This window comes from Pistacia vera, unplaced genomic scaffold, assembly GCF_008641045.1.
Source record: "Pistacia vera cultivar Batoury unplaced genomic scaffold, PisVer_v2 Contig1021, whole genome shotgun sequence".
Classification (NCBI taxonomy): domain Eukaryota; kingdom Viridiplantae; phylum Streptophyta; class Magnoliopsida; order Sapindales; family Anacardiaceae; genus Pistacia; species Pistacia vera.
Genome location: NW_022195052.1, coordinates 185,782 through 257,870, shown reverse-complemented (window position 1 = coordinate 257,870; position 72,089 = coordinate 185,782). Strand labels below are relative to the sequence as shown.

The 72,089-nt window shown below is 35.4% G+C and overlaps 3 protein-coding genes across 6 annotated transcripts; 1 reads left to right on the top strand and 2 right to left on the bottom strand.

The window, feature by feature from the left end:
* Positions 1-25,472: 25,472 nt before the first annotated feature.
* On the bottom strand, positions 25,473-25,954 carry LOC116122258. The gene is made up of 3 exons (XM_031408141.1): positions 25,848-25,954; positions 25,717-25,778; positions 25,473-25,625 (listed from the first exon to the last, which is right to left on the bottom strand). Exons 1-3 carry the CDS (start codon positions 25,936-25,938, stop codon positions 25,473-25,475), a joined length of 306 nt encoding a protein of 101 aa, XP_031264001.1. The 5' UTR covers positions 25,939-25,954.
* A 9,680-nt stretch (positions 25,955-35,634) lies between these two features.
* On the top strand, positions 35,635-39,532 carry LOC116122172 (cyclic dof factor 3-like). 4 transcript variants are annotated; one of them, XM_031408087.1, is made up of 3 exons: positions 35,635-35,915; positions 37,032-38,195; positions 39,266-39,532. In XM_031408087.1, exons 1-3 carry the CDS (start codon positions 35,769-35,771, stop codon positions 39,374-39,376), a joined length of 1,422 nt encoding a protein of 473 aa, XP_031263947.1. In that variant the 5' UTR covers positions 35,635-35,768; the 3' UTR covers positions 39,377-39,532. The 4 variants fall into 4 exon arrangements, with proteins under 4 accessions (XP_031263947.1, XP_031263943.1, XP_031263939.1 ...); XM_031408083.1 differs by having other exon boundaries at positions 35,641-35,915; positions 37,032-38,278; positions 39,349-39,532; XM_031408079.1 differs by lacking the exon at positions 39,266-39,532 and having other exon boundaries at positions 35,650-35,915; positions 37,032-38,617.
* A 7,172-nt stretch (positions 39,533-46,704) lies between these two features.
* LOC116122194 lies at positions 46,705-57,207 on the bottom strand. The gene is made up of 4 exons (XM_031408101.1): positions 56,814-57,207; positions 54,610-54,648; positions 47,006-47,090; positions 46,705-46,911 (listed from the first exon to the last, which is right to left on the bottom strand). Exons 1-4 carry the CDS (start codon positions 57,183-57,185, stop codon positions 46,829-46,831), a joined length of 579 nt encoding a protein of 192 aa, XP_031263961.1. The 5' UTR covers positions 57,186-57,207; the 3' UTR covers positions 46,705-46,828.
* Positions 57,208-72,089: the final 14,882 nt, after the last annotated feature.

The window sequence follows — 72,089 nt, the reverse complement described above, 5'->3', positions numbered from 1 at the left end:
ATAAAACATTTGCCAAAAGGATGCGGAACTTGTAGCCTAATGAGTTGAAAAGCTTTCATGCAATATTGGTTAAAAAAAAAGTAAAAGCACAAAACGCCAATATATTATTTATTTTACAAACTTTCCTGCCTTCTTCATCATGTCACACATGTCTCATAAGTCAACTCCAACCCTACCTTATGTCATTGCATTGTATGCACCTTTAAACACCTTTTTTTAATGGGGAAGTTAAAATTCAATATATATAGTGACACTTATAATGTTTATTGAAGATATGGTAAATTTTTAAAGACACTGGAGAAGTCAATCTTAAGCATTCTTTTCCAAAGACTCTCTCTTTTTTGTTTTATCATAAGTGTTCTAATGTATATTGAATTTATTGATTGTATATTTGACCAAATATTTTGCAACAGTTGATAACATTATAATTGTAATTCATAACATTATGTCATATATATAATATAGGAATTACAAATTTTAAAAAGTGAATAAATTTGAAATAAGTTACAAAAACAATAATATGAGTTACAAGTTGTCTTAATATATTTTTACAACTTGGACTGTTAGAGTAGGTGCCCTAGAGCCAATCAATTATTGTAGAATTGACTCTTTGTAATAATGTTCATTGATCAATAAAAGACATTTTATTCTATATCGCGTAAATCATTATTATTGTTATATGTATTGATATATGTCCTTAGAATGGTAGAACCGTGACGAGGGTATCAAGTGTTTCAAATCTTAATAGTGAGAACCCTATGAGCGCATATGGTGGCCATTCTAGAAACGTCCGTAGCCCTAGTATTATTCTGAAGTAACGACACAGATAATACGGTAAGGCTATCATAGTGTTGAATGACCCTGTCGAAAGACAGTGACTGATCTTACTTGTCAAGGTTGTTTGGTGACAACCTAGTGCAACACATGGGTGCTTGCTGTAGGCAAGTTCACTGGACTGACCCACCAGAGGATTCCATATGGATGGTAACCCTAGTGTCTATGGAACAAATCCTCTAATGAATGGTGGTTCATGTGATCCTTAGACTTGAGATCACCGGAGCACCTTGTGCACCGATTGGTGTAGTTTGACACTAGCCCAATGCAGTTCTATTCAGAGCTATCAATACAGTAGTGATTGGCTGCATCAAGGAGTGTATCAAGACTATAGTGGATCGACAGAGGATTCATGACTCCCAGGTACGGGGGAAGTTATCTCACGGCACAATTCAGTAAATGAAAATGACACTAAAACTATGGCCACAGTGGGATTGAGTTGTTACTCTATCCAGTTTATAATTCAGGTCATTGGTCTAGTAATTGAATACATAATATCGAGAGTAACCGAGGTTGACACTGTTTCTATGCCCTGGTCTCGTTGAGATAACAGATGATGAAAGGATTGGATTGTACGGTAACCATATCATTGACAGGTAGCTGCTTCGCTGAATCCAAATCTATCAAGTGGCCATGATGCCTTGCTAGGGGCCAATCTTGGTCCGTGTGTAGTGAGACGATTAATTGGTGTTAATCGCGATACTGTACACTACCGGTATGATGTGGAGTCTACGGGTCACATACATAGAAGATAATTTAAGAGCCAGTTTATAAGAAGGGCGTTTTCGTCTTTTTAGGCAAAATGGGTATTTTGGTTATCTCACAGTGCAATTAAATTTGCTGAGGTCGTAGCCTTTATTTAATTTGATATTAAAATTAAATAAGTAAAATTACATTTAAATATGTGTTCGCATATATTTAAATAAATTATCATTATTGTTAAATGTTAATAGATTATATATATATTAATTGAATTGAATTGAGATAATGATAATTAAAATTAAAATATCTAAATGGGGTTGTTTGGATACAAGGGGTGTTTGGGTTGGTGCCCAAGTCTATTCCATGATGGAATAGGGCAAAGTGTGCACTATATAAGTGCAACACTTTGTGAATTAAAAAAAAAAAAAAAATGAATTCATTTTAATCATTTGGTAAAAGAACCAGCCCCCTTTTCTCTCCCACGCCAGTTTTTCCTTTTTCTGGAAACAAAATTTGCTTGATTTTGTTCTTGGTTCTTAAGGCTAAGGAGGATCTAGAAAATCCCTCTTTAGTTCCTTGGGGTTATCTTCGTGTGGACTAACGGTGGTTCAATCCTACCCTTGGATCGGTAGCGAAACCCATTCGACATTAAAGTTGGAGGAGCCTCCAAACGTGGGTATGGTTTTTTAACTTCAAATTGATTTCCTGCAGATTTGTATTTAATGTATAAACTGTTAAATTTGTACCCCGATCTTGGTTCTAAGGAATGATCCATGATGTTTATGATTTTTGTTTTCGCTACCATAACTTGGTCGTTTCCTAACAGTGGTATCAAAGCCTTGGGTACCAAATTTTATAGTTTATTGTCTGATTTATAACATGTATTTGATTGATAACATGTTTTTTTGTTAAATCTACAAAATTTGCTTTTGAATGAGTGATTCAGTTGATTAATTGGTTTAATAATGTGTTGATGAATGTTATATTGGTTGGTTGGTATCCTGGTCGAATGCTTGTGCGTTCGATTTGATTTGGATACATGTTATTACACGAAAAACTGCAAAAACGTGAACTGTACGATTCTAGGATTTGCAGACTTCGTCATAGCGAAATAACAACTTCGCCGTAGCGACAAAGTTGTTGTCCCAATTATGTGTTTTTAGCGAAGGGACCAAACTGCAGTTTTTAATAACCTATAAAGCCAATAACCATTCTGCACATATAAGAGGGTAATTAATAATAAACCCACCCAATTCAAAATTGATTGTTTTTGAAATGTATGCCATGTACTTGTTTGTATATTGCATGGTGCCCGGTACATGAGCCCTATGACCTATAGTGAATGTTTTAAATTATTTTTAGGTATGTATGGTTGTAAGTTTTAAAATAGGGCCTACGTGTCCTGCCTTCCTTCCCCTTCTCGATGTACATTCTCTTCTCATTTCATTCCCCTCGAATGTAAATTGAGGTTTCTAAATTTATTGATGTAAAATTACTTTAAGATTAATTTTAATGTAAATTTAGTATGATGTTTTTGTAATGTACTTGAGACGGAGCAAAGGAGGAGGCAATCGTACTTGAAGACTCAAGATATTCATTATAGGACCCCTAGGTGACCTACCGATTCCTCTAGGCTCGAGGAAATCGGTTTTAGTTGGGCCATGTATCGGCACGTTTTAATATTTTGTTTAGAATGCATGCTAAGGTTGAATGTTCAAGAACATGCCAAACAATGTCATTCTAACAAAGATAATAATCTGGTGAGACACCAAATAACAAACCCTCAATTAAAATATATTAAGTCATGTAAGCCTTCCATCACCATGGTTTTAATCAAACCACTGTTTGTCGGAACCTTGTTCACCAAAGCGAATGGTACACTTCTACTAGTGGGAGGTTAAAATTCATTGGAGTTTTCCTTAATGGTGATGGGTCGACTTAAAAGGACGGTTTTGCTCGTTAACCAAAGCGAAGGTTGATAAACGCGTCATATGCATAGTAGAGAAGTACACATACTGTGTGTACATGGTGGCATGTAATGTCCACTCTACTGATACTGAGAATCACACTTGAGGACGATGGTTAGGGCCATTAGATTGTGTGATTGGCTTCTTCACATTTGAGGTTGATAGTAGGAGCTATCAACTGGTGTGGATTAAGTTTGTTAGCCTACCTAATCAACTCATTTTGTCTTGTTCGCCAAAACGAAGGTTTGAAATAGGCCAGATGGGATCTCAGTCCACTAGAAAAGCCAATGAGCTTTCCCGAGTTAATAGTGAGGGCTATTGAATTGAGGAAAATAATGGGAGCGTCGTTTAATAAAAGGACCATATTAAATAATAACGAACTTTATAGTGACTTTATCTTTTCTGCAATTGTAGATTCACCAAAATGAGCATTATGAACCTGCGACTGATAATCGAGAAAGAAAACTGGTTGGATGGATCCAATTTCTCAGACTGGTATTGTAATCTTCAGATTATACTCAAGTCAGAAAAGAAATTGTATATCCTTGAAAAGTTATACATGGCTGAGCCTGATCCTAATGCCACTCAGGAAGTAAATGATACTTATCAAAAGTTCCTTGATGATGCTGATGGCGCTCAATGCTTGATGTTAGCATCGATGACACCAGTGTTACAAAAGCAGCATGAGAATATAGACGATGTTGCCATTATTCTACACCTCAAGGAGTTTTTCGAAGGGAATGCTCGACGTAAGAGGTACAAGTGTTAAAAGCATTGTTTGGAAGTCGTTTGACTGAGGGAGCCCAAGTTGGTCCTCATGTGCTCAAGATGATCGAGCACATAGAGAGGCTTGAGACTTTGGGATTTGAGTTGGATGCAGAATTACAAATGGATTTAATTCTACAATCCTTGCCTGACTCTTATGCACCAATGAACTTCAATATGAACACGATGGTGAAAACCCTGTCGGAGCTTTTGAACATGCTAAGGACTGCAGAGCAGGACTTGAAGAAGTCCAAGCCCGTTTTACTAGTTGCTGTCAGTAAAGGAAAGGGTAACGACAAAGGTAAAAGCCCAAGCCTAAGCCTAAAAGACAGGTTGCTCTTGGGCCTGAGAGTGGCATAGGGAAGGGTAAAGTAGTATGCTTCTTTTGTGCAAGCCTAGCCATTGGAGGAAGCACTGCAAGGCTTTCCTCGCAAGCAAGAAGAAGTCAGATGCTATGACTTCAGGTATATTTATGATTGAGATTAACTTCTCTCCCTTAACATCTTGGGTCATTGACATAGGATGTGGTACTCACATTTGTACTGATGTGCAGGGACTAAGGCAGAGTAGAGTGCTCGCAAGGGAGAAGTGGACCTACGAGTTGGAAATGGAGCACATGTGGCTGTATTAGCTGTAGGGACTTACTGTTTTTGTTTGCCTATGGGCTTGTTGTTGGAACTACATAACTGTTATCACGTACCTTCTATTTCTAGAAATATTATTTCAGTATCTGCTTTGGATAATATAGGGTATCATTTTGAGATATCTAATGGATTGTTATCCTTTAGTTTGAATGGTATTCTATTTGGAATTGCAAGGTTATATAACAGATTATATGTTCTTGATTTAAACAATAAAGATATTCTTAATGTTGAAACCAAGAAAGCTAAACATAGCGATCAAAACCAAACATATCTCTGGCATTGTAGATTGGGTCATGTTAATAAGACCCGCATTGCAAAACTTCAAAGGGATGGAGTTTTGGACCCTTTTGACTTTCAGTCATTTGAGGTATGCGAGTCATGCTTGTTAGGCAAGATGATTAAGTCTCCTTTCACATGACAAGGTGAAAGGGCTACTGAACTGTTAGACATCATCCATAGTGATGTATGTGGTCCATTAACAATTGAAGCTAGAGGTGGATATTCATACTTCATCATATTTACTGATGATTTCAGAAGATACGGTTATGTCTACCTTATGAGATATAAATCTTAAGCCTTTGATAAATTCAAAGAATTCAGGAATGAAGTACATAATATGTTGGGCAAAAGTATTAAAGCTCTTCGGTCGGATCGAGGAGGGAATACTTAAGCTCAGGGTTTTCTGAATACTTGAAGGAGTGTGGGATAGTATCACAACTCACCCCTCCGTATACACCCCAACACAATGGAGTATTTGAAAGGAGGAATATGACCTTACTTGACATGGTTAGGTCCATGATGAGTTTTAGTGATCTACCTGTATCATTTTAGGGTTATGCCCTAGAGACTGCGACTCACGTTTTGAATCGTGTGCCGTCAAGTCTATAGATAAGACTCCATATGAACTATGGGTTGGGCAAAAGCCCAACTTGTCTTATCTAATGATTTGGGGTGGCGAAGCTTATATTAAGAAATTGACTTCGAACAAGCTGGGCCCAAAATCCTGTAACTGTATATTTGTGGGGTATCCAAAAGAGACCAAAGGATACTATTTCTTTCACCCAGAAGAGCAGAAAATTTTTGTTGCTCGTTCTGGTGTCTTCCTAGAAAATGAATTTTTTCTAAGAAGTACTAGTGGGAGAAAAATAGAACTCGATGAAGTTCTAGAACCATAAATTATACTAGATGAAGGATGGGATGATGTGCCATAAGAAGTGGTTGAACATTATGAGGAGGTTACTCTACAACTTGTGGATGAAAGAGAACTACCTCAGGTAGCATATAAATTGCGTAGATCTGGAAGAGTACACCATGAGTCCGAGTGATACGGTTATCTCGTGAATCAATATGGTGACATTCTAGTCTACCAAGACGATGAACCTAGAACCTACAAAGACGCTATATCGGATCCAGATTCCCTTAAATGGCTTGAAGCCATGAAATCTAAGATGGACTCCATGTACCAGAATCAAGTGTGGTCTCTGGTGGAACCACCTGAAGGGGTAAAACCCATAGGGTGTAAATGAGTCTTCAAGAAGAAGACTGACATGGATAGCAAGGTGCATACTTATAAAGCACAACTGGTTGCCAAAGGTTTCAAACAAATTCATGGTATTGACTATGAAGAAACCTTTTCGCCTATTGCCATGATTAAATCTATCCAGATTATGCTTGCGATTGCTATATATCATGACTATGGGATTTGGCAAATGGATGTCAAAACAGCTTTCCTGAACGGAAACCTTGAAGAGGATGTGTATATGACACAACCCGATGGTTTTGTTCTTGATGGGCAAGCTGATAGGGTATGCAAGTTGCAGAGATCGATTTATGGACTCATGCAAGCTTCAAGGAGCTGAAACATTCATTTTGATGAAGCCATAAAAGAATTCTGTTTTATCAAGAATGAAGATGAACCCTGTGTTTACAAGAAAGTGAGTGGGAACGCAGTGGCATTCCTCGTGTTGTATGTCGATGACATACTTCTAATCGGGAATGATATACCGAACTTGCAGTCGGTAAAGACTTGGTTATCCAAGTGCTTTTCCATGAAAGAATTAGGGGAAGCAACCTACATCCTTGGAATAAAGATCTATCGTGATAGATCGTGTGGGTTGCTTGGCCTAAGTTAGAGTGCATGTATTAACAAAGTACTGAAAATATTCAGTATGGAAGAATCCAAGAAGGGATTTCTTCTGATGTCACATGGTGTTTATCTCTTTAAAAAAATGTGTCCTAGAACACAAGATGAGAGAGATAGGATGAAAAGGATTCCATATACATCAACAATTGGATCTATCATGTGTGTCATGCTATGTACTCGGATTGATGTCTCATGTGCTTTGAGCACTTGTAGAGATATCAATTGGATCCAGGTGAGCGTCACTGGATGGCTATCAAGAACATTCTTAAGTACCTGAAGAGGACTAAGGATATGTTCTTGGTTTATGGAGGGGAAGATGAGCTCACTGTAAGATGATACAGTGATGCTAGTTTTCAAACGGACAAAGATGATTATCAATCGCAATCAAGGTTTGTATTTTGTCTCAATGGGGGTGTAGTGAGCTAGAAGAGCTCCAAGCAAAGCACTATAACAGACTCTACAATGGAGGCTGAGTATATTGCATTAGTAGAAGCGGCTAAGGAGGCAGTCTGGATTAAGAAGTTCATCACTGAACTTGGTGTGGTTCCCACGATTGTTGATCCAATAGACATCTATTGTGACAACAATGGAGCAATTGCTCAAGCCAGGGAACCACGATCTCATCAGAAGTCCAGACACATACTTAGAGATTTCATCTCCTCAAAGAAATAGTTGATAGGAAATATGTGCAGATCAGTAAAGTGCATACTAACAACAATCTCGCAGATCCACTGATAAAGCCTCTGTCGTAGTAGAAGCATGAAAGACACTTGAGATCATTTGGTATTAAATACATGAATGATTGGCTGTAGTGCAAGTGGAAGATTATTAGAGTAGGTGCCCTACAGCTAATCAATTATTGTAGAATTGACTCTTTGTAATAATGTTCATTGATCAATAAAAGACATTTTATTCTATATCACGTAAATCATCATTGTATGTATTGATATATGTCTTTAGAATGGTAGAACCGTGACGAGGGTATCAAGGGTTTCAAATCTTTATAGTGAGAACCCTATGAGCGCATATGGTGGCCATTCTAGAAACGTTCGTATCCCTAGTATTATTCTGAAGTAAGGGCACAAATAATACGGTAAGGCTATCATAGTGTTGAACGACCCTGTCAAAAGGTAATAATTGATCTCACTTGTCAAGGTTGTTTGGTGACAACCTGGTGCAACACATGGGTGCTTGCTGTAGGCAAGTTCATTGGACTGATGTGCTAGAGGATTCCATATGGATGGTAACCCCAGTGTTTATGGAACAAATCCTCTAACAAATGGTGGTGCATGTGATCCTTAGACTTGAGATCACTGAAGCGTCTTGTGCACCGATTGGTGTAGTTTGACACTAGCCTAACGCAGTTCTATTCAGAGCTGTCAATACGGTAGTGATTGGTTGCATCAAGGAGCGTTTCAAGACTATGGTGGATCGACAGAGGATTCATGACTCCTGGGTACAGGGGAAGTTATCTCATGGCGTAATTCAGTAAATGACAATGACACTAAAACTGTGGCCACAGTGGGATTGAGTTGTTGCTCTATCCAGTTTATAATTCAGGTCATTAGTCCAGTAATTGAACACATAATATCGAGAGTAACCGAGGTTGACACTATTTCTATGCCCTAGTCTCGTTGAGATAACAGATTATGAAAGGATTGGATTGTACGGTAACCATATCGTTAACAGGTAGCTGCTTCACTGAATCCGAATCTATCGGGTGGCCATGATGCCTTGCTAGGGGCCAATCTTGGTCTGTGTGTAGTGAGACGATTAATTGGTGTTAATCGCGATACTACACATTACCGGTATGATGTGGAGCCTATGGGTCACACACATAGAAGATAATTTAAGAGCCAGTTTATAAGAATGGCGTTTTCGTCTGTTTAGGCAAAATGGGTATTTTGGTAATCTCACAGTGCAATTAAATTTGCTGAGGTCATAGCCTTTATTTAATTTGATATTAAAATTAAATAAGTAAAATTACGTTTAAATCTATCTATGGGCTTGTTGTTGGAACTACATAACTGTTATCACGTACCTTCTATTTCTAGAAATATTATTTTAGTATCTGCTTTGGATAATATAGGGTATCATTTTGAGATATATAATGGATTGTTATCCTTTAGTTTGAATGATATTCTATTTGGAATTGCAATGTTATATAACGGATTATATGTTCTTGATTTAAACAATAAAGATATTCTCAATGTTGAAACCAAGAAAGCTAAACATAGCGATCAAAACCAAACATATCTCTGACACTGTAGATTGGGTCATGTTAATAAGACCCGCATTGCAAAACTTCAAAGGGATGGAGTTTTGAACCCTTTTGACTTTCAGTCATTTGAGGTATGTGAGTCATGCTTGTTAGGCAAGATGACTAAGTCTCCTTTCACATGACAAGGTGAAAGGGCTACTGAACTGTTAGACATCATCCATAGTGATGTATGTGGTCCATTAACAATTCAAGCTAGAGGTGGATATTCATACTTCATCACATTTACTGATGATTTCAGAAGATACGGTTATGTCTACCTTATGAGACATAAATCTGAAGCCTTTGATAAATTCAAAGAATTCAGGAATGAAGTACATAATATGTTGGGCAAAAGTATTAAAGCTCTTCGGTCGGATCGAGGAGGGAACACTTAAGCTCAGGGTTTTCTGAATACTTGAAGGAATGTGGGATAGCATCATAACTCACCCCTCCGTATACACCCCAACACAATAGAGTATCTGAAAGGAGGAATATGACCTTACTTGACATGGTTAGGTTCATGATGAGTTTTAGTGATCTACCTGCATCATTTTGGGGTTATGCCCTAGAGACTGCGACTCACGTTTTGAATCATGTGCCGTCAAAGTCTGTAGATAAGACTCCATATGAACTATGGGTTGGGTGAAAGCCCAACTTATCTTATTTAAGGATTTGGGGTTGCGAAGCTTATGTTAAGAAATTGACTTCGAACAAGCTGGGCCCAAAATCCTGTAAATGTATATTTGTGGGGTATCCAAAAGAGACCAAAGGATACTATTTCTTCCACCCAGAAGAGCACAAAATTTTTGTTGCTCGTTCTGGTGTCTTCCTAGAAAAGGAATTTTTTCTAAGAAGTACTAGTGGAAGAAAAGTAGAACTCGATGAAGTTCTAGAATAATAAATTATACTAGATGAAGGATGGGATGATGTGCCACAAGAAGTGGTTGAACATTATGAGAAGGTTACTCCACAACTTGTGGATGAAAGAGAACCACCTCAGGTAGCACACAAATTGCGTAGATCTGGGAGAGTACACCATGAGCCCGAGTAATACGATTATCTCGTGACTCAACATGGTGACATTCTAGTCTACCAAGACGATGAACCTAGAACCTACAAAGACGCTATATCGGATCCAGATTCCCTTAAATGGCTTGAAGCCATGAAATCTGAGATGGACTCCATGTACCAGAATCAAGTGTGGTCTCTGGTGGAACCACCTGAAGGGGTAAAACCCATAGGGTGTAAATGGGTCTTCAAGAAGAAGACTGACATGGATAGCAAGGTGCATACTTATAAAGCACAATTGGTTGCCAAAGGTTTCAAACAAATTCATGGTATTGACTATGAAGAAACCTTTTCGCCTATTGCCATGATTAAATCCATCCAGATTATGCTTACGATTGTTGTATATCATGACTATGAGATTTGACAAATGGATGTCAAAACAGCTTTCCTGAACGGAAACCTTGAAGAGGATGTGTATATGACACAACCCAATGGTTTCGTTCTTGATGGGCAAGCTGATAGGGTATGCAAGTTGCAGAGATCCATTTATGGACTCAAGTAAGCCTCAAGGAGCTGGAACATTCGTTTCGATGAAGCCATAAAAGAATTCAGTTTTATCAAGAACGAAGATGAGCCCTGTGTTTACAAGAAAGTGAGTGGGAACGCAATGGCATTCCTAGTGTTGTATGTCGATGACATACTTCTAATCGGGAATGATATACCAAACTTGAAGTCGGTAAAGACTTGGTTATCCAAGTGCTTTTCCATGAAGGACTTAGGGGAAGTAACCTACATCCTTGGAATAATGATCTATCGTGATAGATCGCGTGGGTTGCTTGGCCTAAGTCAGAGTGCATGTATTGACAAAGTACTGAAAAGATTCAGTATGGAAGAATCCAAGAAGGGATTTCTTCTGATACACATGGTGTTTATCTCTTTAAGGAAATGTGTCCTAGAACACAAGATGAGAGAGATAGGATGAAAAGGATTCAATATACATCAACAATTGGATCCATCATGTGTGTCATGCTATGTACTCGGATTGATGTCTCATGTGCTTTGAGCACTTGTAGTAGATATCAATTGGATTCAGGTGAGCGTCACTGGATGGCTATCAAGAACATTCTTAAGTACTTAAAGAGGACTAAGGATATGTTCTTGGTTTATGGAGGGGAAGATGAGCTCACTGTAAGAGGATACAGTGATGCTAGTTTCCAAACGGAAAAAGATGATTATCGATCGCAATCAGGGTTTGTATTTTGTCTCAATGGGGGTGTAGTGAGCTGGAAGAGCTCCAAGCAAAGCACTGTAGCAGACTCTACAATGGAGGCTGAGTATATTGCATTAGTAGATGCGACTAAGGAGATAGTCTAGATTAAGAACTTCGTCACTGAACTTGGTGTGGTTCCCACGATTGTTGATCCAATAGACATCTATTGTGACAGCAATGGAGCAATTGCTCAAGCCAGAGAACCACGGTCTTATCAGAAGTCCAGACACATACTTAGACGATTTCATCTCCTCAGAGAAATAGTTGAGAGGAAAGATGTGCAGATCAGTAAAGTGCATACTGACAACAATCTCGCAGATCCACTGACAAAGCCTCTGTCGTAGCAGAAGCATGAAAGGCACTTGATATCATTTGATATTAAATACATGAATGATTGGCTGTAGTGCAAGTGAGAGATTGTTAGAGTAGGTGCCCTAGAGCCAATCAATTATTGTAGAATTGACTCTTTGTAATAATGTTCATTGATCAATAAAAGACATTTTATTATATATCGCGTAAATCATCATTGTATGTATTGATATATGTCCTTAGAATGGTAGAACCGTGACGAGGGTATCAAGGGTTTCAAATCTTTATAGTGAGAACCCTATGAGCGCATATGGTGGCCATTCTAGAAACGTTCGTAGCCCTAGTATTATTCTGAAGTAAAGACACAGACAATACGGTAAGGCTATCATAGTGTTGAATGACCCTATCGAAAGGCAGTGACTGATCTTACTTGTCAAGGTTGTTTGGTGACAACCTGGTGCAACACATGGGTGCTTGCTGTAGGCAAGTTCACTGGACTGACCCACCAGAGGATTTCATATGGATGGTAACTCTAGTGTCTATGGAACAAATCCTCTAATGAATGGTGGTGCATGTGATCCTTAGACTTGAGATCACCGGAGCACCTTGTGCACCGATTGATGTAGTTTGACACTAGCCCAATGCAGTTCTATTCAGAGCTGTCAATACGGTAGTGATTGGCTGCATCAAGGAGTGTTTCAAGACTATGGTGGATCGACAGAGGATTCATAACTCCCGGGTACGGGAGAAGTTATCTCACAGTGCAATTCAGTAAATGACAATGACACTAAAACTGTGGCCACAGTGTGATTGAGTTGTTGCTCTATCCAGTTTATAATTCAGGTCATTGGTCTAGTAATTGAACACATAATATCGAGAGTAACCAAGGTTGACACTATTTTTATGCCCTGGTCTCGTTGAGATAACAGATGATGAAAGGATTGGATTGTACGGTAACCATATCGTTTACAGGTAGTTGCTTCGCTGAATCCGAATCTATCGAGCGGCCATGATGCCTTGCTAGGGGCCAATCTTGGTCTGTGTGTAGTGAGACGATTAATTAGTGTTAATCGCGATACTACACACTACCAGTATGATGAGGAGCCTACGGGTCACACACATAGAAGATAATTTAAGAGCCAGTTTATAAGAAGGGCGTTTTCGTCTTTTTAGGCAAAATGGGTATTTTGGTAATCTCACAGTGAAATTAAATTTGTTGAGGTCGTAGCCTTTATTTAATTTGATATTAAAATTAAATAAGTGAAATTACGTTTGAATATGTGTTCACATATATTTAAATAAATTATCATTATTGTTAAATGTTAATATATTATATATATATTAATTGAATTGAATTGAGATAATGATAATTAAAATTAAAATATTTAAATGGGGTTGTTTGGATACAAGGGGTGTTTGGGTTGGTGCCCAAGTCTATTCCATGATGGAATAGGGCAAAGTGTGCACTATATAAGTGCAACACTTTGTGAATTAAAAAAAAAAATTTGAATTCATTTCAATCATTTGATAAAAAAACCTAGCCCCCTTTTCTCTCCCACGCCAGTTTTTCCTTTTTGCTGGAAACAAAATTTGCTTGATTTTGTTCTTGGTTCTTAAGGCTAAGGAGGATCTAGAAAATCTCTCTTTAGTTCCTTGGGGTTATCTTCGTGTGGACTAACGATGGTTCGATCCTACCCTTGGATCGGTAGCGAAACCCATTCGGCATTAAAGTTGGAGGAGCCTCCAAACGTGGGTATGGTTTCTTAACTTTAAATTGATTTCCTGTAGATTTGTATTTATTGTATAAACTGTTAAATTTGTACCCTGATCTTGGTTCTAAGCAAAGATCCATGATGTTTATGATTTTTATTTCCGCTACCATAACTTGGTCGTTTCCTAACATGGGCACCATAGACTTAGTATTTATCTTTCGTGGTCATGCTCATTGAGAAAAGTAGTTGAGAGCTTTGAGTTGTTCTGGTAGTATCATTCATATACCTACACGAAAGGGAGGACTCTTTAGCTCTAGAACAACGCGTTTATGCATGCCTTTCTCTTAGCTTAGGCCATAATATTGTTAAGAGTAAACGACATCTTCCCACACAAGGTTTGATAAACCTACAAGTTTCCACCCATGGTTTCATAGATTGCAGATTCCCACCCTTAAATTAACGCCGTTACTTTTTAACTTTTCTGTTTCTTTTAATGGTAACCTATTAGCTAGCTAAAAGGGGGCAATTCCTCTATTCTTTTAACTTCTTTTGGAATTTTAATTTTTTGCTTTCAAATTTTCAATCCTGAATTTTATTCTTGTTGATTTTTTTTTTTTGTTTTTTTTTACTTTTTTCTTTTAGTTGGTATTGGCCGAAAGGGTTTACTCCTCTATTTTGCCTTTTGGTTCGGTTTTGTTGTTTGGAAGTAGAAAAAGATAAGAAATGAAAAGAAAATTTTTGTATTTGGATTGAGTTTTCTCTTTCAGAATTTCTTCATAAAATTAGTCTCGTTTTGTTTTGTTATATGTCATGTTTACATTTTTCCAAGAATTTAGTTTTATTATATGAATTCAAAACGAGTGAAAGTTTCATATATTTGAAAGAATCCAGAATTTACAACCTCTCAATTTTTTTTTTTCTGATCTGGTTTTGCTAAACTAGATCATAGTTTCTATGGATAATAGTGTCGTTGATCTGTTGGTTAAATTGTGATTGATTTTGAAGTCTTGTTTGTGCCAAATGTATGTTTATTCTTTTCCCCTTAGTCTTTCTCAAAAAACTTTTTGAGTTTTATGCTTGTTAGCCAATCAAGATCCTCCACTCTTCTTACTTTGAAAGGTTCTTTAGCTTTGAGGGATAGATTCCTTTCATCTCTGCACTATTAGTGTTGATACGAAAATTCGCACCAACTAGATATATCCGATTGACCTTGATGGAATCGGAACGGATGTGGGTGTGATTACGGATAATCAACGATGGGTGAATGATAAGTACAATAAAGTAAAAGATAATAAGATTTTTAAAGTGGTTCGGCGAAGTAACCTCTTATGCCTAAGTCCACTATTCTTATATTTATTGTGAGAGCTTACAATAAGAGTTCTATGGAAAATTTCCAACCCCCTTTTCATCATTTGAGGGGGTTTATATACAAGGTTTGTACAAAGGAAATAGCGAAAATAAAAGGGATTACAATTGATTTGAACTGCAACTTCGATATTCTCACGATTGGGCATTGTGATAGCGTAGAGATTGCTGTTAATTTGGTCATTCCTATAATATCTGGGATCTGAAGTTATCTGGGAATTGATTGAACGATCATTTGAGTTGTTCGCGACTAGCTTGTGCTGGGTCGAGCTATATGCCGACGAGCTTATGCTGGGTCGGACAACCGATAGAGTCAGACTGATTCTGGGTCAGTCTAATACCTCTCAACTCACTAAGCTTGATGGAAAATCACACACAACATCTTCCCCTTAGTGTTCGATGCTTGTTTCAGGCTTTGAAGACTATTACTCGATTTCATATCAAGCTCGGCACTACCAACAGGTCATCAGATGTAGGTTCGGTCGAGCTTCAGGGGTAAACCTCACGCCCTATCGACGTATTTCACACTTGGATTCTCATTTCTTGTGGTACCTGACAAAACTTAGAAAATGAAAAGTTAGGGCAAATTTGTAATTTCCATGCGGTCATGTCGCATTAAATACGACAGCCTTTGTTAGTCAGCTTTTGTCGCGCGTGGGCTACTACAGTTGTCCATGCGCGAAGTCGAGGCGACGTGCGACAATAGTTATTGTTGTAACAGTCTGACGATTCATCGCCCCTCGTGGATGGATGACACGTGGCCATGTCTAAGGGTTGAGGTTGCTCAACAAATAGGTCAAGATTCACTGTAGATCAACGGCTACAATTAAACCCTGCCCTTTCGTCTTCCATGCAAACCACTATAAAAGGTGGCGAAGTTGTCAGAATACTCATTCAATCCACGAAAGTTTTATGACGTCTTTGTTCACTTCGCTACTGTTTCATCATCGTCACGATACTCTTTCTGACGAGTTCTTGCACTTCTTTTGTTTTGGTGAGGTTCTTTTCCCTTTCTTTATCAGTTTTTCCAATTTTCGCAGCGAAGGGTGGCCACTATTATGGCCACATTGAGTGTTCTAGGGTTTTAGTGGGGTTTTTGGGTGCGTCTCCTGCGATCTTAGGTTTAAGGTGGGTTTAACGCAGTGGCCGTCGGAACTTGGGTAGGTCGCGTGTGTTCGTTGTGTGGCGCGAGCTATCTTGGGTGCTTGAACTAAAAGCAAATGTAGTAGGTCGCCCCAACATTCTTGAGGCCAAATGGCATAATCATGTAACAATAAATTTCACAGTTAGTAATAAATGAAGTATGTTCTTGATCGGGCTGGTACATCGGGATTTGGTTATATCCTAAGTACACGTCCATGAAGCTAAATAGTGCGTTTCCAATTGTCGCATCTACTAGCTGTTAGTGAATGTTAATGTATGCCCTAGAAACCATTCGTCTTGTTAGTTTTAGAGCATTTTGTCTTGTATCAATATATCATAAATAATAGAAGAAAGAGTTCTTCAATTCATATATATAAATTGTTTCCTTTATTCAGTCATGTATTTAAAATAAAGTATGTATATGAATTGTCCAGATGATTCATTTAATCAGTAAATGAATTTATCAAAAGGTCCCCCATGGAAGCAATATAATTTGGGCAACTATATTGCATAGTACGCATACTAGATGCTTCTGAAAGATATCATGAGTTGATATAAGTACGGATGACGAAGATAGTCATGTCACTGGGGCATTAGTATGGATTAGCAGTTGGTGAACTGTTTTTTCGAACATGACCGAATAATGATAGATCACTTGGAAAAGTATGTAGTCAATGATTTATCGTTTAGTTATATCGGTGCATGATGTAGTCCTTTGACCTGAGACATTGTGGTCGGATCCGATATGGATGCATATGGTTCATACGGTGTATAAGTACGAGACTAGTCATGTTTCGTATGATAAAGCCTATTTCGTTATGCGTTGTTCATTTGCGGAAACGAACAATGGTCAATACGGGATCCATTGACTTGGAAATATAGGATCAGGAGTACTACTGACTCCATCTGGATTTGGGTTCTTGGACGAACGTCGATAAATGTCGGAAATCAAAATCTTTGGCCAAAGTCTATTGTTAGTCATACGAAAGTAAGTTTATGATGACAAGTTCCGAACATATTGATCGACGATTCGGTAGAAGATCGAGTTTAGGATTTTGATGTTCCATGAATCTATACTCGATTAGGATACATCAATGGAGGGACTTTACCTACATGGTATATATGATATGAAAAGGGTTCAATGAAGTATTTCTTCATTGTGGTTTAGGGACTATGGCACATTGTGAGCCAATCCACGGTGGACCTACATGGTCACACCAATAGCCTTGAGAAGTTAGAGAAGGATAAGAGAGAGAAATGATTATCCGAAGAGGGCTAGCAGCTTCCGAGGGAAATGACGGAATTTCTATGGTAATTGTTACATAGAAAATTATTTTGACATTTGAAAGGTTAAAATGGTCAAGCAATAATTAATTATATTTAATTATTATATCTTAAAGCGTTAAGATAAATGAGATGAACTAAAATAACCTTTTAATAGTTAAAGGGCAAAAGGGTAAACTTATGGGTTGTTAATGTAAACTAGTGTAGTTTACATGGGCCCTTGAATAATATTGATTATTCAAAGGCCAAATTAATAAATGCTTGGGCTCTTTTTAGAATAAGATTTTATTAGGGCATACAAGTGAAAAGAAGGAATTACAAAATGACCCATGTATATATAAAAGCAAATGGTTGCATTTTAGGTCAAGTTGTTCATTGTTCACTCAAAAGAAAAACACAAGCTCTATCTTAGGTTCGGCCACCCTTTCTTTCTCTCAAGGTGGTGTTAAAGTGTGGAGGGTTCATAGTTTTGAATCTTGGCTTCATCAAACCTAAGCTTTAAGGAGAAGGTATAATGTTAATTTATGCTTTATTTAAAGTTTTGAATCCTGTAATCCATATCTTAGCTTGCATGTCTTGTTTACATGCTTTCCATCATTTTTCCGCCACCTCTTCATGGTTTTTCACTAGCTGGTCAATCTGTGGTAGCGAAAAGCTATCTTTTGGACATACTTTATTCAAATCTGTAAAGTCGACGCAAGTTTGCCACTTGCCATTCGGCTTCTTGACTAAGACTAGGTTGGCAAGCCAATCTGGGTGCTTCACTTCCCTGATGAAGTTGATGTTCAAGAGCTTGTCAACTTCATCCTTGAGCGTTCTGGAGCGCTCTACATCCATCAACCTTCTTTTCTGTCTTATCAGTCGGGCTTTCGGGTCGATGTTCAGCTTGTGACACATTACCTCGGGGTTGATCCCCACCATATCCGCATGCATCCATGCGAAAACATCGAGGATTTTCCTCAAAAACCCTGCCAAGTTGTTGGCCATGTCTTTGCTCAGGTTGTTGTTGACTTTTAGTACGCGAGTTGGATTTTCCTTGCTGACACATATTTCTCGCAGCTCTTTCGTTGGCCCTGCTGTGGGCTTCTCTCTATGGATGCGAGGATCAATGGTATCCTCCAAAAGTTTGGGGTTTGGCTTAGATTCTGCAATAACCATTGTTCTCAAGAGCGGCCATTTCTACACATCATTTATAGCCCAGTTGTAACATTCCCGAGATTCCTTTTGCTACCTTCTAATCATCGTGACTCCCGCAAGAGTCAGAAACCTCATTGCCTAGTAGTGCACTGAGGTGATTGCGCTCAAGTTATCCAAGATCGATTTTTTGAGGATGACATTGTATGTGGTTGGACAATCTACCACTAAGAATTCAGCCATCACTGTTCGGACCTTGAGCTCTACCCCCAGAGTCACGGGGAGGTCGATCATCCATTTGGGAACTAGGCTATCCCTGATAAATCCATAAAGCGACAAAGGGCACGCCCTCAGGTCTCTTTGTCTGAATCTCATTCATCGGAAAGCTCTCAAGAAAATGATGTTCGCTGCACTTCCATTATTGACCATTACCTTCAGTAGTCTAGCATTACCAATTCGGACTGCCATTACGATCGTGTCATGATTATGGCGAGAGGATTCCTCGCACTCCTCGAATGTGAAGCCTACTACCTCGCTCTCTTTTCTGGGCTGCTTGGACAGCCTCTATTCACAGCTCATTATTCAGGGGACTCAGTCTGTTCTAGCCTTACAAGCATACTATTCGCGGGCGCGCTTAAGTTGTTTGCTATGTCTGGCCCCCCATAGATCATACCTACCAGGACCTCATTGTTGGCATTCGCCGAGGCTTGCTGGATCTGGTTCCAGACCTGATTGTTTTGCTCGCTAGCACCTTCGCAAGCTAGTGCCTTCTTGACGAATTCCTTTAGGTGCCCCCTTCGTATCATGTCCTCGATGACATCTTTCAAAGCCTGACATTCATTGATGTTGTGCCCAATGTCCCAATGGTATCAGCAATATTTTTGCTGATCTCTTCTACCTAGAGCCCCCCTCATCTTTTCTGGAGTGGCCAATCTCTTTGCCTTATGGGAGACTTCCTAATGTGAGCTATGTCTCGCGTGAGGGGGGTATATTATGCATATCGCGGAAAAGGTTGCCTGTCCCCACGGTTATCTGTTCTCTGCCTTTTTTGGGACCTGTTGTGATCCCTATCATTGCGGTCTTGACACTCGCGCTTGTCTGATGGGTTATCCTGTCACCTATTAGGGGCTTCTCGTGTCGAGCTTCTGGCTAGTATTGCCAGAGAGCTTTCCATTTGCTAGTGTTTTGCAACCATTTGGTAAAACTTGGCCAAACTCACGTGATCCTTGCTCTGGAGCTCTTTCCATAGCTCTGTGTTTGGCTTGATGCCTGCAATCAGCAAAGTTCGGATGGACTCCTCGGGTGCATCTGCAACCTTCGTTTGTTCATTCTGGAACCTCATCAAATACGAGGTCATAGATTTGTCCCTCTCCTGATAAATGTTGCTCAAGTAATTGAGGGGCATTGCGAACTGTCTCCTCACTTGAAATTGTTATAGGTATAATGAGGAGAATTGTTGCCAGTAATTGATGGAGTTCGCCTTGAGTCTCTTGTACCACCTGTTGGCATCCCCTACTAATGTGATTGTGAAGCAGTGACATTTCGCCAAGTCACAACCTGGTGTAGCTCTATCAGGTCATTGAAATTGTTGAGGTGGTCCCTAAGGTCCCCTTTCCCGTCAAATTTACTCTCTGGTGCCCTGAATCCATGTGGAAGTGGGGCTTGGCGAACCTCCTCCATGAAGGGGGAACTCATTATTTCTTCCATTGCGCCATTCTAGCGAGTCCTTAGATTGTCGAGCATTTTTTGCACATGATCTAAATCTTCATTGTGGTTGCCCTAGCTGGCTTAGTTCAGCCTTACTTCGAGCAAGTGAGTTCTCAAGTCCGTGGCTTGTGAAGCCCCTCTATTACACGCGTTGATGTGCAAAGTTGAGTCATGATGGCTAGGTTGATAAGTGCTATCATTCTAGTCGATGCGTTGCTCACGATATCGGTTATAACTGGAACGTCAGTCATTGTCGAATTTACGCACATGACTTGTCTCACGAGCTTGCGAGGATTGAGCCTGTCTTGAGTGTGGGTTAAGACCAGCACACTGTTGTTGGGGGTACCGCTGAGCGTCTTAGGGGTGACCGTTGTCTTCACTCTCACCCAGTGGTTGCTTCCTTGGCCACCTCCTAGGTTTAGTTTGCCCGTGGGATTCACACTCGTGAGCGAAGTGGAGTTTATGACGATGAGACTATAGGTCGCCTCTCAGCACCCGCAAGTCGGACTGGCCACTTGCTAAATTCATACCTGTTGGGGAGGCATTGGTGAAGCGTGGCTAGTCGAGGTTTTAGGCAGTTGGTTGCTGGTTTCTCAGCTCAACCACATTTTGTTGCACCGTCTGTGCAACCATTATTATGATCATCTCCATCAGCTGGCCATTTTTGGGGTGTGACGTCCTTGTCCCCTGGTTATTCGTGACGTGCAGAGTTAGCGACACATGTGGTCAATGCCCAGCGGCATCCTGTTGCATCTCCTGATGGATGGTTTCCACTTTTTCGTGGTTTCTGGTGGTGGTCTTCGATCTGGTATGCACCATCGCGAGCTTAGATTGAGTAGGTTGTTGTGGCTATTCGTCAGAATTTCTGAGATGTTGGTGGAGCCCCTCCTTCTAGCGCCAAAATATTGATATGAAAATTCACACCAACCAGAGAGATCTGATTGACCTTGGTGGAATCGAAACGGATGTGGGTGTGATTATGGATAATCAGTGATGGGTGAATGATAAGTGCAATAAAGTAAAAGATAATAAGATTTTTGAAGTGGGTCGATGAGGTAACCTCTTATGCCTACGTCCACTGTTCTTGTATTTGCTGTGAGAGCTTACAATAAGAGTTCTATGGAAAATTTCTAACCCCTTTTTTCATCATTTGAGGGGGTTTGTATACAAGGTTTGTACAAAGGAAAGAGCAAAAATAAAGGGATTACAATTGATTTGAACTCCAACTCCGATATGTTAGAGTAGGTGCCCTAGAGCCAATCAATTATTGTAGAATTGACTCTTTGAAATAATGTTTATTAATAAATAAAAGACAATTTTCTTTTATATCATGTAAATCATAATTGTGTGTATTGATATATGTCCTTAGGATGGTAGAACCGTGATGAGGATATCAAGTATTTCAAATCTTGATAGTGAGAACCCTATGATCACATATGGTGGCCATTCTAGAAATGTCTGTAGCCCCAGTATTATTCTGACTAAGGACACAGATAGTACGGTAAGACTATCATAGCGTTAAACGACTCTATCGAAAGACAGTGACTGATCTCACTTGTCAAGGTTATTTGCCGACAACCTGGTGCGACACATGGATGCTTGCTGTAGGCAAGTTCACTGGACAGACCCACCAGAGGATTTCATATGGATGGTAACCCTAATGTCTATGGAGTTAATCCTCTAACGAATGGTGATGCATGTGATCCTTAGACTTGAGATCACCAGAGCGCCTTATGCACCGATTGGTGTAGTTTGACACTAGCCCAACGTAGTTATATTCAAAGCTATCAATATGGTAGTGATTGGCTACATCGAGGAGTGTATCAAGACTATAGTGGATGGACAAATGATTCATCACTCCTGGGTACAGGAGAAGTTATCTCACGGCGTAATTCAATGAGTGGAAATGACATTAAAGCTACGGCCACAGTGATATTGAGTTGTTGCTCAAGCCAATTTATTATTCCGGTCATTGGTCCAGTAATCGAGTACAAAGATACCGAAGATAACTGAGGTTGACACTATTATGGTACCTCAGCCTCGATGAGATAACAGATAATGAAATGATCGATTTGCACGGTAACCATATCATTGATAGGCAACCTGTTTCGCTGAATCCAAATCTATCAGGTGGCCATGATATCTTGCTAGAGGCCAATCTTGATTTGTGTTTAGTAAGACGATTGATTGGTGTCAATCGCGAGACTGCTCACTGCCGATATGATGAGGAGCCTTCGGGTCACACACATAGAAGACATATTAAGGATGAATTGGTGAGAAAGAGTATTTTCATTTGTGATGAAATGGTATTTTCACCATTTATGATGGAAAGGATATTTTCGTCTTTTGAGATGAAATGGCATTTTGGTAATCTCATAGTATAATTAAATTTGCTGAGGTCTTTGCTTATATTTAATTTCATATTGAAATTAAAATTAGTGAGATTATGTATTTAAATATATTCATATATTTAAATATTATTTAATATTAATATTTGATGATATTAATATTAGTGAAGATAATATATATGAAATATGAAATTCATATTTGAATTTAAATATATATTCAATATCAATAAATGATTATATTAATAAAAATAATATATGAATATGAAAATCATATTTGAATTTGAATAAGATGACATGTGGATTATTATCTTGTTTGGTAATGAGGATTTACTATTCTAGTCTTGGAATAAATTTATTCCTAAGTAGATTAGGGTTTTAATTTTTGTTGCATATAAAGGCAACTTAAAATTAAAATAATTTGGTAGAACACATAATTAAATCCAAGCCACTCACCTCACTCTCTCACACGTTTTTCACTTGGTGGAGAAGAGAATTTTTCTTGAAGAAAAATTATGCATCCTTTTTGCTTGTGTGTCTTGCTAGCACTTGAGACCGCAAGTCGATCGTCATCCTATCTTCGTGTGGATACGGAGAGTTTACTCTTATCTTAGAGTGGGAGCGATTCGTATCAATTGAAGGAGCCTCCAAACGCTGGTATGAAATCTGGAAATTTTATATTCAATATCATTTCATATGTAAATAATGTAAATCGAGTATAAGGTTCTTGGGTTCAATGTTGTTGTTGGGGATTTTATTTTTGTTTTCCGTTGCGTAAACCCCATCAGCGACTAACACGATATTCTCGCGATTGGGCGTTGTGATTGCGCCGAGATTGCTCTTAATCTGGTCATTCCCATAATATCTGGGATCTTAAGTTATCTGAGAATTGATTGAATGATTATTCGCGTTGTTTGCGACTAGCTTGTGCTGGTTCGAGCTATATGTCGATGAACTTATGCTGGGTCAGACAACCGATAGAGTCAGACTGATTCTAGGTCGATCTAATACCTCGCAACTCACCGAGTTCGATGGAAAAATCACACACAACAATTAGCTTATCAGAAAATGTTAAATTTTCTCTCTCACTCCTATTGATTCCATATTTTGTTAATATTTCTGATCATAGGTTATATAAAGATGCACAGTTGATTAATTATCTAATTTTCTAGAAACTCTGTTAATTTAAGCATAGCCTTGATTGTGTCATAACTTCTGTGGTGTTTCCAAATTGAATTATAGCATTGGAAGTGTCAATAATATGTCTATATCTTTACAAAGTACAGAAAAAGATTGAAAAAGAGTTCAGAAATTTTATAATGCATCTTTTTTCGGACTTGTTCTTTGCTGATCATATCATGCCAATTAACCTCAATTACTAATGGAAAACAAACTATGTTAAACTCCAGGATTCTTCAGGGGAGAAAGCCACTGACACCACACAACCAGATGGGACTCCAACTCCAACTGTATGATATTCGAATTTGACTACCTTACAATTGTTAAGGGAGAGAAGCATTCAGAAAACTGTTTGCAATTGAAAGTGAATGCACAACACCTCATAATCCACTTTCTCTCCACTAAGCTGAATGTAAAATGGTGTGAGATATTAGTGGTTTGTCTTGTTGGAGATCCCATATCGACTAGGCACACTCAAGCCAATGGGTTTATAAGAGGGGGCAATCCTCCCACTCAATAAGGCCTTTTGGGTGAGGAGTTAGGCCCAACTCCAACAGTGGTATCAGAGCCAGCCCCATGTGAGCTGAGTGATTGACCAGCGGTGGGCTGCCAAACTACCTCCATTCATAGGCAAGTGGACCATATGGGCTTGACCGTGAGGGGGAGTGTTGGAGATCCCATATCGACTAGGCACACTCAAGCCAATGGGTTTACTAAGATGGGCATCCTCCCACTCAATAAGGCCTTTTGGGTGAGGAGTTAGGCCCAACTCCAACATGTCTAACCACATGTGTATTTAAACAATGCAGATTAACTGTATTGGACTTTTCTCTTTCTGGGAACTTTGGAAAAGTATTTTTAAGGTCTTGTTGCAATTTGCTTTTTACCACAATTAGGGTAAAGCTCATTTCAAAGGCAAGCAAATTTGACGGTATAGGATGCATGGATTATGTTTATGGTTGGTCCAAACCCAATTCATTCTTCGTCACGTAAGCCACTGGTGTCTCTTTTCTTTGTTTTTTTTTTTTTTTTAACATATTTTCCCTTATCATTCACATTAAAAAAAAAAGGGGGGGAAAAGGAACAGCACAGAAGCTTCAAGTGCTTCATATAGATGATAGATTAACATCACATAATGAACATACAATATATTAAAAGAGAAAAGACTTGCTGAAATACAACAATTACAGAACACTTAGTTCAAATTTCGCTCCAAAATTACCAAGGAAAGCACCCCGAGTAGTAACAAACTTGTAATTGCAGCCAAAGTTTCAGAATTATGGAACTTGGGGCTGCAGCATCCACTTCCAGGAAAAAAATCCGATTCAGAACTAGTGCTAGCTGCCAATTACCAACTCATGTTTCATTCATTAAAATCCGGTAAGGATGTATGATGGGTAGGAAGCATAGTTGGAGGAAGAGAACATGCGCTCATGCTTTGGCATCAAACATACTAATAGGAACTGGTATTTATACTCATACATAAAGATCAAGACAACATAATAATGCTTACAATATTGCACTGGAAGCCACTCCAATTACTTCTCTTCTTACTCCTAGTAGTTTCTCATACACTTTCCATCTTAATTTCACCTTGTTTATCAAGTACTCGATCCTCGACCATTTGAAGAAGAAAGTGAATAGAACTTCCTAAACACCTAAAATCATGCTTAATTTTTTATCTACTACTTAAGTTACTAACTAGAGGATCTCATTCCTAACAATCAACACAGCCTCTCCCAATTTGTGCCCTGGAGTGTGGCGGTTGTTGGCCCCTGATCCTGTATAATCATTCAGCTCCACGCCCCTCCTTCCAGTAATAGTTTTTCCCTCCCAACTTTTCTCACCAGTTACCTTATTATCAACAAAAAGAAATGCATAAACACACCGATCAAACTTAAAACACTACAACTTTGACGGCAGATAACGATGAGATAAGAAGTACCAGGCGGGTTTTCTCTGGAAGTTGATCATCAGCTTGAGATCCATGCATTAAGTTTCCAGTTCCTGCAAATACCAAAAGTTAGGGATGAAAAAACAGGAAGATAAAGTATTGGAGTGGTGAAAAAGTAATACTTGAAACTGGGACTGCATTCAAGCATACAATTAGAAGAGAAAACACCAATGAAGTTACAAGCAGTAGACGAATGAGAGAGCCTGCAGCCATTTCCGAAACAAGATTCTTTCTTGTGCACTAAGTTACTACTTTCTCGAATGCTGCTGTGTCCATAAAGCAAGAAGTCTCATTTATACATTTACATGAGAGATTTCTGGAAGTTTATGATGTTGGAAAAGGAAGAATTAAATGATTTACCAAAGTCAAAAAGGTGAAAGGAAACCAAATTGTGGGGGCTTAACGCCTTTCTAAGAGTGTGAATGTAACCATAGATATAGATGAAACCAGACAACAGTAAAGTTGGTAATGAGGTTGGGTAAGTGGGGATGCCATCAAAATTTTATATACAGCATTTGCGAAGAAAGATGGAGCCACACTATCCGTGGAAGATACACAAGGAAGATAACGTGGCTACATTTCTTCTCCGCTGCGCTAATTTAAGTCAAGCCCCTAGTGGACATCATCATTACACCCTCCATCACCATGTTCAATGAATTCATTATTCATATTCATTTCGTGCAAAGTGCAAACTCAACCCTAATTTTATCTTATCCCGCATTGTTAGCCAAACAAAATCTGTAATAGTTCACGAGTCTCAATATAATCGAAGAAAAAAATTTGATTTAATTGATTAAATATTATTTGTTTTAGATTTTTTTTTGGATAACCGAAATATCCAGACCAGTTTAAGTGCATTTTAATTAATCTTTAGGACAATTTATTAACTCTTATAATTATGTTTGCTGGAAAGATATGCGACATCAAATTTATGTAGAATAAAAAACAAAATTATGATTGGGTTGATTGGGATTTGTACACATTGATGTCCATGAGAAAGTAAGCATTAAACTCATTAAAATGTTGGGGCACTTAGATTTTGTGCCTTCATTTTAGTGACAAGTGGAAGTTAAACTCATTAAAATGTATAGGCACTCAGATTTTGTGACTTAAATATAGTGGAAAGTGGAGCTAATTGAATTCAGAATATAAACAATGGAAACTAAATGTGGTAGAAGTTTTTTCATGATCGCTGAGATAGCTCTCATATATGTCGGCAAATTTCACTGTAAAACATATTGGTAGCTACTTATGTATTGTTGAATACTCGGCAATGCTATCTAATATGATATCATAAGATCATTTAACCTATCAATCAATTGGTGTAGCATGATTATATGGCTATAGTTTCAAGAAACGTGTTGACGAGGGGAGTAAAATTACCGTGCATCTTCCAAAAGCACGTTGATATTCCTCTTTTGCAGTCAATGGCAAAAGAGACTTGACTTGATTTTCTATTGGAAAATCTAGGTTTCACACTGCAAGAGTATTTTGAATTTCTATGTAAAATCCACCCAATTACATCATGATGCGCTGACCATAACCATTCATCTTGTCCAAGAAATTTCTGTGCTTAAAGCTTTATGAATGAATATTTAGTTTTTAAGTAGTCTTAATCAAAAAAAATAGTGGATTAGGCAGCAAAAGCTTGGAAGATTAGCTGGTTAAGTTCCATCACTTTATGGGAAACAAAGTTTAAGATGAAAGTAAGTTACACACAACTTTATAAAACATTTGCCAAAAGGATGCGGAACTTGTAGCCTAATGAGTTGAAAAGCTTTCATGCAATATTGGTTAAAAAAAAAGTAAAAGCACAAAACGCCAATATATTATTTATTTTACAAACTTTCCTGCCTTCTTCATCATGTCACACATGTCTCATAAGTCAACTCCAACCCTACCTTATGTCATTGCATTGTATGCACCTTTAAACACCTTTTTTTAATGGGGAAGTTAAAATTCAATATATATAGTGACACTTATAATGTTTATTGAAGATATGGTAAATTTTTAAAGACACTGGAGAAGTTAATCTTAAGCATTCTTTTCAAAGACTCTCTTTTTTGTTTTATCATAAGTGTTTTACAGTAAAATCTCTATATAATCATAATAGCGGGATTAATTAATTTTATTACTATAAGGAGGTTATAATTTAATAGAGGTGTGATAACAAAATTTTTTTTATAATTCATGTTTTAGTAGTATAGTATTAGGATTTCAATTGATGTTTTAATACTATTAAGATTTCAATTCAGCGCTTCAATTACCTACTTTTAAAATGGATAGAAGATCGTGTTTTGAAACCAGCAAAAATCGTGTCTTTGATGGAATTGCAAATGCAATTGCTGCATGGTCAAATTGATATGAAACCACAAACTATTGCCAATTGTTTTAATCATTACAAAATTATGCAGCAAATTAATGTGAAGCCACATATTATTGCCAATTGTTTTAATAATTACAAAATTATGTAGCAAATTGATGTGAAGCCACATACTGTTGCCAATTGTCTTAATCATTACCAAATTAGGATCCCCGATGTCGGTGAATTGCAAGTTACAAATGAAGTGGATGAGGAGAATCAAAGAGTCATTGTAGAATTTAGCGATCAGATTCAAAAACTTCATTACACTAATCGAATGGATATTAACGTCTTTCTCAATCATCCAAATGAGCAATACGTTATGTATGCTTTAACTAAAGAATAAATCATTACTAAAGAAGAAATCTTAATATATTTTTACAACTTGGACACCATAGACTTAGTATTTATCTTTCCGTGGTCGTGCTCATTGAGAAAAGTGGTTGAGAGCTTTGGGTTGTTCTGGTAGTATCGTTCATATACCCACACGAAAGGGAGGACTCTTTGGCTCTAGAACAACGCGTTTATGCATGCCTCTCTCTTAGCTTAGGCCATAATATTGTTAAGAGTAAACGACATCTTCCCACACAAGGTTTGGCAAATCTACAAGTTTCCACCCATGGTTTCATAGATTGGAGGTTCCCACCTTTAAATTAACGCCGTTACTTTTTAACTTTTATGTTTCTTTTAATGGTAAGTTATTAGCTAGCTAAAAACGGGTAGTTCCTCTATTCTTTTAACTTCTTTTGGAATTTTAATTTTTTGCTTTCAAATTTTCAATCCTGAATTTTGTTCTTGTTGTTTTTTTTTTTTTAACTTTTTTTTTTAGTTGGTATTGGCCTAAAGGGTTTACTCCTCTGTTTTTGCCTTTTTGGTTCGGTTTTGTTGTTTGGAAGTAGAAAAAGGTAAGAAATGAAAAGAAAATTTTGGTATTTGATTGAGTTTTCTCTTTCAGAATTTCTTCATAAAATTAATCTCGTTTTGTTTTGTTATATGTCATGTTTACATTTTTCCAAGAATTTACTTTTATCATATGAATTCAAAACGAGTGAAAGTTTCATATATTTGAAAGAATTCAGAATTTACAACCTCTCAAATTTTTTTTTTTTTCTGATCAGGTTTTGCTAAACTAGATCATGTTTCTATGGATAATAGTGTCGTTGATCTAATGGTTAAATTGTGCTTGATTTTGAAGTCTTGTTTGTGCCAAATGTCTGTTTATTCTTTTCTCCTTATTCTTTCTCAAAAAACTTTTTGAGTTTTATGCTTGTTAGCCAATCAAGATCCTCCACTCTTCTTACCTTGAAAGGTCCTTTAGCTTCGAGGGATAGATTCCTTTCATCTCTACCCTATTAGTGTTTATACAAAAATTCACACCAACCAGATAGATCCAATTGACCTTGATGGAATCGGAACGAATGTGGACATGATTACAGATAATCCACGATGGGTGAATGATAAGTGCAATAAAGTAAAAGATAATAAAAATTTTAAAGTGGTTCGGCGAAGCAACCTCTTATGCCTAAGTCCACTATTCTTGTATTTGTTGTGAGAACTTACAATAAGATCAGTTCTATGGAAAATTTCCAACCCCCTTTTCATCATTTGAGGCGGTTTATATACAAGGTTTGTACAAAGGAAATAGCAAAAATAAAAAGGATTACAATTGATTTGAACTGCAATTCTGATATTCTTACGATTGGGCGTTGTGATTGCATAGAGATTGCTGTTAATCTGGTCATTCCTATAATATATGGGATCTGAAGTTATCTGGGAATTGATTGAATGATCATTCCAGTTGTTCGCGACTAGCTTGTGTTGGGTCGAGCTATATGTCGATGAGCTTATGCTGGGTTGAACAACCGATAGAGTCAGACTGATTCTAGGTCAATCTAATACCTAGTAACTCACTGAGCTTGATGGAAAAATCACACACAACATCTGCCGCCTAGTGCTCGATGCTTGTTTCGTGTATCGAAGACTATTGCTCGATTTGATATCAAGCTCGGCACTACCAATAGGTCATCGAATATAGGTTCGATCGAGCTCAAGGGTCGACCTCACGCCCAGTCGACGTACTTCACACTTGGATTCTCATTTCTTGTGGTACTTGATAAAACTTAGAAAATGAAAAGTTAGGGCAAATTTGTGATTTCCATGCAGTCATGTCGCATTAAATGCGACAACCTTTGTTAGTCAGCTTTTGTCGCGCGTGGGCGACTACAGTTGTCCATGCGCGAAGTTGAGGCGACGTGTGACAATAGTTATTGTTGTAACAGTCTGACGATTCATCGCCCCTCGTGGATGGATGACAAGTGACCACGTCTAAAGGCTGAGATTGCTCGACAAATTAAGGGTCGAGATTCACTGTAGATCGACGGCTACGATTAAACCCTGCCCTTTCGTCTTCCATGCAAACCACTATAAAAGGTGGCGAATTCATCAGAATACTCATTCAATCCACGAAAGTTTTATGACGTCTTTGTTCACTTCGCTACTGTTTCATCATCGTCACGGTACTTTTTCTGGCGAGTTCGTGCACTTTTTTTGCTTCGATAAGGTTCTTTTCCCTTTCTTTATCTGTTTTTCCAATTTTTGTGACGAAGGGTGGCCACTGTTGTGGCCACATTGAGTGTTCTAGGGTTTTAGTGGGGTTTAGAGCTTTGGGTTGTATCTTGTAGTATGGTTCATAGCCATACGAGACGGAGAGAACAACGCGTTTATGCTTGTCTCTCTCTTAGCTTAGGCCATAATTCTTACTCTCTAATATCTATTATTTTTAATTGCTAAAGATTTAAATAATCAAAATATTGTTTATTAATATTTTTTGATAGGAAATTCGGATGAATTGTATAATGTTCTCCAGCGGGTGTTTGGTTGCCAAGAAAAGTAGAGAAAATTTGGGAAATGGTAAGAAAATATGAGAATTATTCTAGAGATCTTAGGAAGGTTTTCTAGAAATATCTCGACTTAGTTCCTAATATCCAATGTGGGTGTCCCCAACCCAAGTAAAAAATTGTGTTTAGTGTATCACACTTATTTTGTGACTTACTGACATAACTTTATTTATGCGCTACACTACACATAAAAATAAGGACAAAATAATATTTTCCGAATGGGCTTGGCTTCTCAAGACAAGATCAAAGCCCATAAATGTTTAAGAATGGGCCTTCTGGATTTTTCAATAAAAAAGCCCAACTAAGTACTACATTTACATTATAAGTTCTACTTGAAGGAGCTTAAAGCTTTGCAAAGATGTTTAAAGCTTATCCATTGTTATGAATAATCAGTGATTAAATATTCAATTATCTCCCCAGTATCCAATTACATTAATCTGTCATAATCAGAATTGGGGTTACTGTAATTAAAGAAACAATTTATATTAAGAGTCTAAACCGCCCACGCAGCCGCCCCACATTAACAATCTTAATTATCCATTATTTTAATTCCCATCTTAATTAATTTTAAACTACATCAGTTGACCTTTTACACCGAAAGATAACAAACCCATTTATATTTTTCTTACTCTTTACGTGTACCCGATTATTCCTTTTTAATTCTCCATTTTATTTTCCACTAACTGGGACACGTTTTTAATCTGGACAAACCCATGGAAACTGTGCACACGTGTCCAACAATTACCCACACGCGTCCATTGAGTATTACTGACTTTCGATATAAGCTTTCTGAGTTGGGACCCACGTGGAAAATGAAGCTGATGTGGAAAGAAGCCAACGTTTATCTAATCTTTTGACTGTTGTGCCAAAATTCTTCTCAAAAGTTGGACCAATAAAACAGTGGCAAATGTAAGTAATTAATATTATTTGATATCAAGACTTAAACAAGAAGATTACTTGTTACTTGTGGATTTAACCTTTTTAATAAGTCCTTTACTTTTATAAAGTTTTACTGAAAATTATGTAGTTTTTGGTAAATTTCAAAAATGTTTTCTTTTTTTTTTTTAAAGAAAATCGCTTATCTCCATTTAAATTAATTTTTAATTTTCCGAGAATGTTGGGGGCTTGATTTGAAAGTTAGCACGTGAGAACATGCAAATTTTTAAACGATGTTGATATTTTTTTCCTCAGTGGCTACTAAATAATATATTATTTAATTAATACTAATTATAGGTTTTATCATTTTTTTCTTAAAAAAAATATTATTCTAGTATTCATGTTACACGTTTTGATATTATTAAAGTTAATTGGTTACTTGGGTTTGGAGTGTCTATTGTTAAATGTCATAATTTATGGTAACAACGTTTAAAGTTTTGAGTAATAGTATGAAAAGGACACTTGGGAAAGTGAAAAGTACTTTATATAATTAAATTAGTATGCATTTATTTACCAAATCCCAGTAAACTTATAATTTTTTGTTTTTTGTTTTTTATTAACCAACTTATTCAGAGTCTGCCTTTACAGGACTAGACTAGTTGAGACAGTGATGATATTATGTCACTAAACGACTTTTTTTCACCCAAATACTAGCTTCACAATTTTTCATCCAAAAGATTTCAAAATACAATTTTATTATTCAAATATTATGTTTTGTTAAATATAATAATATTCATTATAAAGACAAAAATACCCTTCTCTCTTCATTTCTTTTCTCTTCTTAGCCTCCATCGTGGCCAAAACAACCACCTCCTGGATTAGGCTAGATCTGGCATGATTCTAGCGCCACCGTAACCCTCTGACACTTTCTTCAGACTCCTCACATCACTATTAGAGCCAAAAAATGTTCTCGGCCAAAATAGGCCCAAAGATAAAAACACTTTCAACAAAGCCCGGAACCATGGCCCAATTCCGATTGGGCTCACAACAAAGTTTGTACATTATGTCCACTCACCACATCTACCCTGTCGCTCATTGCTTGAGCCCAATCAGTAAAAGCCCCAATTCGTTTAGGCTTCATCATCAGCTTGTTTGGCCCCAAGCCTTTTGATCCAAGATCACTTATTGGACCTAAGGTTTATTTAGACCCCAAGGTTGTCTATTTCTTATTTTGGTACTGTTCAGTGAATAGGAAGGCTTTTGATTTCCTTGCCTTGGTAGGAGAAGGAGTCTTACCAAGTACTCACAGTCCTATTAGGACTCGAAGATCCTGTAGTTGCTATATAAACAAAGGTCAACCCTCTCACAAAGGGGACACATTACACATTCTAAACCCGTAGTTCTCACTCTTGGGAACCTCGTATCACTGTCATAGTTATAGTCTTCGACTAGACTCCTAGTAACCTTCTCTTTCCCTAACCTGCACTAAATTAGCCTCATTTAGCCTTGTTGGCTTGAGCGTCGGAGTGCATACTGCAAACACCACCCCGGTGTTTTCTGTTCACTTCACGCTTGTTTCCTCGCGTGTACAGGTACAGCAGATTGCTAGTGGCCTCAACCTTACGAGACTAGACCCTACTTCCGTAAAGGTAGATTTTTTGCATTTACAGTTTACCGCTCACCGTGGAGCCTCTGGCAATCATTCGTCTTTCAAACCCTACTTCACAAGAAAACTCTCTATGGCTAAAAATTCAGATAACACTAATCCTGGTCTCGAGGCCAGACTTGAAGCTCTGACTACCCTTATACAATAGCACTCAGACAAGGTGGCAGCATTGGAAGTCGAGAACGCTTCCATCCAGACCGAAAACACCTCCATCTGGGCAGAAAACCAGTCTCTGAAAGAAAATGTGAGTCAATTTTATGACCTTGAGCTTCAACCTTGTCAGGTACAACCTAATCGTTTCTGCACATCAGTTTCGTCCATTTAGCCTCTCCAAACTCTAGATCACAGACTGACCGCCTCAGATACAAGATCGCGACAACTCTATTCATCGCTAGTGGACAATTCAGTCCAGAATCCAATTGAGCGAGGGCTGTCAATAGAGCCATTCTCGGTCGACCTACTCCAAGCACAAGATCAAGACATCCAAGTAATAGAAAGCCCACCACAACAAGAGCCACCCATCCTTGCCATCCCGTCTCATCTCCAATCAACCATTCCTACCCAAACCCCACTCGGCTCGACTCACCCTCGCGGGTCGAGCGGGCTCCCTCACCTTCAATCCACCCCGTTCTAGTCCATCCATCCCCACAGACCGAGTGACTCCCAAATAACCCTTCTCACCATCCATGCAGGCCAAAACACCCAATCAGTCACAGTGGGAACCACCCAACCCGAGGGAATGAATAAAGATCCAAATTACCAAATGGCACACAATGGAGTGGTTCGCCAAACTACCCCACGTGACTTGACCTAACGAAACATACCGAGTGTGAGTCATATGACAAACCAAGCCAATCAGGCCGACTTGGTGACCTCCGCCTTGCCCATGGAGCAAATATTACCATTTGAACCCATACCCTCTCCTTAACAAAACCCATCTACCCACCAGGTGTCCCCAATCGTCGTTGTCATCTGCAAACCGCACTTGTCACTGTGCGATGGTTGCATTTTGCGACACCAACAGTTATTTGTGAAGTTGGTTTATCAAGGAGATTGCTGTGTGTGTTGAGAAATGTTGAATTGGTTGAGTTTGGAAGTGAATTTTTTTGTTCCCCCCCTTCCTCATAGCTTCCAAACCTAGGTTGCTCAACAATTTGCCCCAACCAAAACCTATGCCTCACCAGACAACACCACCACACCTGCTTAACCATTTGTCCCAGTCACCCTTTCAACCTCCGATCTCCGTTCTTCAAAACCGCTCAAACCTCGACACTTGGTTACTAACCGATCGTCGGTTGTGAATGGCCACCCTCCTTTGTCATTCGTTGTTTTTAGCAAAGTGGAATTTTAAATTTTGATTTTTGATACAAAATGTTAATTGACTATGCTGTCTTTACTTATAACGAACTTTTGATTATCATGTCATTCTTTATAACATAATATACTAATAGATTTGTGATGTGGATAATAAAGTTATATTTTGAAACGTTTTGGGTAAGAAATGTCATTAGACCATTATTCGGGTGGGAAAAAAAATCGTTTACTCTATTGTGTCAAATATGAGAAAATTAAACTCTATAAAATGTCAAAAATTAATCACATAGATCTTATTTTATAGAAAATTTAAAAATTCAATTCAATCACGTATGAGTAATCATGATACATAAATATCGTGTAGAATTTTGATTGTAGTATTCAAAATCAAGCTTAAATAAATCATCATATTCATCCCATGTTCATCATTCAAATGTGAAAAAGGACAAAAAGGAAAAATTAAAATAGTTTCTTTTTTAACAGTCAAGCTTCAAAAAGCGCCAAGCCGGCCATTCATTTCCTTCATTTAGGAAAACTTTATCCTTCCTTTCACCAATCACATCACGCCACCTCATCTCTGCTACGCCCTAGAATTCAATGAACTTCCCGAAAGCTGACGACGACTCACTCACTCTCACACTCACAGTCAGGTGCACTCACTTTTTGTGCAACCATATCATATAATAATTAAAAAAAGAATCAAATAATATTTGGAGAAGGAAAGAAAAGAAAATCTCAAGGCCACATAAACTTGTGGCTGAGAATTACACTAATGTGCTGACGTGGCATCCACCTCCTCGTTTAAACGGATCAATAACGCAAACGACACACTACGTTCCATGCCAACAAAGACCCAAGAAACAAAACAACCTGCAAATTTTCTCGCGCGTTTTTTTTTTTTCGTTTCCTCTGTTTGGTCGCCAAGAAAATGCTGGAAAGTAAAGACCCTGCCATCAAACTCTTTGGCAAGAAAATCCCTCTGCCTGCAGATGCCGAGAATCCGCCCATCCTCTGTGAGGACTTGTCCTCCCCGGTGACAAAGGAAGTGTTTTCCAGCGAAGGAGAAAAAGAGGAGGTACAGTTCATACAGTTAGAGAGGGTTTCATGGAGTGTTGTGTTCTTTTTTATGAAAATTTGAAGACGACCCTTTTCTTGAAATGCTAAAAGGATCCGTGGGTCGATTTTACTTTTTAACTTTTCTGTTTCTTTTAATGGTAAGCTATTAGCTAGCTAAAAACTGGCAGTTCTTCTGTTCTTTTAACTTCTTTTGGAATTTTAATTTTTGCTTTCAAATTTTCAATTCTGGATTTTTTTCTTGTTGATTTTTTTTCACTTTTTTTTTTTTTTTTAGTTGGTATTGGCCTAAAGGGTTTACTCCTCTGTTTTTGGTTCGGTTTTGTTGTTTGGAAGTAGAATAAGGTAAGAAATGAAAAGAAAATTTTGGTATTTGGATTGAGTTTTCTCTTCCAGAATTTCTTTATAAAATTAATCTCGTTTTGTTTTGTTATATGTCATGTTTACATTTTTCAAAGAATTTACTTTTAACATATGAATTCAAAACGAGTGAAAGTTTCATATGTTTGAAAAAAATTCAGAATTTACACCTCTCAAAATTTGATTTTTTTTCTTTCTGATCAGGTTTTGCTAAACTAGATCATAGTTTCTATGGATAAAAGTGTCGTTGATCTATTGGTTAAATTGTGCTTGATTTTGAAGTCCTGTTTGTGCCAAATGTCTGTTTATTCTTTTCTCCTTTATTCTTTCTCAAAAAAACTTTTTGAGTTTTATGCTTGTTAGCCAATCAAGATTTTCCACTCTTCTTACCTTGAAAGGTCCTTTAGCTTTGAGGGATAGATTCCTTTCATCTCTACACTATTAGCTTATCAGAAAATGTTAATTCTTTCTCTCTCACTCCTCTTGATTCAAGATTTTGTTAATATTTCTGATCATAGTCTAATTTTCTAGAAACTCTGTTAATTTAAGCATAGCCTTGATTGTGTCATAACTTCTGTGGTGTTTCCAAATTGAATTATAGCATTGGAAGTGTCAATTAAATGTCTATATCTTTACAAAGTACAGAAAAAGAATTCAGAATTTTGTAATGCATCTTTTTTTGGACTTGTTCTTTGCTGTTCATATCATGCCAATTAACCTAAATTACTAATGGAAAGCAAACTATGTTAAACTCCAGGATTCTTCAGGAGGGAAAGCCACTGAGACCACACAACCAGATGGGACTCCACCTCCAAGTGTAGATGAATCAACGGATCCTGAAGTATTACCGGACAGTAATGTAAACCCCAAAACACCTTCCATAGATGAAGAAACTGCGAAATCAAAGTCTTCCAGGACTGAGAAAGTTCAGAATGACGCTTCCAATTCACAAGAGAAGACCCTCAAGAAGCCAGATAAAATTCTTCCATGCCCTCGATGCAATAGTATGGACACCAAATTCTGCTATTACAACAATTACAATATTAATCAACCTCGCCATTTCTGCAAAGCTTGCCAACGATACTGGACTGCAGGCGGTACCATGAGAAATGTGCCAGTGGGAGCTGGGCGTCGCAAGAACAAGAACTCTGCCTCACAGTATCGTCACATCACCATTTCTGAAGCACTTCAAGCAGCCCGTATTGATGCTCCAAATGGAATACACCACCCTAATTTTAAAAGCAATGGCAGAGTCCTCAGCTTTGGCCTAGACGTGCCAATTTGTGATTCCATGGCTTCTGTATTGAATCTTGCAGAGAAAAAGGTATTGAATGGTACACGAAATGGTGTTCATAGTTTTGAAGAACAAGAAATTCCAGTTCCTTGCAGAGCTGGAGAAAATGGTGATGATTGCTCAAGCGGTTCCTCTATCACTGTCTCAAATCCAGTGGAGGAAGGAATCAGAAATTGCGTGCAGGAACCCTTAACACGGAATGTTAATGGCTTCCCTTCTCCGATTCCATGTCTTCCTGGTGTTCCTTGGCCTTATCCATGGAATGCAGCAGTGCCCCCACCTGCCTTTTGTCCTTCAGGATATCCTATGCCATTCTATCCAGCGCCATTTTGGAACTGTGGGGTCCTGGGGACTTGGAACATTCCTTGGTTGTCCCCCCAATCTTCTTCAAACCAGAAAGCTCCAAGCTCTAGTCCTAATTCCCCAACTTTGGGAAAGCATTCAAGGGAGTCAGACATGCATAAACCAGATGATATGGAACAAGAGGAACCATCAAAACAGAAGAACGGATGTTTATTGGTTCCAAAAACATTAAGAGTTGATGATCCAAGTGAAGCTGCAAAGAGTTCAATATGGGTAACGCTTGGAATTAAAAATGAATCCATCACTGGTGGAGGGCTATTCAAGGGCTTGCAACCAAAGAGTGATGAAAAAAGTCACATGGCTGAAACTTCCCCAGTATTGCGGGCAAATCCTGCAGCCTTGTCTAGATCATTAAACTTCCATGAAAGGTCTTGAAAACAAGGCTTCTTATTTTAGGCGAATTCAACTCGTTAGAGTGACTTTGAATCTCTTACTGTGATCCTTTATGTATCATTTTGATTCACTAGTCTCATCAGTCATCGCATACAAGCTAATTGACAAAAACGAAAGAGCAGAGAGGGATATCTGGTTTTCACTAGGATAGAGAGAAGCTCTAGGGGGAACTAATAGTCTTCTTGTAACAATATGCACAGGTGCCTTTTGATGTACTTAGTTTGCTGAGCTTGTGTTTATGTACATATCTTATTTCGTATCTGTGAAATACAGTATTAGAGTTGCAGAAAAAATCTTTTTATACACACCATAATCCTGAGGCACCGCACTGAGCTAATAATTTAATTATAAACTTTGAAAATGGGTCACTTTCCCTATTTTTCTCTGTACCGTGTATCCTGCTAAAACTTAAAAGAGAACACAGTTGCAAAAGCAAAGAAAATTCATAACAGAAGAAGATTTGTACTGTAAAAGGATGCAAAAGAGCAAATGGGTATGATTGGATGATGCCAGGCAGAAGAGGTTATTTGACAACTACGCATAACCATAACTTATGACTATTGTGGGGTTAAAGTAAATATTGAGACAGTTCCTATAAAAATTGAAATTTCTTTTAGTCCTTCTCTTGTGAATATAATCTTCAGTATAATTCATAAAAAAAGGTCAAGTAGCTTTCTTTTCAGGCTCATGGAATCTACACAACTTGCAAAAAAATATAAAGGAAAAAGAATGTAATTCAGTTAGAAAGTGTTCCATATATTCCTGGTGTTCTCTTCCCTCTCTTTCTTTAATATATTGATTTTACTAAATAAATGTCTATTTATCTAATAACACTAAATTTGGGAGATTCAGAAATTTAAAGTGTTGTTAGGAGACTAACTAACTCCTCTTTTAAGCAGTGGCTGAAACACGGAAAGACTTGTGTGTATTGAAANTTCAAGGGCTTGCAACCAAAGAGTGATGAAAAAAGTCACATGGCTGAAACTTCCCCAGTATTGCGGGCAAATCCTGCAGCCTTGTCTAGATCATTAAACTTCCATGAAAGGTCTTGAAAACAAGGCTTCTTATTTTAGGCGAATTCAACTCGTTAGAGTGACTTTGAATCTCTTACTGTGATCCTTTATGTATCATTTTGATTCACTAGTCTCATCAGTCATCGCATACAAGCTAATTGACAAAAACGAAAGAGCAGAGAGGGATATCTGGTTTTCACTGGGATAGAGAGAAGCTCTAGGGGGAACTAATAGTCTTCTTGTAACAATATGCACAGGTGCCTTTTGATGTACTTAGTTTGCTAAGCTTGTGTTTATGTACATATCTTATTTCGTATCTGTGAAATACAGTATTAGAGTTGCAGAAAAAATCTTTTTATACACACCATAATCCTGAGGCACCGCACTGAGCTAATAATTTAATTATAAACTTTGAAAATGGGTCACTTTCCCTATTTTTCTCTGTACTGTGTATCCTGCTAAAACTTAAAAGAGAGCACAGTTGCAAAAGCAAAGAAAATTCATAACAGAAGAAGATTTGTACTGTAAAAGGATGCAAAAGAGCAAATCGGTATGATTGGATGATGCCAGGCAGAAGAGGTTATTTGACAACTATGCATAACCATAACTTATGACTATTGTGGGGTTAAAGTAAATATTGAGACAGTTCCTATAAAAATTGAAATTTCTTTTAGTCCTCTTGTGAATATAATCTTCAGTATAATTCATAAAAAAGGTCAAGTAGCTTTCTTTTCAGGCTCATGGAATCTACACAACTTGCAAAAAAATATAAAGGAAAAAGAATGTAATTCAGTTAGTAAGTGTTCCATATATTCCTGGTGTTCTGTTCCCTCTCTTTCTTTAATACATTGATTTTACTAAATAAATGTCTATTTATCTAATAACACTAAATTTGGGAGATTCAAAAATTTAAAGTGTTGTTAGGAGACTAACTAACTCCTCTTTTAAGTAGTGGCTGAAACACGGAAAGACTTGTGTGTATTGAAAAGATATATGGATGAGAACTTTTAAGAGACGAATCCACCAAAGTTTCTTTATAAAGCATTTAATAGATACATCAAAGTGAGATTAATGTGTGTGGATGGTCCATCCAGAAGCAAACACATTTCAGATATTTTCTTTCTCCCAGCAAATATAGTCCACATTTTATGTAGAAGATGAGCTGTTATGGGACCCCAAATTTGAATACTGCCATGAGCCCTTTTGGTGTTCACTCTTGTTTCTGATTCTTTCCTTTTTGCTCTTTTCTTTTTGATGGAAAGCACTTGTCTAATTTCAGATATGTTAAAACCTAAAAACATTTATCAAAGTTTGTTCAGGATTTGTATGTATCATCAAATTCTACCCATTTCATTTGGCCACATAATTTCATAATTTTTAACTTCCATTATCTGCAAACAGGGGTTTGATTGCAACCTGCACTTGTCGAATATACCTGCCAAAAGCTATCCTTCCCATCTTCCTCGCCACAACTCTCTATCCTGATTGGTGTAAAAGGGGCCCTCTTGAAAATTAAACCATTATAATCACCATTTTGCAAAATAATGAATTCGGAAAAGTGATCAATCTTTATTTCCATTGCACTTATCACATTTCCTGAAGCCAACCCTTTTCAGGTTAGGACTAGAAAACTTAACACAAACATGCAAATTCCAAGGGAACCTAACAAATCTGCCAAATGTACTCCTTTGGTTGGGGAAAAATCCATAAAGACCTTGTTTGGTCACATTGTGACCTAATTTTCAGTTAGTGAATTTCATTTTGACCTCGAAGAGTTCAGAAAGCAACAAAGTGGGTTATTTCATCTGGCAAAAGTCTCACCATTAGTGTAATATGTAAAGAGATTGACTAATTACTTTTCCAGTGGCTGAGAATAGCATAGATTGAAGATGGGAGTAAAGAATTTGTTGTCTAATTAAATAGAGAAGTACTAATCTTACAAAGACAAATACAAAGAGGGCATACAAAGACAACCCCTACCCTTGATCTTCATGATTTCTCTCTCTCTCTTTCTCTTTTTTCGTTTTTTCTTTCACTTTGTAATCTTTTTGTATAAGTCTTTGTAAGGATAACATTTTTCAATTAAATAATATAGTGAATTTAGTCAGCTATTTGACCTATGTAATTCCACTATCTGGATATAATAAAATAAGTAAGTTTTGTTTGGCTTAGAAGCACTTCTAGGAAAAAAAAAAAATGGCACTTATCAATGTTGACTTTATTGAGGAAAGTAACAGTGAAATCATTGGGCTCATAGTCAACCTCCCACTATAAAATTAATGAATAAATTAATTATCCATTTTGATAGAGTATACTGTATAGTGCTTTTCATGTTGCTCCAACTTAAAACACCAAAATTATGAAGTGGAGATTTCAAGCAGTCTCTTCTGTTCTATACTATTCCAACAATAACTTTCAAAATACTTATGTAGAATATGCTTTTGAAAACCCAAAACTTAAATTTGCTTTTAACTATTCTTAAGATATCACTTGAATAATAAAAATCTCTACAGATATCTGAAATAATAAACATGAATTGAGCCTTTTGATGTTTTAAAGTTATGAAACAATGTCACTTAATTTAGTGTTGAATTGAGATGATTGGTGTAAGTAAAAACAGGGAGCAATAAAAGTCAAAAAAGGAAAACCCCAAATGTTAAGTAAAGAGTCACTTTTATTTAAGAAATGTATGGGTGAGAGTGAGACACCTGTATGGCAACAAAGAAAGACGATGACCAAAAAGAAAATGTATATGTTTTTCATAATCTAAAACAAAAAAGCTTTTTCTTTTTCTTCCAACAAAAAGATGGAAGTGTATTTAATGGTTAATGATGGGGACTGATGAGATTTATATATTTATTTACAAATATCAATTATATAGTCATAAAAATAATTATTATTACGTCTTGAATTCATGATTATTATGACCAGAATTTTGTATAAGCGACTCTCAATAGGATGGACACCAGTGCCTCTAAAAATAACCGATATCTAATAAATATAATAACTATGGGATATTAATTTAATTACAATAGGCTAACTTCTAAAGTATGGTATAATTTTATAAAATTTTATTCTCTATATTCTTTTAGTATGTATAAAATTCAAGCTTTAGATTAAATTAAAAACAATTAAGTTTTATTTCATATCAAAATTACTAAAAGAAAAAGGAATAATTTTAATATTAAAATGCTTTTTATTATTTATAATCGACCATTCTAGATTTCGATTCTTGGTTTTACCTAGGGATGGGCACGGGCTGGGAATCCCTATTCCTCGTCCCCGATATCTACTCCCATGATCGTCCCCAACCTGTCCACGCTGGCAGGGACAAGTCTCATGACCGTCCTCAACCCGTGGGGGTAGAATCACTCTCATCCTCGGGCCGATGAACAGAGCTTTGCGGAGAAATTCGCCACGCTGGGATCTCCCCCCCCAACATAATTNAAGATATCACTTGAATAATAAAAATCTCTACAGATATCTGAAATAATAAACATGAATTGACCCTTTTGATGTTTTAAAGTTATGAAACAATGTCACTTAATTTAGTGTTGAATTGAGATGATTGGTGTAAGTAAAAACAGGGAGCAATAAAAGTCAAAAAAGGAAAACCCCAAATGTTAAGCAAGGAGTCACTTTTATTTAAGAAATGTATGGGTGAGAGTGAGACACCTGTATGGCAACAAAGAAAGACGATGACCAAAAAGAAAATGTATATGTTTTTCATAATCTAAAACAAAAAAGCTTTTTCTTTTTCTTCCAACAAAAAGATGGAAGTGTATTTAATGGTTAATGATGGGGACTGATGAGATTTATATATTTATTTACAAATATCAATTATATAGTCATAAAAATAATTATTATTACGTCTTGAATTCATGATTATTATGACCAGAATTTTGTATAAGCGACTCTCAATAGGATGGACACCAGTGCCTCTAAAAATAACCGATATCTAATAAATATAATAACTATGGGATATTAATTTAATTACAATAGGCTAACTTCTAAAGTATGGTATAATTTAATAAAATTTTATTCTCTATATTCTTTTAGTATATATAAAATTCAAGCTTTAGATTAAATTAAAAACAATTAAGCTTTATTTCATATCAAAATTACTAAAAGAAAAAGGAATAATTTTAATATTAAAATGCTTTTTATTATTTATAGTCGACCATTCTAGAATTCGATTCTTGGTTTTACCTAGGGATGGGCACGGGCTGGGAATCCCTATTCCTCGTCCCCGATATCTACTCCCATGATCGTCCCCAACCTGTCCACGCTGGCAGGGACAAGTCTCATGACCGTCCTCAACCCGTGGGGGTAGAATCACTCTCATCCTCGGGCCGATGAACAGAGCTTTGCGGAGAAATTCGCCACGCTGGGATCTCCCCCCCCAACATAATTAAATATATCTATATCTAATCTTAACATAATTTATTAGGTAAATTGATTAATTATTCAATTGTATGGAGACTTAGACTTAGTTAGTCCTGTTAATTAATTAATTTTTCACAAAATTAATATAATTAAATTCAACCTTAACATAATTTGCTAGTAAATTAATGAATTAATTCATAAAACACTATCTCTACTACAACTAATAAAATTAGTCCATCTGTGAAAGGGACAAATTCCATTATCTAAGTTCCCAACATTGATTAAGTTTAACATCATATTTAATAGACCGATTAATTAATTACAGGAATAATTGAATTTGTGTAATTTGTAAGTCGTTAAGCAATTGTGTATATTCTTATATTGGTTTGGTAAGTTGTAATAATCTAATCAAATTATTTTTGGGTCACGTATTATTATTTTATGAAATGCACAAAGTAATAATACATATATTTAATTATTAGACTCTCTCGTTTAAATTATTTTTTCTATAAATTTAATACAAATATTAGAAAGTATTATAAAAGTAAATATCATAAATTTAGATTCATTACTTAAAACTATGTTTTAAACTCTAATTTTATATACAATCTCGTAATTATAAAAGTAAGCGGGGCTCCACGGGGGCAAGGTTGATAGGCCAAGGCAGGGAATGCACAATCCCCTCCCCCGAATTGTCCCTGAGAGCAGGGATTTTTTTAGGATCGTCCCCGACCCTATCCTCGATATTTCTGGGGATTCCTCGCCCCATTTGGGTCGAGTCAAGCTGGATCTCCGCGAGGCCAAGGCAAATGCCCATCCCTAGTTTTACCCCTGATCTTCACAATAATAAATAAATATCAGAGGAAAAATGAATTAGACAATTCATCTTATTCTTAGAATATTATCTCTTCCTATAACTATAATCAAGAGAGGATCATTAATTAATAAGTAATACTACACCTACAACCTCTTCTCACAAACTTCCTCTCACAACTTTAACATGATAGTTCGCAATTGGTTATTTGTAATTTATCAGATAAGACTCAATCGTGACCTATTACGAGTTGATCAATTGCAAGCTGTCACGTCAGAGTTGTGAGAAGAAATTTGTGAAAAGAGGTTGTAAGTGTAATATTTTTCTTAATTATACCCCATTCTAGAATCATAATCAAAGGACGATTCTTACTAAAACAAACATATTTTGCATACAGGCTCAGACTCATCCCATAGATTTTGGTACCATGGATATGGTCAATCATTCCTAATCAAATCAAAATTTCAACATCGCTCTGTCAATAGGCAAATCCAAACTAGCAGCATCCATGGCAATGTAACAACAGTTCAATATAACCCAAGATGGATGGTTCTTTCACATTCTGGAGCTTGCATTGCAATGTCATATGCATTTAGCGAACAAGGAAACTCCAGATCAAATCCGCCAAGCAAGAATTTGAATGTCGCCAAGAGAATCATGTAGACACCACAAAAGGATCTCAATTACTCTAATAAGGATACAAACATGGACGGACCCAAGAATTAATTTTAAAGGAGATAAATTCAAAATAATATATTGTAAAATAGAAGAAAAGTTGATGAGTAGGGTCATATATAAAAACATTAATACAAATATAATCTAAGGAAAAAAACAAAAATTGAGTGGGTTCACCAGCCCCTACTTATGAGCATGTGAGTCCGTCCCCGGATATAAATAGGCGTTTATAATTACGGAACTAAGCATTAAACTTGCAAGTGATTGAAGTAAAAGTACATGCAATCCAAGCCAACAAGAATCAGTATGAATATTATGAAGAGGTTTAGCAAAAGGAGTGGACAAAGGCACAAGATCAAGGGGCAAGGCAAAAGAAGTGCCATGGTTCTTTATTTTTTATATCATCATCAGTTCTTCCAGTTGTCTTCTATATCATTCTCCAGTTCTTCCTAAGGGAATGTAAGACTGTAATGGACTTGCCTTAGATTCTTCAAAAGCTTACTTAAAAGAAGCGCTTACTTGTGAATCAAGAAAGATTAGATCTTGTTGAGCATGAGAACTGCTGCATAGGCACAACATATTTGATACTAATGAACATATACGTTTATATGGCAGTGTATCAATACAACTTAAATAGGAAAACCAAATCAACAAGGGAAACAGAATAAACCAAATACAAACATCCTTAAAACATATTACTAATACTAATAAATAAGTATCATATTCAAGAATATTTGTTTAAATCCAATGTTTCAAAACTCGGTCGGGCCTGGTCGGTTGAACTAGTTCAACCTAGACCCAAGGCCTTCACTAGTTCATATTACAAATTTTCTTATTCATTCAAAACCTTAGAAATTGGGACATCAATTCATGAACAATTGAAGATGGGGATGTTGGAGCTTTTGAAGATGAATGGTTGGTGAGTGGAAGGATGACGACGGAGGTGATTTATAGTGAGTGAATCAACTGGAAATCACAAAACTAAGCCTCTAGAAGAAGTCCGCTGTTGCTAGCGAATGGGGGAGGGGTGATGTGAATTTTGGTTAAGAGACTAAAGGGAGTGTTTTCTTGGTGATGAAGAGTGTTGTCGTCACTGGAAACCGACCCTATTTGCCAACACTGACGATGGTGTTTGGGATGTTTTTACAAGATTCCAAACTTATAAGGACTTATAGGAACTTTTAAGGGTATTTTTGTTAGATTTCAAACCTTTGGACATTTGTTTAACCAGTGGGTCAAACCGGTTAAACTGGTCAACCCAGACCCGACCACTTTGCCGAATTTCACTCCAAGTTGGGTGTTAAAACATTGTTTAAATCAACTAATGTAATATAATTTAACTCGTTCTATCTAGAATGCGTGCAGTCCATAGTTTACTGGTGGGAAGTTTTATGATCACTTGCCTTTCCTTCAGAAAAGAAAATTAACAACCAATAATGGTGAGAAGATCGGAGAGATCACTCACTAAGCCTCAGAAAGTAACAGATCTACGTTTGCTATAATTTGATGTAGAAGTTGTGCGCACACAATTATAATCAATTGAATACACAAAAATTCCTTAATTTCCTAATTCCATCTTAAATCTATTTAAAAGAAGTTACTACAGCTGAAATTTGTCATTGAATTCTACAACCTCCCGTGTCTTGTCCACGACGAACATTGCCATAGGCTGACAGTTCAATAAGATCCATGTCACGACCTGAACCATCAAACCAATAATTGACAAGTTATAAATTGAGTTCGATTATTTTGTATGAGGACGTCACGCAATAACTTATAAGATTTGGAATTACCTGCAACCCGGCAATAAGAACTTTTTTGAATCAGCTCAGCTCTGGATAATTCAGTTCGATTTCCCTTTGATCTATTAACTGTTGCCTGCACTCATTGTGACAAAAGTTAACTCAAAAATCTTTTTTTTTAAAAATTTAGTGGCTTACAACCATTCAACAGTTCAAATTCTAATTTTATTTAAATAAATTACACATAATCGTAATAATATTTAATTGTAACAGAACATTGACATTTTATTTCAATTGCTAACTACTGATGCTGGAAAACAGACCCAAATCCTTGCTAATAGGAGATCCTCTGGTCAGTGATTGATGCTCAAGCGGTTCCTTATCACTGTTCAAATCCAGTGGAGGAAGGAATCAGAAATTGCGTGCAGGAACCCTTAACACGGAATGTTAATGGTCCCTTCTCCGATTCCATGTCTTCCTGGTGTTCCTTGGCCTATCCATGGAAGCAGCAGTGCCCCCACCTGCCTTTTGTCCTTCAGGATATCTATGTCATTCTATCCAGCGCCATTTTGGAACTGTGGGGTCCTGGGGACTTGGAACATTCCTTGGTTGTCACCCCAATCTTCTTCAAACCAGAAAGCTCCAAGCTGTAGTCCTAATTCCCCCACTTTGGGGAAAGCATTCAAGGGAGTCAGACATGCATAAACCAGATGTATGGAGCAAGAGGAACCATCAAAACAGAAGAACGGATGTTTATGGTTCCAAAAACATTAAGAGTTGATGATCCAAGTGAAGCTGCAAAGAGTTCAATATGGGTAACGCTTGGAATTAAAAATGAATCCATCACTGGTGGGGGCTATCAAGGGCTTGCAACCAAAGAGTGATGAAAAAGTCACATGGCTGAAACTCCCAGTATTGCGGGCAAATCCTGCAGCCTTGGCTAGATCATTAAACTTCCATGAAAGGTCTTGAAACAGGCTTCTTATTTTAGGCGAATTCAACTGTTAGAGTGACTTTGAATCTCTTACTGTGATCCTTTATGTATCATTTTGATTACTAGTCTCATCAGTCATCGCATACAAGCTAATTGACAAAAACGAAGAGCAGAGAGGGATATCTGGTTTTCACTGGATAGAGAGAAGCTCTAGGGGGAACTAATAGTCTTCTTGTAACAATATGCACAGGTGCCTTTTGATGTACTTAGTTTGCTGAGTTGTGTTTATGTACATATCTTATTTCGTATCTGTGGAATACAGTATTAGAGTTGCAGAAAAAATCTTTTACACACCATAATCTGAGGCACCGCACTGAGCTAATAATTAATTATAAACTTTGAAAATGGGTCACTTCCCTATTTTCTCTGTACCGTGTATCTGCTAAAACTTAAAAGAGACACAGTTGCAAAAGCAAGAAAAATTCATAACCGAAGAAGATTTGTACTGTAAAAGGATGCAAAAGAGCAAATGGTATGATTGGGGATGCCAGGCAGAAGAGGTTATTTGACAACTACGCATAATAACTTGACTATTGTGGGGTTAAGTAAATATGAGACAGTTCCTATAAAAATTGAAATTTTCTAGTCCTTCTGTGAATATAATCTTCAGTATAATTCATAAAAAAAGGTCAAGTAGCTTTCTTTTCAGGCTCATGGAATCTACACAACTTGCAAAAAAATATAAAGGAAAAAGAATGTAATTCAGTGAAAAGTGTTCCATATATTCCGGTGTTCCTTCCCTCTCTTTCTTTAATTATTGATTTTACTAAATAAATGTCTATTTATCTAATAACACTAAATTTGGGAGATTCAGAAATTAAAGTGTTGTAGGAGACTAACTAACTCCTCTTAAGCAGTGGCTGAAAAACGGAAAGAGTATTGAAAAGATATATGGTTGGAACTTTTAAGAGATGAATCCACCAAAGTTTCTTATAAAGCATAATAGATACATACAAGTGAGATTAAGTGTGTGGATGGTCCATCCAGAAGCAAAAAACATTTCAGATATTTTCTTTCTCCAGCAAATATAGTCCACATTTTATGTAGAAGATGCTGTTAGGGACCCCAAATTTGAATACTGCCATGAGCCCTTTTGGTGTTACTCTTGTTTCTGATTCTTTCCTTTTTGCTCTTTCTTTTTGATGGAAAGCACTTGTTAATTTAGATATGTTTAAAACCTAAAAACATTTATCAAAGTTTGTTCAGGATTTGTATGTATCATCAAATTCTACCATTCATTTGGCCACATAATTTCACAATTTTTAACTTCCATATCTGCAAACAGGGGTTTGATTGCAACCTGCACTTGTCGAATATACCTGCCAAAGCTATCCTTCCCATCTTCCTCGCCACAACTCTCTATCCTGATTGGTGTAAAAGGGGCCCTCTTGAAAATTAAAAACATTATAATACCATTTTGCAAAATAATGAATTCGGAAAGTGATTTTTTTTCATCTATTCATTGCACATCACTTTCCTGAAGCCAACCCTTTTCAGGTTAGGACTAGAAAACTACACAAACATGCAAATTCCAAGGGAACCTAACAAATCTGCCAAATGTACTCCTTTGGTTGGGGAAATCCATAAAGACCTGTTTGGTCACATTGTGACCTAATTTTCAGTTAGTGAATTTCATTTTGACCTCGAAGAGTTCAGAAAGCAACAAAGTGGTTATTTCATCTGGCAAAAGTCTCACCATTAGTGTAATATGAAAGAGATTGACTGATTACTTTCCAGTGGCTGAGAATGCATAGATTGAAGATGGGAGTAAAGATTTGGTGTATAAATAAATAATTAGTGAGTTTAGTCAGCTATTGACCTATGTAATTCCACTATCTGGATATATAAAATAAGTAGTTTGTTTGGCTTAGAAGCACTTCTAGGAAAAAAAAAAATGGCACTTATCCATGTTGACTTTGTTGAGGAAAGTAACAGTGAAATCATTGGGCTCATAGTCAACCTCCACTATAAATAATTAATAAAATAATTATCCATTTTGATAGAGTATACTGTATAGTGCTTTTCATGTTGCTCCAACTTAAAACACCAAAATATGAGAGTGGAGATTTCAAGCAGTCTCTTCTGTTCTATACTATTTCAACATAACTTTCAAAATACTTATGTAGAATATGCTTTTGAAAACCCAAAACTTAAATTTGCTTTTAACTATTCTTAAGATATCACTTGAATAATAAAAATCTCTACAGATATCTGAAATAATAAACATGAATTGAGCCTTTTGTGTTTTAAAGTTATGAAACATGTCACTTAATTAGTGTTGAATTGAGATGATTGGTGAAGTAAAAACAGGGAGAATAAAGTCAAAAAAGGAAAACCCCAAATGGTAAGTAAAGAGTCAATTTATTTAAGAAATGTAGGGTGAGAGTGAGGCACCTGTATGGCAACAAGAAAGAAAGACGATGACCAAAAGAAATGTAATGTTTTTCATAATCTAAAACAAAAAAGCTTTTTTTTTCTTCAACAAAAAGAGGAAGTGTATTAATGGTTAATGATGGGAGATGAGAGATTTATATATTTATTTACAAATATCAATATATAGTCATAAAAAATTATTATTACGTCTTGAATTCATGATTATTATGACAATTTTGTATAAGCGACTCTACATAGGATGGACACCATGCCTCTAAAAATAACCGATATCTAATAAATAAATAACTATGGGATATTAATTTAATTACAATAGGCTAACTTCTAAAGTATGGTAAATTTAATAAAATTTTATTCTTATATTCTTTTAGATATATAAAATTAAGCTTTAGATTAAATTAAAAACAATTAAGTTATTTCATATCAAAATTACTAAAAGAAAAGGAATAATTTTAATATTAAAATGCTTTTATATTTATAGTCGACCATTCTAGAATTCGATTCTTGGTTTTACCTAGGGATGGGCACGGGCTGGGAATCCAATCCTCGTCCCCGATACTCCCCATGACGTCCCCAACCTGTCACGCTGGCAGGGACAAGTCTCATGACCGTCCCAACCCGTGGGGGTAGAATCACTCTCATCCTCGGGCCGATGAACAGAGCTTTTGCGGAGAAATTCGCCACGCTGGGATCTCCCCCCCCAACATAATTAAATATATCTATATCTAATCTTAACATAATTTATTAGGTAAATTGATTAATTATTCAATTGTATGGAGACTTAGACTTAGGTAGTCCTGTTAATTAATTATTTTCACAAAATTAATAAATAAATTAACCTTAACATAATTTGCTAGTAAATTAATGAATTAATTATAAAACACTATCTCACTACAACTAATAAAATTAGTCCATTGTGAAAGGGACAAATTCCATATCAAGTTCCCAACATTGATTAAGTTAACATCATATTTTATAGAGATTAATTAATTACAGGAATAAATGAATTTGTGTAATTTGTAAGTCTTAAGCAATTGTGTATATTTATATTGGTTTGGTAAGTTGTAATAATCTAATCAAATTATTTTGGGTCAGTATTATTATTTGTAGAATGCACAAGTAATAATACATATATTTAATTATTAGACTCTCCGTTTAAATTATTTTTTCTATAAATTTAATACAAATATTAGAAAGTATTTAAAAGTAAATATCATAAATTTAGATTCATACTTAAAACATGTTTAAACTCTTAATTTATATATAACTCGAATTATAAAAGAGTAAGCGGGGCTCCACGGGGCAAGTTGATAGGCCAAGGCAGGGAATGCACAATCCCCTCCCCCGAATTGCCTGGGCAGGGATTTTTTTAGGATGTCCCGACCCTATCCTCGATTTTCTGGGGATTCCCGCCCCATTTGGGCGGGTCAAGCTGGATCTCCGCGAGGCCAGGCAAATGCCATCCCTATGTTTACCCCTGATCTTCACAATATAAATAAATATCAGAGGAAAAATGAATGGACAATTCATCTTATTCTTAGAATATTATCTCTTCCTATAATTAATCAAGGAGGATCATTAATTAATAAGTAATACTACACTACAACTCTTTCTCACAAAATTCCTCTCACAACTTAACATGATAGTTCGCATTGTTAGTAATTATCAGGAGACTCAATCGTAACCTATTACGAGTTGATCAATTGCAAGCTACCACGTCGGAGTTGTGAGAGGAAAAAAAAACTTTTTGAGTTTTATGCTTGTTAGCCAATCAAGATTTTCCACTCTTCTTACCTTGAAAGGTCCTTTAGCTTTGAGGGATAGATTCCTTTCATCTCTACACTATTAGCTTATCAGAAAATGTTAATTCTTTCTCTCTCACTCCTCTTGATTCAAGATTTTGTTAATATTTCTGATCATAGTCTAATTTTCTAGAAACTCTGTTAATTTAAGCATAGCCTTGATTGTGTCATAACTTCTGTGGTGTTTCCAAATTGAATTATAGCATTGGAAGTGTCAATAAAATGTCTATATCTTTACAAAGTACAGAAAAAGATTGAAAAAGAATTCAGAATTTTGTAATGCATCTTTTTTTGGACTTGTTCTTTGCTGTTCATATCATGCCAATTAACCTAAATTACTAATGGAAAACAAACTATGTTAAACTCCAGGATTCTTCAGGAGGGAAAGCCACTGAGACCACACAACCAGATGGGACTCCACCTCCAAGTGTAGATGAATCAACGGATCCTGAAGTATTACCGGACAGTAATGTAAACCCCAAAACACCTTCCATAGATGAAGAAACTGCGAAATCAAAGTCTTCCAGGACTGAGAAAGTTCAGAATGACGCTTCCAATTCACAAGAGAAGACCCTCAAGAAGCCAGATAAAATTCTTCCATGCCCTCGATGCAATAGTATGGACACCAAATTCTGCTATTACAACAATTACAATATTAATCAACCTCGCCATTTCTGCAAAGCTTGCCAACGATACTGGACTGCAGGCGGTACCATGAGAAATGTGCCAGTGGGAGCTGGGCGTCGCAAGAACAAGAACTCTGCCTCACAGTATCGTCACATCACCATTTCTGAAGCACTTCAAGCAGCCCGTATTGATGCTCCAAATGGAATACACCACCCTAATTTTAAAAGCAATGGCAGAGTCCTCAGCTTTGGCCTAGACGCGCCAATTTGTGATTCCATGGCTTCTGTATTGAATCTTGCAGAGAAAAAGGTATTGAATGGTACACGAAATGGTGTTCATAGTTTTGAAGAACAAGAAATTCCAGTTCCTTGCAGAGCTGGAGAAAATGGTNAACGTCAGGAACCTGTGGAAGCCCGAATGAAGAATCCGGAAGACGACCATGAACAACTCGAGATTTCAGAAGATCTTGAGACTGAAGGGGGATATAAGATGTTGTTGATGATGAAATTAAGGTTAGCGACAATGATCACTTCAATGATTATTTTGATGATCATGATGAACTACCACAATTTGATGATGAAATCTTTGAAGAAGAATCAATGCCTGAAGAAAAATCAATTCCTGAAGAAAAAAATTGCTTTGAAGTACACATGAATGATTTTGAAAGAAATTCTTTTGTCATCAATTTTTGTGAAGTCATGCATGATCACTCAAACAAGATAAAGTTGAAGGAGATTTTGCTTCAAACAGTTGGAATTGAAAAATCAATCTAGTATAAATAGGACAACAGTAGTCAATCATCTCAACTTTATTTTGTCAACAATTGTTTGAAGCAAAATCTCCTTCAACTTTATCTTGTAGGAGTGCTCATGCACGTCTTCACAAAAATTGATGACAAAAGAATTTCTTTCAAAATCATCCATGCGTACTTCAAAGCAATTTTCTTCTTCAGGAATTGATTCTTCTTCAAAGATTTCATCATCAAATTGTGGCGGTTCATCATGATCATTAAAATAATCATTGAAGTGATCATTGTCGCTAACCTCAATTTCATCATCAACAACATCTAATACTCTTCTTTAGTCTCAAGATCTTCTGATATCTCGAGTTGTTTGTGGTCACCTTCCGGATTCTCCATTCGGGCTTCCATAGGTTCCCGACGTTGCAAGGCTTGTACAGCCTACATCAAGTCCTCAATCATCCTCTGCATCTTAGCCAACTCAGTTTGTTGAGATTGATTACCTCTACCTCGATCTCTGCCTCTACCAACCATAGTTTAGAAACAAAAAAAATCCTAGAGTAATTTAGGATTTTTTGTGCTTTGATACCACTTGACGTAGCAAAAGCGTTGTAGGGCGGTTAGATCTCAAGAATTAGGGCTAGAATAGGGTGTTTGTGGTTGGAACAATAGAACATAGCTAAAGAAAACCTTAGAATTAAAATTTTGAGTTAAAGAAAAGATACAATAAAGAAAACCTTAGAATTAAAATTCTGAATTAAAGAAAAGATACAGTACACAAACTGACTACTGTTATCCTATTTATACTAGAATTATCCTTAACTAACTAGAAAAAGAATAATCCTATTAATTGAAACAAACCTTATTCTAATATGGAAAACTCCTAAAACAAGAAATTGAATCTAATTAGGAATACTATAACAAAATAAGAAAATTTAAACAACAAAACCTAAATATAAGGAAAGAGGTGGAAAATAATAAAATCCTTTTTCCTAAAGAATTGAAATAATATATTATCTGCATCAGATGCTCAAGAAATGTTATAAAAGTACAACCTTAAGTGTCATAATTATTGACAACAAAAAGAAAAAAAAGTTCATACTTGTAAAACCTGACAATTTTCCAGCGTGCTTTTCCCCCCCTGAAATATTATTAGTAAAATCAGGTCTCCAGTAGCAGTTTCGGAAAAAAAAAAAATTAGAGATTATACATTTATTGCAACCACAACAAAAATAAAGACTCCAAATTTATAGGTTAGAAAGGTGGAGCAAATTATTTACAAGATTTAAGACTAAAGCTATAAATAGCAAATGTCAAGGATTGAATTTGCTAAAAGAGAAAACAGGCATCTATAACAATCCTGCGAAGACAGATGTTCAATCGATCAGACAATCCAAGTGAATTCAAGATACAAAAAACGTAAAAAGTATAGTTAAGAGAGCATATCTATACCTGCCCAAAAAGAAATTAAAAAATTTAAATTCAGTTCCTTTGATCCATTCCTTAAAGGAAAATGGTTCTTTAGCTTAAAGTTTCCCAAAAACCAAAACAATTGCACATCAACATGATCAGCCGAACTAAGAATTGGCAACGTGTTAAAATAGGTTCTACATACATGAACAATTTGATTCAAGCAATTACTCAGGCCCAACGGATGACAGAAAAAGGCTTAATTTATGAATAAATCAATCATGGTCTGGTAACAGAAAAAACAAATCAATTCTTAACTTCAGATATATTCTATCTCAATCCTTCCGTCCACCCAAAACTCCATGTCAAGGCTTTTGTCACTCATTCCTTCTCATATCTTCATGTATATTACAGCATTTAACTTTTTCTTCCCCTCTTTGGATAGAAACCATCTCAAGATTGATGAATTAATTATCATCAACAATTAGAGCACATAAGTACCATCAAATAAACAGTCATCCTAACCCTAGAATGTTTCTACCAATGAGAGTACAAACCCTTGGATTATTTAAGAATGAATTGATCTCTAACCAAATGCATCTTCTAACACCACCCTTGGAGAGGGTGCGAATGCAGTGAATTTAGGTCAAAAGGCACAAAAATATGCAGGCATGAAATCTGCAACGAATTTGTTTTATAAGAAAATGACTATAAAAATGATTAACCAAAACTGGCATTCAAGGGGGTACAAAAGTCCTAGCATACCATACCATTTTGTAAGCATTAGTTAACACTTGCCCTCCAAATCATTTTGCAAGCATTAGTTTTCACTTGCAGTCCAAATTATTTTGCAAGCTTGAGTTATTATTTGAACTGAAACAGCCAGTTATTAGGAGCCATAATCCAAATTCCTATTTACTCTCAATATCACTATTGTAATGCATAGTATTATTAGTATTACTGAGTCCCTTTCAATCTAATCATCTACCACACTTCTCACCAACAGATTAGCACTTCAACTCATCCCCCATCTCATGCAGCCCAAGCTAGACTTTCTCCTATCTACTAGTCCGTCTAATTCTGAAAAAAATGATAGTCACATTGTGCCTCTAACCAGTATTATCACTTGAGTCTCACAGGAATCATTCCTCAAACTAAAATCTTCACTATAGAAAGAGAGAACCTGAAGACATCATCCAGCCGAACCAAATAGCAAACATACACAATTGAGGGAAAAAAATTAATCCTCTCACAGTTGAAAGCAGGATGCATTCCCTAATTATGCCTTATCCTCTTATTTCATCCTCCAATCTAAGTAGCATGATTGGCAGAGGAATGGAATGTGACTATTTGCACGACTGGTCTTAATGTGTGATCTAAAGGAGGCGACAAAAATAAATTTAGATTATGCATTGAAAATTGTTTGTCATTTGTAAATAATTTGCATTGATTATAAGAAAAGAAAAAAGTTTTCTCCCTTATATAATTGGTATGAGCAATAAAATAATAAACAGTATAATGTAACTTCCAAACATAAAGAAATTGAATTCTATTTTAGCTAAAGGACAGATTTTTAATATACACACTAACCTACACCCGGGAATCCACCATCTAAATTGACATATATCTCCACATTTTTAGTTTCCTCTTCTTTTTACTCTTAATACACATTCAAAGTAGCTCAGCTCATATATTTCTAAAACTAATCAAACACCCCAAAACAATATCTTCAAATTCTTTTAACATCTAGAGTGAACTTAAATAAGAATAATAAGAGACAACAGAAAGGCGCCTCATTTTGTTTAATCAAAATTTAAGCAACCCTCTTCACAAAAATCAAACCAGCAATACCTACATTAAGAGAAAATCTTCTTGAAAAAAATATATAAAAAGTACCTTGGAGTAAGGCAAAATATGATCGTAATCATGGCACAAACAACCGGGACAGCCCACAAGCTTTCTAAAAACAATGTTACCGAGAGCGTCTCTCCGCCAGCGATCTGGGTCTCGTCCTCTGACCTTCTCCGCCTTTTCCCAGCACTGTTGCTTCACGCTGTACGGGAAACTCCTAGGATTTGCGCTCGAATCTGGAGATGAAATTTGAAGGTTTCTAAAGAAAGTTGTAGTTTCTTCCGCAGTCAGGAGTTCACTATCCAGAACAGAGGCAGAGGGTGTGGTGGTGGAGGTGGTTTGGGTCCGTCTTCTCGGCGGAGACGACGGTCGCATTGTCGTTGCTGTTCTTGTTTTTTTATCTTTGTTTGCTCTCATTTTGAGTTGGGAACTTCAGTGGATAAAGTTTCGGTCAATTTTTAGTATATATTAATATATTTAAAATTGATAAATAAAATATATTTATTTCCAAGTGTAATGTAAATGGGGTGAGCACGGGTACTAGTAGAATCAAAACTTGTGAGTAGAACCGAAACTAGAATTAGAATCAGAATCGGAATCGAAATCAGAACCAAAACCTACCTGAAATCGACACTGTGCGGGTAGATTCCAATTCTATTTTTTTAGAATTGATACTGTGCAATTCTAGTTCCGGTTCCTATATGTGGAGGAACCGGAATTGGAACCAAAAACTGTAAAAAACGAATCTGTAGCGGGTACCTAGCTTGGAACCTACAGCGGGTACCCTGTTTTGGAACTTGGGCTGAAATAAATAACTGTGAAAAATAGGGGTCTATTATTATTTTACAAACAAAAACTTTAAAATGAAAAAATTTAAATTTTTATAATAACCGAATTAAATAAATATACAATTATACTTATTAGATATAAACTACACCATATAAAAAACTTTAATATATTAATATTAAAGTTTTGATTAATTAAGTGTATAATTGAAATACGGACCAATTAAAAGTGTTTTAATGTTATTAAAAGAATTATTTTTAAATATAATAGTATATTTGATTGAATAATAATATAAGATTTAGTTATTTACTTCAATTATCAAATTCTAAGTATATCATTACATTATAGTTGAATGATTACTTAATTAATTATAAGTTTATAACATTACATTAGTAATTTAATACATTACTTAATTAAATAATTAAAAATTTAATTAACTACAACGTTACATTATAGATTTATGGTATAATTACTTAATTAATTATAACATTACATTATAAACAAATGATTACTTAATTAAATAATTATAATATTCTATTATAAATATTAGAACCATGCTTAATTAAATGATTAAAAATTTAATTAATTATAATATTATATTAAGGATTTATAGTATGATTACTCAATTCATTATAACATTACATTATAGTATGATCATATAATTAAATTATTACTTAATTAATTATGACATTATATTATAAACATTAATAATTTACTACATTAGTACAATACTTAATTAAATGATTAGAAATTTAATTAATTATAACATTACATTATAAATTTCTAATATGATTACTTAATTAATTATAACATTACGTAATAAACAAATGATTATTTAATTAAATAATTACTTAATGAATTATAACATTCTATTATAAATATTAGTACAATACTTAATTAAATTATTAGAAATTTAATTAATTATAATGTTACATTAAAGATTTATAGTATGATTACTTAATTCATTAGAACATCACATTATAGTTTGATCACGTAATTAATTATAAAATTATATAATTAATTGATTACTTAATTAATTATGACATTATATTATAAACATTAATAATTTCTCACATTAGCGCAATACTTAATTAAATGATTAGAAATTTAATTAATTATAGCATTTCAAATTATAATATGATTACTTAATTAATTATAATATTACGTTATAACCAAATGATTACTTAATTAATTATAACATTCTATTTAAACATTAGTACAATACTTAATTAAATGATTAGAAATTTAATTAATTATAACATTATATTTTAATTAAATAATTATTTAATTAATTATAACATTACATTATATTATAATCACTTAATTAATTATAACATGTCATAGTTAAATGATTACTTGATTAATTACAAATTTATAACATTACATTATAAATATTAGTAATTTACTACATTAGTACATTACTTAATTGAATGATTAAAATTTTAATTAATTATAACATTACATTATAGATTTATAGTATGATTACTTAATTAATTATAATATTCCATTATAAACATTAGTACAATACTCAATTAAATGATTAGAAATTTAATTAATTATAATATTAAATTATAGATTTATAGTATGATTATTTAATTAATTGTTTGTGTTTTGGTTTTGACTGAGGAATTTTATGTGAATTGTGATGAATTGATTGAATTCAAGTGTTGTCTAGAGATTAAAGGATTTATAAGTCACATTGGACACAAATGAATTAACAATCAAAATTTGTTAGGGGTGTATATGTAAACTTTTAAGGTATTTTTGTCATTTTTTAAACTAATGGGGGGTACTTGATTTTTCACAGGGTACCCGGGAAAAGAATCGGAACCTGCATTTAGCTTTTGGTTCCTTGAATTTAAGAACCTGCACTGTGCGATTCCGGTTCCTTTTTTTGGGAACATATACTGTGCAATTATAGTTCCGGTTCCCCTAAAAAATGCAAGGTACCTAGAACCGCTTACCCCTAGTAAATCCTTTAGGGTCCACTTGAGAGTTTCATAGTGGCAGTTACGAGGGTAAACCACCGTAGCGGTTTTGAGGGTAAACCATCATAATGGTTTTGAGAGGTTTTTAGTAGCGGTTTTTAAAACACCCAACCTGTGCTTGAGAGTTTATTTTCCAGTGGTTCTGACAATTTTCTAAAATGATAAATTTACATATATGCCCATAAAAATACCCAAACTTCAACCTATACTTAGGAGTTTTGTTTTTTCAATTATAAGGTAAGAATTCTTTAGTGATAAAGTCTCCCTATCATTCTTCGCCATTCTTTACAACATTTAAAATGATTGAAAAATATTTGTTGCTCCACTTTTCCAAGAAAACATTTAGAAATGAGATTTTAATAATTTTTTTTTTATGATTGCTTAGAATTATTTTATATTTAATATGGTTGGAGACGCGCATAATATGTTTAAAAAAAAATTGGATATAATTGGGATAGTTTTATAGTGAACAGGGTATTTGTGGAATAAAATTTTAAAACCAACCAAAACACCCCGATTTTGGGTATTTTATAAACCCCTAAAAAATACACTACACTGGTTCTGAGGGGTTTTTGAGCCAGTCAAAACTAGTGCATAAAAAATCTGGCAAGTAATGATTTTAGAGCACTTCAAAACCAGTCTAATTAAAAACCCCACCAAACCATAAAAAGAAAAAAAAAACTTCTAGCAGACCCTTAATTTGAGTTGTAAAAAAAAGGTTTAGCATTATTGGATTGTATTTTCTTGTACAAAGTAAAGTTTATTTTTAACAATTAGCAATTCATATTGTTACTAACCCTTGTACATATATGGAAATTTGAATTTCTTAATATTATTTCTAACCTAATTAGATGAATGCTCATGTACAACACCTTTAAAGGATATTAAGTCAAATAAAAATAATATATTTATTCTCTCTAAATCTATTATTTTTTAAAAATAAAATTATATTATTAGTTGAAATTTACCAATATAAATATAAGAACAAAATAAGTTTTTCAATGTTACATCAAAGCTATTTCTTTATGAATTTTGGAGATAAAAGTATAAATTGTAGTAGACTACTGCTTATTGTATTTTATTTATTTCTATAATAAATACAGAAATTGAGTTTAAATCTTATTCTCCAAGTTTTTGTTTTATTCATGAAATCCGTATCGCAATTGCAATGTCAATTAATGAAACATAAAATCTCTCTCTCTCTCTCTCTCTCTCTCATCTCTCTCTCTCTATATATATATATATTATATATATATATATATATATATATATATATATATATATATATATATATATATATATATATATATGTTGACTGAATACCCATATATGTTGATCACCATGGCACTTTGGAAGCTTTAACATTGTTTCTTTGACCACATTGGATTGATATATATATGTTGATCACCATGACACATTTTGGAAGCTCAGATTCTCTATTTTGACACATTGGATTATAAGCCCAAATTGCTCTATCTTGACAGTTGTTGGTATTTATTGCTCAGACCATATATATTTATTAATAATTAAAAATGTGGGATTGTATTAATATTATAATAAGTAATAATAATAATAGTGCGTATTGCATTGGCATTCCAAAGATATGTATTAATAACAAGTACCAGGTTATTGGATTGTTATTTCTAATTGTGGTTTAATGGCATTTGTCTAGGATTGCTATCTAATATTTATAGGTGCATTGTATTGACATCAGAAAACTTTCTTCGTATTCAATTCGTATTTAATTGTTTTGGTATTCAGAAGGTCTAAATAAGGGGTTATAAAAGGGGGCATGTTCAGTTGTGTATCATCGCAATTTGTTAGTTGATGTCAACATAAGTGTGGCTTTTATAATTTGTTTATAGGTCTTTTAGTTTGTGTCAATAATATGTCTGTTCTTTCATATTTTTTTAAATCAATGATTTTTTTATTTTTTTTATGTGTTTACAGTCACGATTCTGATGACATGAATAAGGCAGGATGTCCGATTGACACTGTCAGATGAGTTGTTATTTTGATTTGTTCTTCTGAACTGTAAGTATATTTCTAACTATTTTAATGCGAAACGTAAGTATATCTCCTAACTATTTTAACAATTATTGTTTGATTGAATGATGTTTTGTTCGGCAATTATTTGAATGATGTTTGTTCGGTCAATTTATTTGAATGATTAATTGTATTAGTCCTTCGAACGGTAAGTGTGTTCCTTGCTAATTTTAATATGAAGATTAATTAACTTTTGTTGTTTTCGTTTTTAGGTTCAGTTTTTATACGAATGATAATTGTTCCTTAAGATGTTACATGAGATCGTTACATTTTTGTTATGTTTTTCCAAGGAAACAGAGGATTTGTGTTTATTTTTCTTTGGTAGGTCATGTGTTCGGTGCGTCTCTTCTGCCGATCGGTTACATAAAATGTGAATTGTTTGATTCATTTTTTTAGTTACAGGGCAAAAAATTGACTGCTGTTCAGACCATGGTCATCTGGTTCCATCCAATTTTGTGTTTATTAAGTCTTCGTAAGGTCATTGATTGGTACTCTGTGGTTGCAATTGATCAGCGTGAATATATGTTCATGTATGTTTGCTGATTTTATTTTCGTTTACAGTTTCAGCCAAACAGTGAGTTTTGTTTCGGTATTTTCATATGGGGGCATTAGTTTTATCCTTGTATTGTTGACGCTGAGTAACACTAGACGTTCACGAGTTTGTATTTATCTAAAGATTAAACAATGTTTTTTTTTTTTTTACCATACTACTATTTTGTTCCAGGCAATATGTAAGTATTTGTTTGGATTGAGGCTACTGAAACATTTATGGATTGTTTTATGTTAACAAGGCTTGTATATATTGTTTTTGCTAACTCTATTTTCCAGGTGACACAATCGGCCCTCAACTATCATCGAATTGTGTTGCTCGGTGCATGTTGTCACAGGGTAGCATTAATCCAATGTAGTTGAGGTTCAATTTTGGGATTTATGAATGGAATGTTTTATGTGATTTGGTCATTGTGGATGTCATAATTCATGCTGTAAGATGTCTGGTGTGTCCCAACATGTGTGATGTGATTCAGAGATTTGGTTATTCCGAGTTCGATATTGCTGGGTTGTGATAGTTCTATTATAAAGTGATTTTGGTTGCATGAACATTTGCGGTTTGAACGTTGAGTATGTAAAGATTTGTTGGTTGTAGTCATATATGGTGATTTTGAGATATTCAATTGTCATTGTCCCTCCTATGTATCTATTAATATTCAGGCAATCTATCAAAGGTTGCTTTCTAGATCATGATATTTTATGCCATTGAATTATAACAAACAATTGCCAAACAAATCATGCCACCCATATGGATGATGATTTTTACTTCATTTTGTCAGTATTCGCATTGCATGGCATCCGAAGGTCTAACAATTTTGATATCCTTATCAATTTCTCTAGTGTCAAGTTTAACAAATATTTACTATCCTTTTCCCTTGGCACTTGCGCTAATGAATATTTCTAAATCTCATTGCCTAATACTTCATTTGACTATAAAAAATAACACTGAGAGTGACCAATATAGGAATTGTTAAATTTGAGGTGGGCCAACTCCTCCCATCCAATAGGCCTTGTTGATAGGGAGGTTACCCCCTCTTATAATCCAATAGGCTTGAGCGTGCCTAGTGATATGGGACTCCAACACTCCCCCTCACGTGTCAAGCCCATATATTGGGTCATGCCTGTTATTGGAGGTAAGTTGGCTCTAACCCTCCACCCCGCTGTCAACCTCAGGCTCAACTGAACCTGGGCTCTGATACCATGTTAGAATTTGAGTGGGTCTGACCCTCACCCAATAAGGCCTTTTTGAATGGGAGGATTACCCATCTTTTACCCAATAGGCTTGACGTACCTATTGATGTGGACTCCAACAGAACAGATGGAATTGTATCAAGGTACCAAATCCCGATCAAATCATGGTATACAGTGTTCCTAGAAAAGTTTTAACAATTATAAACGCAACTAATCATATCCTGTAATGGTTCAGCAAGTTGTCTAGGGTAGCATAATCCAATAGTAGTTGAGGTTGCAGACCTCAATGATACCTTATGGATAATTGTGGATCGTATTTGCTCTATTACCATTCTATAGCCAAATGATGGTTTGTCAATGAAGTTATCAACCATAGCAGACTTTGAACAATCATAATTATGGACAATGGTTAGGCCATAGATTTCATACAATTTGTTAGACAATTTTTTAAAGATGCCGAACTATAATATTAATAAAAATTAAATGCTTAATTTCTCTCTAAGTTGGTATCAAGCATGCCTAATACTTGGTCTGACTTAAAAAATAACCTGGACTGACTAATATAGAAATAGATGGAATTGTTAGGTTCGATCATTATTGTACTATGGAATTTGATATATCAAGGTATCCAAATTGGTCATCCTTAAATCATGATAAGTATTCAAATTCATGGTCTCTGCATTGTTCCTAAAAAGCTATAACAAAATATAATGCAACTAATTACATCTTGATTATGGTTCGGCAATGGAATGTAGACCTCGATGATACTCGATTTGTCGAAATTCCAAGCATTCTTAAATATGATAAATTGTGGATAGGTATTTGCCCTATTGCCATTCTATAGCCAAATTGTGTTTTGATAGTGAAGTTATCGACCACGCAGGCTTTGAAACATCATAATTATGCAATGGTTAGGCAACGAATTCCATACAATCGTTAGATAATTTCAGTATCATTCTATAAACGATAAAGTTATGATTTGCATTATAATAAACCATTTGATGTGCTATAATTTATTCAATATATCAAAGGTGTGGTTTCTGAATCATGGTATTTTATGCGGAGGAATTGGAATAAACAAACTGTCAAACTAATCATGCAACCCGATGGTTTAATATACTTATTTTTCATTGATATGTTCGGTATTTTGATGATGTTTGATATTTTGATATTTAATGTTGTTCTTAATGGTGTTAGTCTCTTGATATCATGTTTTGTAGCTTTACAATTGCTTTTTTTTGATGCGTTGGATTTGTACTATTAATAATTATATAGGTACATTGTGTTGATGCTGCAAATATTTATAGATATATATTTATCTAAAATTGATTGGTGCATTGTACTGTTATGTGATACTTTCAATGTGATATTACTATTAATGGTCAGGATATCAGAATTTTGATTTAATTAGGGTTAATGTACTTCCTTTTTTATTGATGTGTTTGGTATTATGATGATGTTTGGTATTCTAATATTTAATATCGTTGTTAATGTAGTGTTTTTGTTAAAGTGTTGATGAAATAAATGGTACTGTTTATGTCATATAATAGTATAAGTTTGTATCAAATGCAACTTGAATAAGAATTACAGCTATCCACATAAAAAAATAAAAAAATCTCAGTTGTTATTTAATTTTGTTATTATTGTTATGTTATTTATTAAGTGTTATTGAAGTTGATGCAATTTTGTGGATAAATATTTATCTGAAAGAGATCGATACAATGTATTATTATTAATGCGAAATTAATGTGAAGTGTGAGGAGTATTTATCTGAATGTGAAAGGTTTTATACATAACTCTTGAAATTAATGTGTTTATTATATATATGTAGTTGTTTATGTTGTCATACATGATTAAGAGAAATAAGTAAAGGTACTTGAAAATACATGATTAGATCATTGTTCTAATGTGATACCTTCAATTGTTTTTATCTTTCTATTGTAATGTTGTATATGTTGCATTTTGAATTCATCTCTAAAAGCTATTAATTTGCGTATAATAATATTATAGAATTGTAATAAAGAAATTGACAAACAATATTGTAGTGACAATTGTAAATTAGTAAGTTCTTCTAGGAGTTTAAAATTTCTGTACCGAACAAAAAATTCTGCATACTATTATATTGTGATAATAAATATATATATAGTATTAATTAGATTATAAAATTTAAACATTATTTTATTTATTTATAATTGTGATACACCAACATTTGCTTTAGATGTAAAATCTTCGTTGGGAATCGTTATTGGTTTTATTAAATTGTATTAAGGATGCATTTCTTTTTGCAAGCAAGTCATAACAATGTCTAATAATTTTCTTAAAGATATTGATGAATCAAAAGATGATTGGATAGTCACTGTCAGAGTATCTAGATTGTGGGAATGTAGGAATTTTAGAATGGGTGCCGAACTTATGAGCCTTGAAATGATTTTGATTGATCAACAAGTATAAAATATAGTTTGAAAATAATGTTAAGACTTTTATTTCTGATTTATACAGGTTTGTTTAAATTTTTTATTTTCATTGGTTTTTTAGAATCAAGTTATTCATGCATCGATACCAAAAAATAGGATTGCAAAGTTTAAAAATCAGCTTCATGAAGGGTCGATATATTTGATCAGACATATAAAAGTCATACCAGCTGCTCCCTCTTACAGACCCATTGACGGTATATACCATATACAAATTCTCATGATCACGACTGTACAAGAAATAAAAGAACAAAAAATTGTTATTTCGAGATATAAATTTGAATTTGCTGGTCTTCATGATCTTCATAATAGAACAAATGATACAAGGTTATTATCATGTATAGTTAATTTGAACATTTGTATTTTAAATGCGTGAGAAATATCTTTGTACATCAAATATGATAAATTATATGCATATATCATTGAAGTTTTGAATGCAATAAGAGAAATTGAAGAGATCAAATCAACAAAGACTAAAAAAAGAGACATCAGATTGCAGATGGCAGAGTGAGTTCTTTTGTTAATATTTTTATGTTCTTCTTCCACTTTAAATAATTTACACTAATATTAATTTTAAAGAAGAAATTGACATTATGTTATGGGGAAAATTTTCTGAAGAAATAAGCGAAGATTTGCAATCAACAAGTACCAACCCAATTGTCATAATAGTTATGACTTCAACGAATGTTAAAGATTTCCAAGGTAATAAAAACAAAAATATTATATGAAATTAATATATTTTCGATAACTAACTTATGGTTTTTTCTATACAGGAAGATTATATCTGAATACAACTTTGGCATCTAGAATTTATATAAATTTAGATATTGGAGAGGTGCATTCTATATAGAAAGAGTATATGTTTGACAAACAATTTTTTAAAGTAATTTCACAGATATAATCATAATTAACACTTTATCTACTCTTTGTTATTTCAAAATGGGAATTCTGCCAATAATTCAATTATAGAAAAGGATTCTAAATCAAGTTCCGATTGAGAAGGAAATGTTTGAGAATAGAACATCATTGAAACATGTTTCCAATCTCGTGTGGCATGATGTTGATGAGGTACAATATTCACTAAAACGTTAAACTAATTATTATAACATGGTTTGTGAACAAAAATTACAATTGTATAGGTGATGGAGTATACAATTAAGGCCAAGATAATCAAATTTGATGATAGACATGGTTGGTGTTACAATTCCTGCACGTATTGCAAAAAGAAAATTCTCGGTATTGATACCTATTTATATTGTGACAAATGCAATAAGGAATTGAAATCTCCTCAGATGAGGTATATCATTGTTTATTTTTTACTGTTTATAATTATGTATTGTCATTTTCATAACAAGTACATTCAATTTCAGACATTTATTTGTAACAAGGCTTAGTTAATGTTATAACAGGTACAAGGTAGAAATGAGAGTGTCAGATGGAATTGCTGAAGCAACTTTTATATTGTTTGATACAATGACCCAGAGATTGGTTGGGTTATTATGTTCTCAACTGTTGAACAAATAAGGTAATGATTAGAAGAATATTCCAAAAGCTTTAAGTGAGCTGTCTAGACAAATATTCGTTTTCAAAATCAAGTTGAGAATTATGGATCTGAAGGAAGGATACGAATCTTATACTATCACGAAACTTTCCCCGATTGATGAGAATCTTGAGGATGAATATAAGTTGCGAGAATTGCAAAAGATTAGTATAATTTTTAATCTTAAATAGTTAATTTTCATAATATTGAAGTGATATCAATGTTTTGTAAAAAACTTTTAGGAATCGATCTACCCAACGCAGCGGAAAAACAAAAATTAAAAGGATGAATTGATTCCTTTTATGCCAAGATCTGAGTATATATTATATAGATTACATGTTTAATCAAAATTTTGCATGAAATAATATCAATCTAGGCAAGGATTAGGGATCTTACGCATGTTTGGAGGCTCCTTCAAATGTCTCTGAATCTACTTTGCTACCAATTCAACGTAGAACCGAACAAACGGTGATCAACATGAAGATAATCCGAAGAACCAAAGAAAGATTTGCTAGATCGACTAATAAGCTTCAAGAATCAAATTGAATCAAAGAAAAATCTTTTATTCAAAACCAAGGGGAGAACGTGAGAGGGCAAGAGTAAAGAGGCTGCCTCTTTTCTTTCAATCATGAATGAATTAAATTTTTCTTTAGCACACATGCACTTATATAGTGCGTGTGGTAAAACTCTATTCCTATAAGGAATAGGCATGGACTCCAACTCTAATCCACCCTTGTATCCAAAAACCCTTGTATGATATTTTATTTTTAATTAATTATTATCATAATTAAAATCAATTAATATATTTATAAAATATATTAACATTTAATTAATAATAATAATTTATTTAAATATATGCGTACATATATTTAAATATAATCTCACTAATTTAATTTTAATATTAAATTAAATATAGGCAACAACCTCAGCAAATTTAATTGCACTGTAAGATTACCAAAATACACTTTTATCTAAAAGACGAAAATACCCCTTGTACAAACTGATTCTTAAATTATCTTCTAAGTGTGTGACCTGTAGGCTCTCCATCATACTGGCAGTGAGTAGTATTGTGATTAACACCAATTAATTGTCTCATTACATACAGACCAAGATTAGCCCCTACCAAGGCATCATGGTCACTAGATAGATTCGGATTTAGTGAAATTGTTACCTACAAACGATATGGTTATCGTGCAATCAAATCCTTTCATCATCTGTTATCTCATCGAGACTGAGGTACAAAAATAGTGTCATCCTCAGCTACTCTCGATATATTTTTATTCAGTTACTGGACTAATGACCAGATAAATAAATTGGATTGAGCAACAACTCAATCCCACTGTGGCCACAACTTTAGTGTGATTGCCATACACTGAACTGTACTGTGAGATAACTTTTCCTGTACCCGGGAGTGATGAATCCTCTGTCGATCCACTATAGTCTTGATACACTCCTTAATGCAGCCAATCACTACTGTATTGATAGCTCTGAATATAACTACGTTGGGCTATTGTCAAACTATATCAATCGGTGCACAAGGCGCTCTGATGATCTCAAGTCTAAGAATCACATGCACCACCATTCGTTAAAGGATTTGTTCTATAGACATTGGAGTTACCATCTATATGGAATCCTCTAGTGGGTCAGTCCAGTGAACTTGCCTATAGTAAACACCCATGTGTTGCACTAGATTGTCAACAAACAACCTTGACAAGTGAGATTAGTCACTGCCTTTCGACGGGTCGTTCAACACTATGATAACCTTTTTGTATTATTTGTGTCCTTGGTCAAAATAATACTGGGGCTACGGACATTTCTAAAATGGTCACCATATGTGATCATAGGGTTCTCACTATCAATATTTAAAACACTTGATACCCTTATCACGGTTCTACTATCCTAAGGACATATATCAATATATATAGATATGATTTACATGATATAGTAAAAAATGTCTTTTATTGATTAATAAACATTATTACAAAGAGTCAATTCTATAATCATTGATTGGCTCTAGGGCACTTACTCCAACAATCTTCCATTTGCATTATAGCCAATCATTCATGTATTTAACATCGAATGACCCTAAGTGCCCATCATGCTTTTGTTGCAACAGAAACTTAAATAGTGGGTTAGTAGGTATTTTTGAAAATCTGCACATTCCCTTTTCGATCTATTTCTTAGATTAGATTGAATCAACTGAGTAAGTGTTTGGATTACTGGTGATACCGTGATTCCTCAGCCACAACAATGGCTCCATTGTTATTATAGTAGAACTTTACTAGATCAGCAATGCTTGGAATTACATCAAGTTCAGTAACGAACTTCTTGATCCAAACCGCCTGCACGACTGCATTAAATAATGCAATATACTTAACATCAGTTGTAGAATCCGCTGCAGTACTCTGCTTCGAGCTCTTCCAGCTCATTGTAGCTCTATTGAGATAAAATGCAAACCCGGATTACAAGTGAAAATCATCTTTATCCATTGGGAAACTAGCATCACTGTATCCTTTTACAGTGAGCTCATCTTCCCTTCCATAAACCAAGCACATATCCTTAATCCTTTTCAGGTACTTATGGATGTCCTCGACACTCATCTAGTGTCGCTCACTTGAATCTGATTGATATCTTCTACTGGTGCTGAATGTACATAAGACATCAATCTGAGTACATAACATCACATTGCTCACTTGGATCTAATTGATATCTACTACAAGTGTTTAATGCACATGAGATATCAGTCCTAGCATGCAATCACGGCATCACTCACTTGGATCCGGTTGATATCCACTACAAGTGCTTAATGCATATGAGACATCAATTCGAGCATACAAGATGAATCTAATTGTTGACGCAAATGTGATCCTTTTCATTCTATCTCCCTTATCATGTGGTTTAGGACACATATCCTTAGAGAGATAGACACCATGTGTCATCGGAAGAAATCCCTTCTTGGATTCTTCCATACTGAATCTCTTCAATACCTTGTCAATGTATGTACTCTGACTTAGGCCAAGCAACTTACACGATCTATCACGATAGATCTTGATTCCGAGGATGTAGGTTGCTTCTCCTAAGTTCTTCATGGAGAAGCACTTGGATGACCAAGTCTTTATCGACTTCAAGTTCGGTATATCATTATCGATTAGAAGTATGTCTTCGACATACAACACTAGGAATGCCACTACGCTTCCACTCACTTTCTTGTAAACATAGGGCTCATCTTCATTCTTGATAAAACCAAATTCTTTTACGGCTTCATCAAAATGAATATTCCAGTTCCTTGAAGCTTGCTTGAGTCCATATATGGATCTCTACAACTTACATACCTTATCAACTTATCTATCAAGAACGAAACCATCGGGTTGTGTCATGTACACATCCTCTTCGAGGTTTCCATTCAGGAAAGCTATTTTGACATTCATTTGTCAAATCTCATAGTCGTTAGCTTGTCCATCGAGAATGAAAACATCGAGTTGTGTCATATACACATCCTCTTCAAGGTTTTTCATTCAGGAAAGCCGTTTTGACATCCATTTGCTAAATTTCATAATCACGATATGCATCAATTGCAAGCATAATCGGGATGGATTTAATCATGGTAACCAGAAAAAGGTAGCCAATGCCATGAATTTGTTTGAAACCTTTAGCAACTAGTCGTGCCTTATAAGTATGCACCTTGCCATCCATGTCAGTCTTTTTCTTGAAGACCCACTTACACCCTATGGATTTTATCCTTTCAGGTGGATCCACTAAAGACCATACTTGGTTCTGGTACATGGATTCCATCTCAGATTTTATGGCTTCAAGCTATTTAAGAAAATCTGGATCCGTATAACATCTTCGTAGGTTTTGGGTTCATTGTCTTGGTAGACCAGTACGTCACCATGTTGAGTCATGAGATAACCGTATCTCTCAGCTCATGACTTACTCTCCCAGACCTACGTAGCTCATATGCTACCTGAGGTGGTTCACTTTGATCCACAAATTGTGGAGTAACCTCCTCACGATGTTCAACCATTTCCTGTGGCACATATTTCTATCCTTTGTCTAATGTATCTTGTGGTTCTACTTTTTTCCCACTAGAACTTCTTAAAAAAAAATTCTCTAAGAAGACACTAGTACGAGCGACAAAAATTCTACGCTCTTCTGGGTGGTAGAAATAGTATCCTTTTGTCTCTTTAGGATACCCTGCAAATATACATTTGTAGGATTTCAAGCCTAGCTTGTTCGAAGCCAATTTCTTAACATAAGCCTCACAACCCCAAATCCTTAGATAAGACAAGTTGGGCTTTCGCCTACTCCATTGTTCATATGAAGTCTTATCTACAGACCTTGATGGCACATGGTTCAATGCGTGAGTCACAGTCTTTAAGGCATAACCCCAGAATTATGCAGGCAAATCATAAAAACTTATCATGGACCTAACCATCTCAAGTAAGGTCCTATTCCTCCTTTCAGACTCACCATTATACTAGGGTGTATACGGAGAGGTGAGTTTTGATACTATTGATACTATCTCATATTCCTTCAAGTATGTTTAACTTAACCAGCCATAGTTGGCATAGTTGTTATTATGAGAATATCCTTATTGTCTATCTTAAGAACATATTATTATGAAACAGTTCCATAAAGAATATTATTTATACTCAAGGACAACAATCCATTAGTAAAGTAATATTCTCACTTGTCCTAGTGGACACAAAAATATAATTTCTAGAAACTGAAGAAAGATCATAATAATCTA

Bases quoted from the DNA above. Each gene is read 5' to 3' on its own strand.
- LOC116122258 (XM_031408141.1), bottom strand. From the start codon at position 25,938: ATGGCTGCAGGCTCTCTCATTCGTCTACTGCTTGTAACTTCATTGGTG. The intron at 25,779-25,847 runs GTATTACTTTTT...TGGTATTTGCAG, and splicing joins GAATGCAGTCCCAGTTTCAA to GAACTGGAAACTTAATGCAT. The intron at 25,626-25,716 runs GTACTTCTTATC...GTTGATAATAAG, and splicing joins TTCCAGAGAAAACCCGCCTG to GTAACTGGTGAGAAAAGTTG.
- LOC116122172 (XM_031408087.1), top strand. From the start codon at position 35,769: ATGCTGGAAAGTAAAGACCCTGCCATCAAACTCTTTGGCAAGAAAATC. The intron at 35,916-37,031 runs GTACAGTTCATA...GTTAAACTCCAG, and splicing joins GCGAAGGAGAAAAAGAGGAG to GATTCTTCAGGAGGGAAAGC.
- LOC116122194 (XM_031408101.1), bottom strand. From the start codon at position 57,185: ATGAGAGCAAACAAAGATAAAAAAACAAGAACAGCAACGACAATGCGA. The intron at 54,649-56,813 runs GTACTTTTTATA...ATAATATTTCAG, and splicing joins ATATTTTGCCTTACTCCAAG to GGGGGGAAAAGCACGCTGGA. The intron at 46,912-47,005 runs GTAATTCCAAAT...TTGATGGTTCAG, and splicing joins TTCTTATTGCCGGGTTGCAG to GTCGTGACATGGATCTTATT.